The 72,089-nt window shown below is 36.6% G+C and overlaps 1 pseudogene; it reads left to right on the top strand.

Moving 5' to 3' along the window:
- Positions 1 to 21,398: 21,398 nt before the first annotated feature.
- On the top strand, positions 21,399 to 40,580 carry LOC129898956 (protein RDM16-like; annotated as a pseudogene).
- The last annotated feature ends 31,509 nt before the right edge of the window (positions 40,581 to 72,089 follow it).

Here is a 72,089-nt window from a genome sequence, read left to right as displayed (position 1 = left end):
GATAACACTCTCCAAAGCTCTTACTGAGGTCCCCTCTCTATTGATAGTCTGTGTATATTATGTTTTGTTTGGGCTTGTTTGTTGTATTATTGCAGGTGTCTGGAGCAATATATTAGCATTCTTCAACAACAAATACATAGACAAGAGCACAACAACATCTTCCAAACCCCCTGCAACCTCTAAGCCTCAGCAGGGCAGTAGGTGCAGGGTAGGGAGTAACTTGTGGACTTGTCCAAAGTCTCCCAAACTTTGCAGGATGGTAGCATATATATTTTTGATAAGGCCCAAGAAATTTCAGCCAAAACGGATAATTTTAGACGTTAGGCGAGCGAGCTTGAAACAATCAGCTGTCTTAAGCTTAAAAAGGAAGAAATTTGCTAAATGGAAGCTCCAACTTGGGAATCAAGCCTTCAAACTTTGCAAGGCTAAAGTAAAGAATATATATGCAAACCTCATGAAATTTCAGCTCAAACGGATAAGTGGAGACGTTAGTCGAGCGACATGGAAAATGCTAACAGGCTCCAAAATCCTATTTGAGATCCATTCCTCTCTACTAACCTGTATATGTCTATGCTTGTCTTTGGTTACTTGCTGTGTATTTGCAGGTTGTTGGAGACTTACACCAACATGCTTTAACATCAAAATCATAGAGGACAACATCTGCAGCAGCTCAACACCTGCAGCAGCCCAACACCTGCAACACCTGCAGCAGCTCAACACTTGTTTGCTTTGTTGCTTGTCTTTGGTTGACTTTCTTTGCTTAGAACCTATTTGGCACTGCTATGAGGGCTGCAGTAACCTTGGGCTTATATGGAGTAGCACACTCAGCTGGCCAACCACACTCTCTATTATCAACACACCCCAGCACCAACCTGCAGCAGACAAGGAACAAATCCAATCCACCTATGCCTTCTCTAATAACTCTAATAACACAACACTTGCAGCAGCTCCTTTCTTGCTGGTTCTTGTTTGTGGTGTAGATGCAGATGTCAGGATGAACTCATCAACATGTGTTTCCAACACCTACATAGAGCACAGCACAGATACAACCACCAAAACAAATACCTTCACTAAGAGGCCTACACAAGGACTATGCAGAGCAGCAACTTCCTTCTGGATTTTGTGGTTGTTTGGTTGCTTGTATTTGGCTGTTTGTCTTGTTGGTTGTGTTTGTCTATGCAGGTACCCCAGCTTCACCCCCCTCCAGGAGAATGCATTGATCTCCATGACCAGTCATTCTCAGCTTCACCAATGCAGCTGGCAGACTGCTAAAAGGACTGCAGTATCTTGGGGCTGCTTTGAGACCAACAAGCAGCCTAGGGAACCTGCAGCCACCTGCAGATTGGCAGCCTTGGATGCATTCCATCAACAGCTGCAACAGCTCCACCAACTTGCAGCAGCCAAGGAACAAATACAAGCTAATGCTACAGCAGCTTGCACACCTCTTTGGTTGAATGTATTGTTGGTCTTGTTTGGCTGTGCAGGTACAGGTCTGCAGCAACCATACATTTGGACCACCATGCAGCTACTTCCTTCCTTTCAACCTCCATAGCTGGTAATCATGATGCTGATACAAAGGCACACTTCACCTGGATTTACTTGGTACGACAAGACTAAAAGGAGCAAAGATGAAAGGAATTTCCCATCCCATGCGAGATAGAAGTTTCGTATGCTTGTTCTTCTTCAATGTAGCTATGTCTGGTACGTAGCATAGTTGAATAGGACTAGTGTAGGTTACTTTTCTTTTTTCTCATGGAAGGGGAGAGTCTCCCTCATTTATGCTTTCATAGTTGAATTGTACCGGGAGGAGTCCTCTCACAGGTTTAATGCTTTCTAGTTATAGTTAGTTTCTTTTTTGTATCGGGGATGAGTTAGCCGACCTTAATAGGTTAGCCGACTTATGAACCACCATAGGATCGGAGGTAAGGTTTATGTCCCCCTCCTTGTATTTTTATTTTGATTATTTATGTTAAGGCTTGGGGGTGTTGCTTAACCCCTGACTGTGCACGAGAGGTGGGAGCCTCGTGTAGGGTCTGTTCCCGTAAAAAAAAAAAAAAAAAAAAAAAAAAAAAAAAAAAAAAAAAAATTCTTCTGTTGATGAGTAAATAAGAAATGAGACCAAGTGGTTCTCTCGGAAGCCAGAAATGGTTTCTGAGTGCCGGTCACGCCCAGGGTACCCTCTCGGGGCGTGACAACTAGTGTCGATAAAAGAGATTCTAGTCAAAAAAAATTGATGAACCCAATTTTGATGCTTCATTTGATGCACGAGAAGTTAGAATTCGAAAGCTATCATAGAGTGGAATTATGGAGAAACTAGAAAGTTTGTGAATCGTGATGAGGAGGTTTGTTGGAGTACAGTTGAGTTTTCAACTTCGAGCTCACCTACATATCCTTAAACTTAGGAATCAGACTGCTTGTAGTTCGACTCAGTCAGTTTAAAAAAGAAAATTTCTTATGCTAAGATAACCTTCGGATGCGAGGAGTGACAAATAAATCGAGTGTGAAAAAAGGGGTTGCAACTTTTTAGTCATGAATGTGGCGCGCTTCACACCCATAATTAAGAACTTACATACACATAATTTCCAAAGCTCTCGGCGTATTGTCAATCAAATTGAGAAGATTTGCTTTCGGTGAGAGTTGAAGTTTTTGGATACAAAGAATAAAACTGATAAAGCTCAAGAAAGAAAAACCACATGCCTTCTAATAGGGGTGTAGTTTGATTGTGGTGGAATTCGCTCCTCAGCTCGTGTCTTAAGAGTTTGATACTCTTTTTCAGACTATGTTCCAGTTCGCTGCTTAGAAAAATATTCCACGTTGTGCTGCATCCTTTTTGATGTCATCCGCACCTGTGGTTTATTTGAGAATTCATCCTCTTGGATGCTCTCGACAAGTACTGAGACAAAATTCATTAGTATAAAATATAATTCAAATAAAGAGGTAGTGTCATTACATGTCGGCACATATTCATCTCTTGGAATATTTGACTTCAATTTTCTTTAGTTTATACTGTAGATGATGGATAGATATGATGCAATATAATGATGATGATGTTCTATCAATAGGATGATAATGCTCTATTAATGATGATGATATTCCATTGATAGGAATGATGATGCTTTATCGCAATGATGAAGACCCATTGATGTTCCATCGATAGGATATAAATATGAGTGTTCATCGGTAGGATGAATGGAGATCAATCGGTAGGATAATGATATTCCATTGGTAGGATAATGATATTCCATCGGTAGGATGTATGTTACTCTATTGATAGGATTAATGTTCCATCGGTAGGATATAAATATGTGTGTCCATCGATAGGATGAATGGAGATCCATTGGTAGGATATAGATTGATGTTCCATCGGTAGGATACAAATATGTGTGTCCATCGATAGGACAAATGGAGATCCATTGGTAGGATATAGATTGATGTGTCCATCGGTAGGACGAATGAAGATCCATTGGTAGGATGATGATATTCAATCGGTAGGATAATGATATTCCATCGGTAGGATATATGTTACTCCATTGATACGATATAGATTGATGTTCCATCGATAGGACATAAATATGTGTGTCCATCAATAGGACGAATGTAGATCCATTGGTAGGATATAGATTGATGTTTCATCGGTAGGATACAAATATGTGTGTCCATCGATAGGACGAATGGAGATCCATTGGTAGGATATAGATTAATGTTCCATCGGTAGGATATAAATATGTGTTTCCATCAATAGGACGAATGGAGATCCATTGGTAGAACGATGATATTCCATCAGTAGGATAATAATATTCCATCGGTAGGATGTGCGTTACTATATTGGCATGTCAACCTTCTCCAATTTTGAAGTAGAGAAAACAATACGTATTTCCTAAGTTGATATGATTTGTAGTATATTCCTCGGCTGCAAATTGCTTTCAATTTAATGTAATATGCGATGAGTTGATATGATGCGATATGATGATAAATTAACATGATATGAAGATGGCCTTTTGGCAATGGCATGGTAATGGCCCTCTCGGAAATGAAATGATAAATGATGGCCCTCTCGGTAATGAATATAATAAATGATGGCCTTCTTGGCGATGATATTACCACCTCCAGTAATATAGTATGAGTACTAAAATATGAATGGCCTTCTTGACAATGATATTACCACCTTCGAATAATAAAATATGAATGACCCTCTTAGCAATGATATTACTATCTCTGGTAATTTAATACAAATAAAAAATATGAATGGCCCTCTTGGCAAATGATATTACCACCTCCGGTAATATAGTACGAGTAATAAAATATGAATGACCCTCTTGTCAATAATATTACCACCTCCGGTAATATAATACGAATAATAAAATATGAATGGCCCTCTTGGTAATGATATTACCACCTCCGATAATATAATACGAATAATAAAATATAAATGACCCTCTCGGCAAATGATATTACCACCTCTGGTAATATATATGAATAAAATAATATCATCATATACGGCATTGTATCATCGTATACGACATTATATCATCCTATGCGGCTTATGCATGCCCATTAGACGTCTTTGAGGATGGAGAATATAATTTGACGTCATTATGAACGCTTGCATTGAAAGTAGGTCCTTTGCGTTTTCGAAGTGCCTGGTCACTTTAACATTAGTGTGTGAATATCATGCTCATTTTTGAATACTATATATTCATGGTGGCTCATGGCTTGCTGGAGATTTGAATGAGGCATTGTTGTTCATTTTTTGAACGTCTCCTTTCGTCTGATGAATCCTGGTGAAAAAATTATCACTTTGAAAACTCTTTGTTCTTTTAACTCCTTTGTATTCGCTGAAAGGAGGGATATGGCAATATTTTATAAATCTGCATCCACAAAAAAATTGTTAGTTTTGAACGAATTAATTTGTGTTGAATTCTTCACTTGTTTCCTCCTTGTCTTGCTATCTTCGATCGCTAGCTCTGATTCCCCACTTCTCGGTAGATATAAGACTAAAATATATTCATGAAAAATGTTTAATGTATCAAAAAATTTTAAGAAAGATGATTTTTTGAAAAGTAATTTAGAAAGGGTCACTGCCAGATGTCACGTCACACATAGCTTAAATGAACGTCCTTGATCTGAAGCTTTGAGCAGGCTTGATATCTTGTTCACAAAATTTTTAAGGATTCTTGGGAAATTTTGACATAGCTAAAATGTTTTGTAAAACCTTCTGATGATATTAGATAAAAATTTTGAGGTCATCCTCAAAAATTTTTGTCCCAGTTAGATGTCTTAGTAAATATCATACTACCAATAAGAGATTTGCAGAATTTTTGAGATCTTATCAAAAATTCTGTCCCAGTTACTTTTCTGATGCACCTCAGCCTTGTCTTCTTTTGTGAAAAGACCTTCTCTGAAATTTTTGAGTCCCTCTCAAAAAATTTGTCCCAGTTTATATCATAAATAGAGAACTTACGGGAGATATGACCGAACCGTTGTGGCGTCTACGTATTCCATTGAGCCAGGAATCAGGTCAAACGTAGTTCCCTTCTTGGGAGATAAATGAGAAATGAGAGATTTTGATACAAAAATGACCGAGGCCAACATAGGCCGCCTACGTATCTCATTCTTGAGAATTCAGGTCAGACGTAGTTCAAACTAAAAGAGATTTTGAAAATAAACAAGCATGGAAGCGATTACAAGAAAATGATGCAATTACAGGAAAAATACAAAAGGAAATTAAAACTAATTTTTCTAAAGTAAAGTATTTAAAACGAATTTTCGCAATAAATGAGTCTTTTATAAAGAAATAAACTTCAGCCATGGTCATGGATCAATTTGCCTTTTTCAAAATAATACGAAAAGAATTAAAGCGTAACAAGGTAAAAGTGACATAAAGGGTAGGTATCTAGACTACCACCGGTTTTTCTAAAAATAACATAAAATTCGTCTTTATCAATCAAGACGAGTGAGGAACCAAGAGTGGATTGCAGGTCCAATTAGGCACTTGCTCTTTAAGCTTGGCATCTCGTATGCCTGACGTCTCGATTATCACAACATCACTGACTCCTTCTCCTAGACCAACATTATTGGTGGACTTTCGCATCGAAAATGATTGATGCATATAAGGAAAAGGTTTTTCAAGATTGGCAGGTTTGACTGGGACTATCGGCTTATCTGTATTCCAATCTTTCCCAACTTCAATCATGTTAATAATCACCCCTCCATGATTAGACAGGGGGTTATTATTGACATTAGGACCGGCAGTTTGGAGAGTGACAACCTTTTGATCTATCAAGTCTTGAATTTTATGCTTCAAGTTGATGCAGTCCTCGGTGATATGCCCAGCACCTCCTGAATGATAAGCACAATAAAGATCTGGTCTGTAAAGTTTGGAATTGACATTGATGTTCTCTAGGTCGATTGTTTGTATCATGCCAGCCACTTTTAATCTCTCAAAAAGCTGTGTTCGGGTCTCAATCAAAAGAGTAAAGACACGAGAGGATTTATTCTCAAGGTTTGGGCAAGAAAAGTTATAATTATTTTGTGGAGGTAGAGGTACTTGATGGTAGTTCAGAGTATTTCAGCGAAAAGGTGCGGGAGTTTGAAAATTTGGGCGTTGTGTAGTTTGATAGTGTGGAGATAGGTAATTAGGAGGCGGAGTTTGGTAACTCGGTTGGACGTAAGAAATTGGGTAGGGATTTTTTGGAGATGGGGGGTAGATTTTGGAGGGTGAGGTTTTTCTAGACCTAAAATAGGGTGATCTTCGTATCCTTCTATCGGGCGCATCAGAAATAAAGGACGCATCTTCTTTTTTCTTTTTGAACAAAACAGAGGAACTAGTTTGGATAGCCACACGGGTAATCCTTCCGGTCTTAAGACCATCTTCGATGGTCTCACCAATTTTGACTACCTCAGTAAATTTTGCTCCTACAAGCAACAACATCTTGTCATAGTACTCAGGCTCTTGATTGTGTACAAAGACTTCAATAATCTCTTTTTCAGTCATGAAAGGTCTCACTCTGGCAGCCTCTTTCCTCCAACGGTAGGCGTACTCTCGATAGCTTTCAGTAGACTTTTGTTTGATTGTCTCTAAAGAATAACGATCGGGAACGATCTCCACATTGTAAGCAAATCTTTCGATGAAATCTTTAGCCAAAGCATTCCAATTTGGCCACTGTTTTATCTCTTGAGAAGTAAACCATTCCAAGGCCTCTCCGCTTAAGCTTCAGCTAAAGAGTCGCATTAATAATGCCTCGTTCTTCCCAACTCCTACGAGTTGATCACAATATGCTCTCAAATGAGCCAAAAGATTTCCGGTTCCACTGAAAGTATCAAATTTAGGTACTTTAAACCCTTCCGGAAGGTCTAGATCTGGATGGATACACAGATCTTCATAATTCAAACCAACATCATCTGGGGTATAGTGAAACTCCTTCATAGCTTTTACAATTTCCTCTTTCATGCTTTGCTTAGTTATTTCCTCTTTAGTTCTCCACTTCCTTTCTTAATCCTCATAGTGATCAAGTTTGGAGCCGTTGGTATAGGGATCATTTGGGATTGGGATTTGGAAAGCTGTCTTTTGAGGCAATGGAGGAATAATAGGAGGGTTTGGTGTATTTTGAGGGGTTTGGTAATTTTGGGGGAATGTTTGACGGTTAGTATGCTGATTTTGATGATGGGGAAAGGTCTGTGGATTGTTAACATTTTGGTTTTGTGAGGGAGGACAGGCTTGAGGGTTGGTGTTTTATGGGGGAGGAAAGCTTTGGGGATTGGTATTTTGAGGGTGAGGTGGTGCTTGGTAGGAAGCGGAAGCATGATAGGGGTTGGAAGCAGTGAGGTCAACAATGAAGGCATTTTATGCGGGGTTTAAAGATGGGTTTTGAACGTGTTCCGTACTTGAACTTGGAGAAGGGAAGTGAATAGGAGGTCTTCCATCGCCTGGAACAGGCGTGTTGGCGGCTATAGCTAGGTTTGATAATTCTCGATTCTTTTGTATCTCAACTCTCATCTCGGCGATTTGTTGCACTAACTGTGCAATCAGCTCATTTTGTTCAGTGATGACAAGGTCTATCACAACAATATCAGTCAACCCAGTGTCCTCACTATGTCCAGTCATTTTTTCTTTTCCTATTATCAAATTTCGATCGGAAAATGAGTCTTTAGGCACTTTAGATCTTGTGAAGTATGGATGCTCGGCCAGATTATTAACATAGATCAAATCTAAATACCTGCACAGAAAATTACTCAAAAGGCAAATATGTCAGTCTACATTCATAAGAGATAATGCAAAATATCATACCAAAAAAAGATAAACACATAAGAGTTGCTTTGTTTGAAGACAAGATAACCCACGAGTATTGAAAAATGACAAAATAGACAGGAATTTGCCTATTGATTTTAGGATTTAGTGTATCAAGAAATATGACTTGCGTTGAATCAAGATCTTCTTGCTTTTGTCGCGGTTGTATCTATACATCTACTGATGCGATATTGGTATTTCTTTGTAAATAATGAAAGAAAAAAATAAGCTTTTAAAAGATAGTGGTCAAACCTTGAAAAACTACCTACATATCCCACGAAGGAGATGTCAGGCCCTATATAGTTTGACTAGCTCCGACAAATCAACCATTTTTGAGAGGAGAGAGTAAGGTTTAGGACATGAAAGTGAAATTTGAATTTTGTGGTGAAACCAAAGACTCTAAGAGCATTTCATCGCACTTTGCGGTGAGTTGATATTTGTGCTTTGGGGAATTTTAGAAAAGAGTGGGTTAGAGTGCCTTCAAGTAAACAACACATTTATTCAAGCACATAATAGATAAACAATTATTGTGTGTCCTAAACAGATATATGACCCTTTTATGCCAAGGGTAGGCCTATCGATTTGAAGGATGTATAGCACCATTTGAAACATTTCATTGCCCCAAAACTTATATTTATACAAATATTATGAATAAACTGAATGGGGGTACATAATGGGGAAAAAGGAATACAAATAATCAGTCACACGCAGGGGTACAATCCTAACTAAGCCTTCGTGAAAAAAAATTCGTTCTTGACTTCTTGACATCAACCTCTTTTGGATAGAATAACAATTTTGTGAAGATCTTTTTTAAGCTAATAAAATAAATTTCCAACCCCACGGGACAATGTTTGTCAAATAGCGCATACAACCTTCAAATTTAAACACATAGGTATGATCGTCCATTTAGGCCGAGGGCGCCGTTTTGGACTCAAGGTGGTCTTTCTAATGGGCCCAATACGCCTTGGGTATTGGGTCATCTTAGGCAAATACACTAAATCAGGATTTCAGTTTCGCTCTACGCTAGGTTGACTAGGAGTGGCTTTTGCAAGATTGGTAACCCAAGCGGACAACTTTAGGCTGGAACTTACGACAATCATTGGACGCATAGCGTATCAATAAATCGTCGATCATTCCAAAAAGAATTAAGTATAAAAAAGCCTGATTGCGGTTCCGCAAAATCGTTCTTTAATATACTATATATTCAATAGAAAGATGCCATGAAATGCAAATGACAGTTTAATAAATAAATTAAACACGTAATTGTGCAATTAAGGAAAATAAGAATTACTAAGTATTACAAATTCAAATAGTTAGTCAAATAAATAATCAAATCTAACGGTTAGAACCTAATTAAGTCCCCAGCGAAGTCGTCATTTCTGTTATGTCGAAAAATGGACGTGGTTTAAAATTAATTTCAGCTTTTTAGAAAAAATCAATTTTAGTAAAAGAGGAGTCGCCACTTAATTTTTTAAAGAAATTAATAAAACTTAATTTAAAAGACCCTAATAGATTTAAGTCTTAAAAATTTAGAGAAAAGGGTACGAGGTTCATATTACTATTTTAAGAAGATTTTAGCACTTAAAATAGCCGCTAACATGCGGTTGTCCGATGATTTGAAAATTATTTGACTAACTTTGAAAAAATGTGTTTTAACAATAATCTAAGTATTAAACAATTTTGGAAAAATATAAATTTTAAAGCATTCAAGATAATTTATAATAAATATAGACCTAGTATATAAATCATTTAAATAAAAAACAATCGATCATAAAAATGGCTTCTCTTCGAGGAATTTAATTAGGTTAAACTAAACAACTAATGTTAGAACCAGTACATGACAAATAAATATTGTTGCCTAATTAAATGAAGTGAAGACAATAGGAATTAGTGATACCTGAAAGGAAACATTTTAGTTTTTAACATCAAACTACCCAAAATATACACCAAGCAAAATATATAAGCAAGACAAAATATTTATGTATTCATATTCTTCGGATCAGCGCCGGCTTATTAATCGAAAGGCAAAATATAGTATTTTATCGTTTTCTACTCGGGTCGATTTCCATCATTTCCGAAGGGCCTATCTACCCCTACCTCTCCTAAATTTGTTTGTTAGTTTAATCCTAAAGCAAACTAAAAGAAATATTAAAAACTAGCGTCTTAAAAAGGTATCTAGCGTCCCAACTTGATATCCAAGAAGCATTGGATTCACTAGTTGGATGGGTATAGACTAAAAGGGAATGTAGGTTTCTTAATTGACACAACGTCAAACAAAATAAATAAGACGTTATTTAGCATGTAAAATCTCAAGTAAGCCTCGACATAAATTAATTAGCATGCTGGAAAACACAAATAAATTGTGAAGGTCAAAATAAATATTAAGTATGTGAATGCTAAGTCAAAATGACATAAAAGCAAAGTTTAGTTAATCAAACATATTAGAGCAATCTTACTCTACTTGTTATAAAAGAAAGACATTGTTGACAACTTTAATTTATTAACTAAAGACCTTAATGAAATTATATGAACAAAATTTATGCTTTATGATATGCTGAAAATTTATAAAAATACTATAAGAATGGTTTAGAAATGATATGCTGAAAATTTATAACCATAATTCCAATATGAAATGATATGATAAATAATTATCAAAATCCTATAAACATGATTTCTACTCATAAGTTTAACACGCTGAAAATTATTAAATAAATACTATATAAATGATTTCTATGTAACATAATATGCAGAAAATTAATTAAAGTTGTAAGCGTGATTTCAAACTAGATCAACATGATAAATATTTATTGAAATCCTATGGACATGATTTCTATATGTTCGAAATATACTAAATTCTCTAGGCATTAATTATCTCTACATAATATATTCAAAGTATAATTTTAATCCTGTAGGCATAATGTCTATGCGAAGTAACATTCTGGAAATATTTGTCAAGTTTTAAAATAATATAACTCAATTGTTAAGTTGGAAATTATTAATAAGGGTCTATCATAGTGATATCCAATTAGTTTAACAAGCCTAATTAATAATAACTATTGACATGATTTATTAGTAAAACATATCCTAATATGAAACTGATTGTTAAATAATGACTTCTAACAACATAGAAATTTGTGATTAGACAAAACATGCAAAAGTTCATAAATTATTTCTTTCATACAAACAAGTGCTAATAAAATATTAAAGCTAGATGGCGTATTTTAACGATGTAAACAATAAAGCAATGTTTATAATAACAACAGACAAAATTTTTTTATTGGGCCAAAGCATGTAAAGATGTCCTTGAACTATCCTATAAATCAAATATATGCATGACACTAATGACATAATATTAACATCCATTAATTTCTATGGTCAATTTATTTAACACGCACACATATTACGGTAAAGTAAAATAAACGTCAAGTAGCACATAAGCCCCCTCCCCTTTAGACAGTCCCCAAGTTATTTTATTATTTTGGCGAGTCTACATACATGGATTATTACATGGCCAAAATAGTTAAGAAAAATAAATAAATGGAAATAATAAAACAAGAACTAAAACTATCTGAATCTTGTTCCAACGAAATCTTCTTGTCTTGAACTTTAAAGTCCAAATCCTGCTAAATCATGAAAAGAAAAATACAAGCCACATACAAATAATATAGAGATATGACATGATTATATATTTTATTTCAAACAAACGCAGTCAAACAAAAATGAGAACACATTTAAACTAATAGATCCGAGTATATAAAAAAAGATTAAGACTAACCTGAACGCTTCAGTTAGGATGGATAGACAAATAATTATAACTTGTGATGTTGGGAACAAACAAATTAATGTTAAAGCATGTAAGACAACTCTTCTTATTTTTTTGTTTTTTTTTTGTTAGAGATGTAAGAAATGTAAAAAAAAATATTCTTTCTTAGCTCTCTTCCCCCTTTCTTATTTCTCCCTTCTTTTGTCCCCCCCCCCCCCTTAGTTCTCTTAATGAGTACTTAAATATAAAGGAGAATGGTGGATGATTCTAGTAATGCGGAATGGACATATTAATAAAATAATACGGAATGGACAAAATGATTAAACAATACGGAGTGGATAAATTAATAGAATAATGCGGAATGAGCATGCTATTAATTAATTATCATATGTATATATGGGGAAATGGAGAGGGGACAAGCATGCTATATATATATATATATATATATATATATATATATATAATATATATATATATATATATATATATATATATATATTATGAAAAAGTGGAGGGGGCAAGCATGTTATATATTATATTTATATGTATTCTGAAAAAAAGAAGGAGACAAGCATGGAGTTTTTATATTAAATAATAGTATGGGTACCAACTTTATTTCAAATTTCATAAAGTGGTAAGATTAATTATGATAAATGTCAAAATAATTATCATATGTTAGCAAATTAGAAAAATGTTAATTAGTATAATTATTTTCCAATAGACAAACATTTCAATCAAATCATGTCATAATCAATAAAACACTAAACCTTCTTCTTAAATTCAGAAAATCAAAATATCAAGTTATTAATTAGCTAATCAAATTGATACCCAAATTAAAAGATATGCATTTAGAAAATGGCAAATAATAACAATCTTATCGTAAAAATCCTCAACTATACTTGTCCATAATTAAATACAAGAATGTAAATATGGACAGAAAAACAACAACATAAACATGTATAATAATCTTAATCGACTAAAAAACAAATAAACGTCTAAAAATGATCTACATTTTGTGCATAATTAAAATGTAAGACTATGAACATATACATGAATAAGAACAAGAACAAAACAATGTAATATGCTTTGTAATCTTAATCGATTGTTAATGAAAAAAAATCTTTGAATACCAAGTTTAACAAATCATTTGAAGTAGACAATCAGCCCAACATTTGTTTCGAAAACAAAAATTTGTAAACGGAGTCAAATGTGAGAAGATCTAAATCTTCCGAGAAAGAATCTTATCAAGAATATAGAATAAAATATAATCAACCCAACATATGAACAATAAATCATAAATGGAGTATGAACAATACATAGAAATAAGCGTTAAAATGAAAACGTACCAAGACGGATCTGTGAAGATCCGTCTTCAACCTCTCGTATTGTTCGTGTTGCTGCTGGTTCGCTGTTGTGCTTGCCGTTGGAGCTGTTGGTCGTGCGGTACTACTGCTGCGCGTCATCGCCGGTGGTGCTGGACATGTTGTTGCGCGTGGCGCTGCTGCAGTTCGCCATGGTCGCTGCCAGAGAAGGAGTTGTTACAGCTGCTCGTGTGGCTGAAGGCGGAGCTGATGCGTTGCTACCGTCGCTACAGCTGGTGGCTGTTGTTGCAGCTCGTCGGTTGCGATGGTTCTCGAGCTCACTGGAGTCGTTGGACAGCAGTTCGTTGCTGCTGGTCATTGGAAGTGAGGAGGTGCGACGATGGCGACGTGAAGGAGAGAAGAAGAGAGCAACGAAGGGAGAGAGTGTGAGAGCGGCGGTGTTGTGAGGCGGAGAGAAATCGAGAGAGAGAGAGGGAAGTGGCGTCCATGGCTCTTCTTCTCTCTTCTTGGAGAAGATGACCCCCCCAAAAAAATCTTCCTTTAGGTTTTGGGGTCTTTCGGATAAAAATAAGAAAGAAATGGTCATTTGATCTAGACTGTTGATCGATTTTGATAAGTGGTTAGGATTGAATCTAGGTATTTGATGGGGATGAAATGGGTGGATGTGATTAAAAGATGGATTTGAAATTGGTTAGATATTGAATTTATTTAGGCTAAAATTAGAATGAATTGAATAAAAGACTATGCTAAAAAAATAGAGAAAAATTAAATAGATTGCTATCTAATTAATAACCATAATATATCATAAATTTTATTTAAGTATTAGTATTTTTATACGTAAAGTAACTCCTTATGTATATGCTACGTAAATATATGTATGTATATATATATAACGTACGTATGTACATACTAAAATAGATGCGTAATTAATATAATTAACTAAAATATATAATAAACTTCATTAAATAATAACTTTAATGCACGTGTATAAAATGTCTTAAAATAGATATGCAATATGAATAAGTAAATTATAAAATAAACTTAGTTAAGAAATATTTTTTATATAGATAAGATACACACGTACATAATATATGCTAAATAGACGCGTAAAAATATTTGAACATATGAGGCCAGTTAATAAAAATAGTAAAGATAATAGTTATAATATTAATAAATAGCAAAAATATTATAAATTACTAACGTAAAAATATATATTTTATTGGATAAAATTAAATATAAATTATTTATTTAATAAAGAAATAATTTTAAAATGCCTATTTATTAAAATAGCAATCCAAAAATGGTTATGGGTTGGTCAAAATTGGATGTCAACAAACCCCATCTTTTAACTTAGATTGATTCATGTAAGAAACAGTCTACAACCTCTTTCCCATTACTCTCCAACACACACACAAAAGAAAGGAAATTCAGGAATTTTACAAGATTTAATGGAGTTTTAAAAGTTCACTTGCGTTAATCAAATACGATCAATCAACCACTTAAGCCTTCCCCTTTCGAACAGTATCTGAAACACCACAATCTAATCAAATAAATAATCACAATAAGATTTCAAAACAAACAATACCCGTATCACTATATGTCTAGCCCAAACCCAAAAACTTACCAAAATATATAATTACGTCATAAATATCAAGTGTAGGGTTAGGTCTCAATTCCTCCAAACATCATAAATTCAATAAAATTCATATAACACAATGCACCTAATATTTAATTACCTATGTCAATATTTTCAAAACTTGAATCGTAATATGTTAATTATATACAAGAAAATTAGAAAAATATCAAAGATTAAAAAACAGTACGCCAATTCCATGAGTGAACAAAACTGCAGAACCTAGGATCCATCTTATACTCCTATATACTATTGTTCAATGATTACTCATCATTATGTAATGATTTCTCACTAGAAAAACTTTCCCCCATAATCAATTTAATATCAAAGAAATTACCGCACTTTGATTCCTTCTCATAACAATATAAAATCATGAGTAGTCACTATTTGATAATACTACATACAATTAAATCTTTTCAAAATCAGTGTTAACAAGGAACTATACCTGAAGAAACTCACGGCTGCTTCACTTTTAGTTGTCGTATAGGTATGTCTTCTCGCCTAATCTCTTTTTTTTCCCTTTTCCAAACTATGTACTAAAAATGACAAATCCTACTAACTTATTTTAATAAATATGGGACAAGTGATATAGAGTATTAAATAAATTATCAATTTAGCTCAACAATTAAATTAATTCTTTAAAATTTTTCGTCAACTAAATAACTGTAGTTATCAAATAGTCCAAAATTTTCAATTTAAATTCATGAAAAGAGTCTTTTATGAAAATAGAGAGAGAACTTGTTCTCAAAATGACCTAACAGGTCATTACACTACACTTGCTTGCAAGGTTCAGATATCCATGACATTAGTGAGATGTAAAACGGGTAGATGTAATTCACTCAAGCTCATTGAGATGATGTATGGAGTGACGACGAAGAGAAACCCACAACGAAGCTCGTCAATGAAGATGAAGTCAGCGCTGGAGAAGACAACATTAGATTTTAAGCTTTTTGCACTTTCCTTTCTTTTTGTTTGTGTTTGTTTGTTTTGGACTTGCGTCACTTTTGGGCCCGAGCCAATTAATGTTCTTTTTCTTGATTAATAAATGGGATTTGCCTGATATTTTAATTAAAAACATATGTTATTGTATTATTATAAAGAGGAATGATTCTCAATTTATAGAAGTCCAATTTTTTAATTTTTATTTTTTTTCATTTTCCATAGATATTAGAAGTTTAGTACTAGAACCTTTTTCCTTGTTATTTAACCTTAAAAATTTATCTTAGAAAACAATTAATTTCAGAGACTGATTCTACCTTAAAGAATTTTCTACCGTTACCAACAAGTCTAGGATGAAATTAGTTTTAGGAGACTTTTATCTTAAATAACCTACTTGTTATTTTTTTTGGTCATTGGAAATTTTATTTTTACTCAAATAATAAAATAATAGTTTTAAAAAATAGTAAGTAACAATTTTGCTTATTGTATAGTTTTTTAATGAACGATAAAAAATTTATTTAATATTTCTAAAGAGTTTCACGCTTTTAATATAGAGATACAAATAGATAATATGAGATATTTGGGTCTCACCTTTAATTTTTTTTAAAAGAAGAATATTTTTAATTGAGGATGTATAGAGAATATTTAACTATATGGACTTTATTTACCCCCTAATTTTATTTGAAGTGAATTTAAATGCACCAAACAACTGACATGAAAGATAAAAATAAAAAAAATGCGTAAAAAATAAAAAATAACTGAGCCCTTTTTTTCCAGCCAATAAGGGAAGACCCCTCTTTCTTCCTCACACCTCACCACCCCCTTCTCCTTCTTCAAACACCCACCCTCTTTCTCCTTCTTCAAAATCCCTCACCCCCACACCCTTTCTCCTTCTTTGAACCTCCCACCCCCATCCTCTTTTTCCATCTTTGAACTCGCGGTCCGCAGCCGCCACATTCCTCACCCCTTTCTTCTTCTTCGAACTTTATCACCTTCTTTGTTCTTCGCCATCGCAGAGAGCTATTGGAAAATCCAAAATCTAACAGGGAACAATTAATAAGAACATTAATTTTGGAAGCTAACGCCTACACTTTTCGTTAAGATTATTAATTTTGGTAGTGTTAATTTATTGATTGGGATGAACTTGAATTTTTTTAAAAAATAAAAAATCTACAATATCTTCATCTCAAATTAAATTTTCAGTTATTATTTTTATTTATTTTGATAATGTGTCTTAAAATTTGAATTTGTTTTGCGATAATGATTTTGAGAATCTTGGATCAATCTTTCAATGAAGTTTGATTCTTTTTTTGAGATTTTTTTAAATATTAGATTAATTCTTATTTTTTTAGTATTTATTTTTCTTTATAAAATTGTGAATAAATAAAAAATAACAAAAAATAATTAAAAAATTCAAAAATTTAGATATTTTTTTACGTGAATCTGACGTGTCGATGACATGGAGCGTGTGAAATGCACTTGTTATTATGAGATTTGTATTATAATCTTAGGGTGATATTAAATTCATTTGAAATGAGATTAGGGGGTAAATAAATGCCCTTGTAGTTTAGTACTAAAATAAGTTTTGTTGTCAAATTTAGATAATTTTGATATATTTACTTTTTTTTATCTGACCTCTTTTTATGCTTCTATTGAGTCGATGCTCTCTCGAAAACAGCCGTCCTACCTTGGTAGAAGTAAGGTCTGCGTACACTTTACCCTCCCAGGCTCCACGTTGTGGAATTTCACTGGGTTGTTGTTATTGTTACTCTTTTTTATACTTACGGTATTGTTTAGCCGATTTTAAAATATAATAGGAGAAAATTTTGGCTGAGAGACCCATTCAAGTCCTCAATCAACAAAATGACCTCCTATTATTTACTCAATTTAAAATATATCAAAATAAATGAAAAAAAGCACTTAATGAATAATTGTACTATAATTAAAATATTAGATAGGCTAGGGACCTATTTATAAATAAATTAAATATATAAACCTAATAGAAATGACATTGACTGCACATTCAAAAAAATTACTTGGCTCAGCCAAATTTTCTCATTGCAACGGCACATTCTCTCTTTCTCCTCCTTTCTTGCTAAAGACAGATTGCTTATTCAATTTACTCATCTTTTAAACTCTCTTTTTGAGTATTCTTCTTGAATTTCTAAATTGTAAGTTTTTTACTCTCCCTTAACTCTAGCATCAATCTTATTTTATAAAGAAAAACATTGTAGTAATAGATATGCATTTAAAGTTTATATGAAGTTATAGTTAAAGTACTTGCTTTTTCTTTGTGGGTGTTGTTTCTTGATCATAACTTTTACTTGTTCTTTGACGAATTTATGGTGCGAGTCGATCCTAAAAATGTTAGCCGCGAGCTAGAGGAGAATCAGGTGCACCTTCATTTTTTAGCTTTTCAACTTAAATTTCTCATCTTAGTGAGAAAGGAATCATTATTGCTATAATTAAAGTGACAGATAATAAATCGATCCGACTAAGTAAAAATCTGTCACGATTTACATGACCAATTATTAATTGGTCTACTCAATCAACCATCAATCTGCTTTATAAAATCATCCAAAAGGCTAAAATATTTTGTTTACCAAATCAGGCGATTGATAGTACATTAATCTGAACAATGTAAAAATCAGGCTGATTTTCTAAATATATAATAGACCGACTAATAGTTGGTCTGATCGATTTACAATCAGTCCTTTAAAATATTGACACCAATCTTTAGTTTTTCTTATTTGTCTAATTGATATTACATTTGTTATAATATCTTCAGGAACATGATATATCTAGCGAGAGGGATGAGTCTTCTAAAATCGTTAGTGATGGTGATAATGCTTCTAAAATAGTTAGTGATGGAAATGAGTCTTCTGAGACATCTAGTAATGGAGATGAATCTGCTGAGGAGAATGATATATTATTGATACCAGAACGTGAAACCTCAGTAGACCTCTCCCAATATAGTTTGCGTAAGGAATTGGAGGACGAGGATCACTTTGATGGACTTGTGAGCATTTTATCAAGGTGGGATGTTGTTAAAATTATACAATATTACTTGGAGAAGGAAAAAGAGAATGTAACATCAAATTTTCTCTCGTATAAATGCTGATAAATTGAGCATCTGTCCGACAGATACATGATCTATTTGTTACAACAGATGCTTTGGTCCGCCAATGTGGTATCGATCGCTCTTTATCGTCTTATTCTTTATTAGTTTTATGTTGATATTTCGTATTGACGAATAAGGAGTAAAACTAATGAAAAATTCAAAAAATACTTAGCATGACCGTTTGAGTTGAAACAATAAGAGGATTTATAGGAAGACTGACTATTTGTTTTTGTGAAGGCACCATATGGTGCATATAGAGTTCCGATATTTATTTTCTTACTTGTACGTCCAAGTTGCGCTTTAGTTTGTAATATTGTTCCTTTTTTTTCACACAAAAAAAGAATGTAACATCAATTTTTCTCTCGTATAAATGCTGATAAATTGAGCATCTGTCTGACAGATAATGATCTGCTTGTTACAACAGATGCTTTGGTCCGCCGATGTGGTATCGATCGCTCTTTATCGTCTTACTCCTTATTAGTTTTATATTGATATTTCGTATTGACTTGAGAGTGATGAATAAGGAGTAAAACTAATGAAAAATTCAAAAAATACTTAGCATAATCGTTCTAGTTGAAACAATAAGAGAATTTACAAGAAGACTGACTATTTGTTTTTGTGAAGGCACCATCTAGTGCATATAGAGTTTCGATATTTATTTTCTTACTTGTACAGCCAAGTTGCGCTTTAGTTTGTAATATTGTTCCTTTCTTTTTCACATAAAAAAAGAATGTAACATCAATTTTTCTCTCGTATAAATGCTGATAAATTGAGCATCTGTCTGACAGATACATGATCTGTCTGTTATAGCAGATGCTTTGATTCGCCAGATGTGGTATCGATCGCTCTTTATTGTCTTATTCCTTATTAGTTTTATCTTGATATTTCGTATTGACTTGAGAGTTGATGAATAAGGAGTAAAACTAATGAAAAATTCAAAAAATACTTAGCATGATCGTTCGAGTATGTTCACTAAAAAATTGTTGATTTGTCCGACAGATACATGATCTGTGTGAGTTAAAACAATAAGGAATAAGAAAATTTAACACTTGTAGTCTTAAATTACAATAAGTGAATTTAACACTTGTAGTCTTAAATTACAATAATTGTTTTTAACACTAACTGCATATTTAGAGTTCAAGTACGTTTATCGGGACAAGTAGTCTTCTTGTGGCCGACTTGTTGCTAAAAGAACATTTGTTTCGCTTTTCAAAACCTTCACCAACTGTTGATATCGGATATTTGTCCCTCGAAAAAGCACCTGCATTAGTCATATACTTGACACAAACACGATCATGTCCGCAACTCAATTCACCTCTTCTAATGATAGTTTCCATGAATTTGTCAAAGGTAACATCACTGCTCACAAGCATTGTTCGAACTGTATCATTTTGAGAATTCCATCTCCACGATTTCTTGTCATCTACCCACTTTCCAAAATAATCAACAAGTAAGACAACTCTTGTCATGATTTTGTACCTACATACAATAAATAATGTAACGTTATTAGAAACTAGTAAAATGAAATATTATTGCAAACATGAAAATAAAAAACAAAAAAATCTATAATGAATCTGTCGGACTAATTACTATGATCGGTCAGCTATTGAATAACATAGAGGACTGATATATAATCGGTCAGATCGATGGTTAATCGGTCTATTACAGACCAGATTCCATCGACATAGTAACTCTACAAATATATAAAATCCATTTGTGTACCTTCAAACTGAGGTCTTTATACTATCTTTTAATAGAAGCCCAGACTAATGCTACTCCAAAATAATCTTTAATCGGATTTAAATTAAGCTTGACTATTTATTTAAAATTTTAACACCATCTTTCTCCAAATATAGCTTGTTGAAACCAACTTCACTAAAAATAGAAGAGTTTTAGGACCTCAATAACACACAATCATATGCACAGAGGGTAGATTGAGAGTGGAAGAAGAACAATAGAAGAAAGAAGAAAAAAAGATGTTGAAAGAAATTTTGGAGGGTTTTTCTTATTTTTATTTTTTATTGTTGATTTTGGACCAATTTGTAGTTCATAAAGGATGAGTACTAATCTGACATAATAATTAAATTCTGAATCACAACTAAATTAATTTTTTTTACCTAATCTAAAAATGGATATTTCACTAAAAAAAAAAAACTTGAAACCCTTTTAATTAAATAGAAGACTTAAATGGATTAAAAGGAAGAGTCCCATAAGAGCACTTACTTTTTTTTATTAAAAGAAAAGAAAAGGAATGTTATGTGAAGTGGTTCTTAAAACCCGACCCGCTGGATCATCTGTCGAGAAAGATAAACTGTACGTTTGTGCCCTAATCATATCCAAGATCTCTTACTGTCTGTCTCTCTTCTGCGAGCGAACTAGAAAGTAAAAATAGGAACAAAATAAGAGGCTTTCATAGAGCTTCTGAGAAAGACAAATCAAGTAGGGATTACAGAGACAAACACCGTAGCTCCAAGGATAAGCACTATGAACATGATCATCGCCATCATCACCATCGTTCGAAGCATCGATCCGAAGACGGCCACCACCGATCTGAGAGAGAGGGAAGCCGAGAAAGAGCTCATTATCATGATAGATAGAAGGAATCCGTGGAGAAAAAGCATTCGCATAAGAGGAAAGACCGAGCAGAAAGTGTGGATAGAAGCAATGCGGATGACAAGAGAGCTAGAGTTTCTGACAACAAGAAGGAGAAGAGGAGGACTGAGGATGAGAATGGTAGGGATAAACAGAGAGTTGATGATGGAGATTGGAGGGATAAGGATGAGGAGAGAGGAGAGAGGAGAGAGGAGAGAGGAGGAGGTTTGAGGATAAAGCAAAGGAGGAGGATGTGGAAGTTGATGAAGAAAGGAGGAGAGGTGGATTTGAAATTACAACTTCCAAGAAAGAGCCAAAGGAGGAGCCAACTGATAATGTCCAGGATGAGGCTGTTGGTTCCATTGCTAAGGTGTGTTACCTAATGCATATTGTTCATCATTTTTGAGTTATTTTGCTTATTTCTTGCTCCCATATATATTTATACCAACTGTGGTGTTCACCTCAGCTACTCCACATGGTATTTGCTCCAGTAATTGTGTTCCCTAATATGTCCACTAGGGCTCAAACAGATGAGAAAAAAATATTGCCTAACCTTTTCACCGTAGACATTCAAACCATGGTTGACAGTCCAACTTAATTGATCTCTTGGATGCTGGCTTGTTTTATGTATTTTATGCAAGTCTTGCTTATTAGATGACTATATTTCTTTTCATGATGTTGTATGGGTTGTTTGTATAGTTTAAATATTACTTATGTTACGCCTTCGCACAATGATGTTCTCGGTGTTGAGAGCTACTATCTTTTATTCTCGACATTTGATGGATAGCTTTGGGGCATGATTGAAATTAGACAACTTTTTAAACTTCAAGTGCAGACCTCAAGAGCAAGACTACCCTCATATATTGACTTTCTATACTATCTATTTTTCAATCCCCATGATGCCTTATTCTGACCTGTTTTCTGAAAATATTGTTATCATGTGTTCTTGCATGATATGTTTCTTATACACTATTTATGGTGCATCGAGTTGTGGCAATTTTAACCAAATTTGTCTAACTCGACTGCCCGTAATCAACCCGCCCATTTAAATTATGGGTTAATATGGGTGAACCCATTTCCAACCCGTGATAGAATGGGTCGAGAATGGGTCAGATGCGGTTTAAGAAAAAAAAGAATTTCGCTTTAAATTGTTGGGTTAAGGATCTCTGGCGGTGAAGATGTTCAGCTTTTGCTAGAGTTTGCAGTCCAGAGATGTAGATAAAACAAAATACTATTAATTTGTGAATGATAAAAGAAATCATATCAAGTAAAATGATAAAGAATGAGACTCACGTTATCAGGTCATTGAATGGGAAACAAGCAATATTAAACTAATTTGATTATTTAAAAGAAAATTAGAAGAAATCCCCCATAGATTCTCTTTAGTAATTTGAAATTGACAATGAATCCATTTCGCGTGGGTCTTAAATACATGCAGAAAAATACAAAAAAAACTTATAGAAAGAAAGATAACATAAACTTGATCCAATATTTTATTTTATCTATTTATTTTTCATGTCCCCGAGGGTTTATCAGAAAGTACCTCTTAACCTTCGCAAGGTAGGAGTAAGGCTGTGTACACACTATCCTCTCCAGACCCCACTTGCAGGAATACATTGGGTATATTTGTTGTTTGTATTCATTTTTCATGTTCTAATTTTCTTGGAAGATTTTATAATCATTTATGGTGAAAATTTCTAAATCAACTTATTTTCCCATAACACCTATATAATATGGGTTAACCTTGCCAACGAAAGCAAGAGATTTGCCTTCTGGGTAGAGCTTGTCTCACCGGGCTTGCGTAGTGTGGGTTACCTCTTGTGTGTGGTTTATGAGCTATTGCATAGGAGTGTGGTTTTACCCGGTGCGCACCCAAAGGGTAGCGGCTGCGTGTTACCCTTGTCATAAAAAAATATGGGTTAACCCATTTTCAATCGTCCTATTAAGTAGTCAACTCGTTTTTCACCCGCATGAAATATGAGTGGGTTGCGTTATGTTCAAACCCATTTTCAATCCGAGCTATTGTATTGGAGCAAAGGTTTTATCCTGTGTGCACCCAAAGGGTAGCGGCTGCGATTTTTTCTTGTCATAAAAAATATGGGTTAACCCATTTTCAATCGGCCTATTAAGCGGTAAACTTGTTTTTCACCTGCATGAAATATGAGCGGGTTGCGTTTTGATCTTTTTTCTCAAACCCATTATCAATTTGACCAAATTCAACACAACCCACCCATTTGCTGCCACTAGGTGTGACTTTATTGGAGTAATAGTGTTCTAGACACGTTTAATATTCTGATAAAAGAATAGTTATCTATATTGAAAATAGAAATAAAAAAGGAGAGTTGAAGTGTGAAAACAAAGTCTCAGGTAGACAATTTTATGGCGTCCGCTTCCCAAAGATAACAAAGGTGTGTAAAGTTTTCGATTAGTTTGACGCAGATTGGTCCTTGAGTGCAAAGGAGCTCTTTCTAACCCACTCTTTATTCCCCATTTCCCCTATTGCTTAATCAATGTATTTCAAGTAATTGCTAGTAAAATATGACATGTATGCCCCTTGTTTTTTCGATGTTTGTTCCTGTTCCAGAGGATAAAAAGAGGACTACCTAGAGCATTTAACTCCCTATGTATATTTATGGGTTCTTGGGGGTCAAATTATATTTGGTCTTGTAAGTAGTCTTACCTTGAATTTTCATAATAAGTTGTTTCCATGACTTGAACACGTAGAGATAATGTTCTAAGAAGCGAGCTTTATGAACATAAGCAAGCATATTGCGCTTCGAGGCTGTGAAGCGCCGCGACATCAATGAAGCGATCATTTCATGGTCGTGTTTGCTTCATTTTTGCTTCAAAAAAGAGGGACTTGATTGGAAGAAAAAATAAAGTTGGAACTTGTTTTTTAAGAAAAAGGTTGAAGAGCATTCTTTGGCATTTTATAGATATAAGTTGTTTTCATGACTTGAGCACGCAAAGATAATGTTCTAAGAAGCGAGCTTTATGAACATAAGCAAACATATTGCGCTTCGAGACTGTGAAGCATCGTGACATCAATGAAGCGATCGTTTCATGGTCTGAAGTGAGCGATGTGAAAGTGTTTGCTTCATTTTTGCTTCAAAAAAGAGGGACTTGATTGGAAGAAAAAATATAGTTGGAACTTGCTTTTTAAGAAAAAGGTTGAAGAGCATTCTTTGGCATTTTATAGATATAGGCTCCAATTCAATGATTCCATCATTTGTTCATAATCTCTATTGATTTAACGTTCAACCTAGGGTTCAAATTTTTATCCTCAGTTGTCTTCATCTGGGAGACCTACCTGTGGTTTGAAATTCGCCAGATTTGTTTCCTTCTTTCTTCTTCTTTGTCGGTAGTAATACTTAACCACTTCCACTCAAGTATTCCATCTTCTTTGTCAAATCAATCGATTTTTGTGCTCATATTTGACCTGTTGGCAATTCAAACACCGTAAAATACGGCTAACAATGTCCTTAATCCAACGCCACTAATAGTGTTGTTTCAAGTTAATATAGATCTTTGTAACCCAGGATGAATTGAATATGAGAAACTGTGAGTGTCTTCAAGTATCACTTGCCTCATATCAATAACATTAGGCATACAGATCGAGCCTTGAAGCCATATAACCCCATCCCATTAATAATTGCCTTAGAAGCACCCCTTGCTATATCATGTCTCTAAGTTCAAGCCAATGACAACCCTCGTATTGATGAGCTTTTACCCACTCAATCATAGATGACTGGCAATGACACCAGCAAGAATCTTGCTAGATCAGAAATATCAAATATGACAAATCTGCTAGCAAAGTCTTGAATATCTTTCGCTAAAGGACGATCTTCAACAGATAAAAGTGCCAAGCTACCCATACGAGCTGACTTTCAGCTCAGGACATCCACCACTACATTAGCTTTGCCCAAATGATGGAGGATAGTAATGTCATAATCCTTAAGAAACTTAAGCCACCTGCACTGCCTCAATTGAAGTCCTGCTATGTATTGTAGGATGCAAAGATTCGTGTATACCTCACATTGTACACTGCACAAGTAATATCTCCAAATCTTTATGCAAATACCACCGCCTCTAAATCCAAATCACGAGTGAGATAGTTCTTTTGGTGCACCTTTAGCTATCTCAACGCACATGCAATCACTTTCCCAAGCCTAATGAATAGAGAACTATAGTACAAAGTAAATTCCTCAGATTTTGTTGGCAAAATCAAAATTGACATTGTGGTCAATATGACCTTTAGATTTTGAAAAATCTTCTCATACCATTCGACCATCTGGACAATACACCCTTTTGTGTCAAATAGGTCAAAGGAGCTGCTAGGGAGGAAATCCTTCTATGAACCACTTGTAGTAAATTGCCAGGTTAAGAAACATAGAATCTCATTAGGCATAGTAGGTCTAGGTCATCTATAAACCACCTCATTCTTCTCAGGATCAACTTTAATGTCCTCTCTAGGCATCACGTAACCCAAGAAGGATACTTAAATCAGCTAAAACTCTATTCTTAAAACTTGGCATAAAGCTCCCAAATACTTGAGAATTTGAAGCACAATCTGCAGGTGTGCGTGTTCTCCCCTACTACGAGAGTACATGAGAATCTCATCAATGTACACAATGACGAGGGTATCCAATGTCATCAAATCCATAAAGACTACAATGTGTTTTGTCAAAACCAATGTCATGACGAGTGTTGAAAGTTGTCTTAGGAATATCTGAAGCCCTAGTCTTCAACTTGTGATATCCTGATCTTTAATCGATATTTGAGAACTATGTAATTGATCAAATAGATCAACAATGCTAGGCAAAGGATATTTATTCCTTATGGTATTAGTGATCTTGTTCAACTTTCTATAATCAATATTTTATCAAAAAAAAAACTTTCTATAATCAATACACATGCTCATTGTGCCATTCTTCACAAGACCACCATAGGGCGAGTCACTTGTATAATAAACTCTTTGCTTAACAAATTTTGCAATTATTCTTTAAACTCCTTCAATTTAGCACACAACCTCCTATAAGGCATAATAGAATTGTTTGTGTGCCCGGTACTAAATCAATACCAAAGTTGATATCACGATCAGGTGAAATGCTCGACAAATTTGTATGGAATACATCAAAGAATTTCCTAACGCAATGTATTGTGTCAATAGTAGTGGACTAAACTGATGTCCTGAATATAATGGACTAGACAACCTTTACCCACCATAAGATGTGCCTTCATGAACAAATTTACCTTGTTCGAGGGTGATTTACATACTTCACTCCAAACCACACTACACCTAGAATAGCCAAAGCCACAATCTTGACACGTGTCCAAAGTCACATTGCTAGAATACAACCGATCCATATAGATTATCACCTCAAAATCAACTGTATCCAATAATAAAAGATCAATCATCGTATCACAACGATGAATAGAAACCAAACAAGACTGATAAGCTCTATCTACTATAATAGCATGGCCAATAGGTGTGGGCACATAAACAAGAATATCAAGTAACTCACACGACATACTTAAACCAAATGCAAAATACAATGACACATGAATAAGTTGAACTTAAATCAAATAGCATAAGAGCGTTTCAATGACAAACTGAAATAATACCTGTGAGGATTGCGTTTGATGCCACATAGTTCAGGTCAGCTAGGAAATGCTTATGACGGGCTTGACCGCCTTAGTTTGAACTCTACCTCTACCGCATCCCCTAACTGCTTGAGAATCGCCTCTAGTAGGTTGTGGAGCACCCCGAGCTGGCTGTGGTGTCGCAAAACTAGTTGGAGGCTGAGTTGTAATAGGAACAACTGCTTGTGGAACACCTATTTGGAGTCTGGGACAAAACCTCTGAATATACCCCAACTACCCACACTCATAAAAGAAGTAAGCTTAGGAGTACCGCTTGATGTGACTGATGAGGCTGCCTTGATAACCCATAGAAGCATTATGCAACCTATCTCGGTGGTGCGCTGTGAGACATCTACAAAGCTGAATGCACTAGCCCAGGGGCCTCTATCAACATAACCTCTCAACCAATGAAACCACTAAAGCTGTAGGGCCTCTTGTCCTCGAGTTCCTCTCTCTCCTACTTATGAACATTTTCAAACCGTCTGGCAAGTGGCGATATCAACAACCTGTATGAAGGGAGTGCCAAACTCTACCTCTCATTCTAGGTTCACTCTATAGCTTTACTCGAGGTCGTTGGTGAACCTCTTCACCTTCTCCTCTACTGGTAGCAAAATGGTAGCATAATAAGACAATTTTGTGAACCTCATCTCATACTCATTCATAGTTATGGAACCCTGACAAAACTGCTTGAACCACCTGTGTAGATCATCCCCTTCCAACAGAAATAAATCTCTAAGAATATTTACTCGAACTGAGCCCAATTGAGGAGGTAACTCAAGCTGATCTCATCCTCTTGTATGATCTTCACCATAATGCTGCATTCCTAATGAATTGGCAAGTACTGAACTCAAACCCATGGCTCTCAAGTAGGCCCCAAATAGACAATATCTTTACACTGCGATCTAAGAAATCTTGAATATAGCTCATTGTCCCTTCACCTTGAAGGAAAGATGATGCAATTTTGGAAACTGTACATTCTATCATGATCATCCACAATTGTAGGAGCCCCTATCACGGATGGAGGTACTGTAATAGGCTGCTGTTCAATGCCAGGTGCCAAGTGGTGGTGCCATATAAGACGATACAAGAGTCGGAAACATAGGTGCATCTTGCTAAATCAGAGTATGTGTGGCTGGAGTCTGTGCTCTTATACAACCCTGAATTTGTGAACCATTGGAGCTATAGGTGACGTCCCAATAGAACTTTCCAACAACCTCAAGATACGGTCAAAACGTCCTGAAGTATGGGCGTAGCAATAAAGCTCTCAGGTGCTTGATGCACGTCTGGAGCAATAGGTGGATCAATTGAATCTTGATAACATAGAAGTTAGCACTCTGATACTAGTGGATAAGAATCATGTAAGGATCTAAAAACTTGTAAAAGAAAAATCAAGAAACTTTATGCTTCTTGGCCATAGTTGTAGTCTATGCACTCTTAGTGAAGAATAAAGATGGTGTGTATTACGAAAAGGTCCTGAAATGCTCTGTCCGCTAGTGTCCTTCAGCTAGAAACACCTCCTATTCTTTCCCACCCTCCTAAGCAATTACTTCTGTGATAGCTGTCTAAACCTTTCTATGGGAGAAAAAGTCTTTTTCATTTCAGGAGACAAGGCGTGCGAACTTAAAAATCTCGTGGATAAGCAATTACGATGGTACTCTTTGATAGAGAGAGGCAGAAGATTTACAAGCAAAATCAACAGTGATTATCAAAATCTCAAATGGGTATGTGATGCTCTCATACAAGCATTGAAAAGTTCAGGGGATCTCTATAGAAGGTGGGGGAGAACAAAGAAACATCTCTATAGGGTTTATCAGAATTACAATATACATGGCAGATTCGTAAGAGTAGAAGTGTGGCAGGTATGTCCAAAGCATCTGTGATCACCCAGAGATAAGTCACAACAATGGATGGACAAATGTAGATGAGAAGATTATCCATTTTCTAGGGAAGATAAACACACACGAGCCAATGCACCCTCCACCCCTTTGCTGAAATCTTACTATATGACAACAAACATTGAGGGGTCATTTGGTTGTTGGTTAGAGTTATGCAAGTATTAGTAATACATGTATTAGTTATGCATGTATTAGTTATGAATGTATTAGTTATGCATGTATTAGTAATGCAAAGTTTAATTATGGAGGTATTAGTAATGCAAGGTTTAGTTATAGCTTATAAAAATAAAATACTATTAATATATTTCAAATATCCTATTTTATATAATGTAAATATTCTATCAATATGTTGCATATATTGTTTATACCTTTTTAGTATACCAAATATATAAATTATGTATAAATTCACGTCCTAAACAAATTATAATACCTGCTAATTAAATATGTGGAATATATTTAATAATATATAGTGCTAATATATGATTAGCATATGCGCCGTCAAAATATATACAATCCAATTTGTAATATTAATAAAATATTTACATTTGAATTTCAAATGGAAAGAAATAGAAATATGTTCGTATATGAAAAGAAATAAGAAACAAAATAGTTAGGAAAATATAATTGTTATGTAAAATTCTCAATAAAAAAGATTTTAAAATAAATCAATTGGGGTAAATGTGTAATTTATTATTTTAATACATGTATAACTACCCACATAACTTATTCCACCTTCTACCCCGTATAACTTATACATAGATTCCCTCATAAGTTATGTAGGTATTAATTTTGTAGGATTACAAAAAAACCAACCAAACATAGTAAAACTAATACAACTTTTTATACATGAATAAGATGTATCTTATACAGTAACGAAACGACCCCTGAAAGCTAGCCGGACATCCCTCAGACAGCGCGAACAAAAATGGAGGTTGATTCACACCCACTCTCCAGGTGTTTAGTTGGTACTTTCAACAATTCTTTCCACCTTAGCCCCAACTCAAATACAATTCAAAAATGGTTTATTTTCGGATGGAGAGTCATCGCTGGTCTTAATGTAACTCCAATAGATCACCATTGTTTTCTTTTTGAGTTCCATTCCAGACAAGAGGTTGAGAGAAGAATCAAAGCATGGGTTTGGTTTTGGAGCTGCAGATATCTCTCTCTACTTGGTGGTCAATGGACACCAACGCCACTCCAATTGAAAGCAGGCTGGAAATACATGGGTCAAGGTATTCATAGTTCCTCTGAATAAGTGGACTTTAGATATTTTCAAGAAATAGGGGATAAAGATGGATGTTTTATTGTAGTTGACAAGGACACAAAAAATGAAACCCATCTCTATTAGGCTCGGATCTATATTAGGAACTCTGGGAAGGAGGATTCTGGCAAGTTTGAATTTCGAATTCAAAGGTTGGATTTTTGAATTCTCGATTGTGCTGGAGAACCGGACATAACCTTTACCCACTGGACAACTCTTTGAGTCAGCAATGGCAAAGAAAGCGACAGCACCAGAAGCTTTGTATCCCACAAGATACGAGGATATCGTATCCACAAGTAGGGCACGTGCGGAGCAGGTGACACACTTGCTAGAGGTTCAAACAAAGCAAAGACTTCTTTTAACGGGCAGGGTCTTTTAAGTGAAAATAAATTATATTTCTCGGACTCTTCAGAAATTCGATAGGTGCGTGTCGGATCCTCCAAAAGTAGTGCATTTGAGCAACTTAGAAAATAAAAACAAAAGGGCAAATTCAAAGGGAAGAAGATTTTGGGCCTTAATAATGGTATTACTCCAAAGGCCCAAGCAAGGGCAAACAACACTTAAACCCAACAAGGCAAAGTCCAGGAAAGCTACCAATTCTAAATTTGACCCTTGTATCCTCAAGCTTCCTCGATGCGCGAAACGGTTTTCTTCGACCCCCTCTGTGTGGAAATTCAATCCCTCAATTGCAATGCTTTGGTTTGAACAGAAAAAACCCAATCGAAGCATGATGTTGATGATGAAGCCAAGCTTAGTAAGCTCTCCAATTCTTCATGCAACACGAAATTTTCCCAATTCACAGGATTTCCAATCCTCAATGAATCAAACTCAGGTGCTTCTTCTCTTTCTCTCAACATTTATCTTCCACCACCATGGTATGACAGTGAAGATTTATGCATGCAACCAGTGGATACCCCATCAATGGTGGAAACCTCCAAGTCGACAAAGATTACTATGATGAAAGCTTGTAAGGCTTTGGGGATGAATGTTCTTGGGTTCAAACATGAAATTTCTGGACATAATTATGTGAATGAAAGAGAGGAGGAGAAACCAATCTCAAGAACATGAAAAAAGGACGGGATTCAAAAAAAGGGAAGAATAAAGCAATCACTGAACTTAGAAGATTGAACTGGGGACTCTAAGATAGCAGTGGGAAGAAGGAAAGGGACAGGTCTGAAAAAGCTCACTCAAGATGAGAGTAAAGCTTATTGGCTTGAAGTGCAGGGTCTCCACAACAAAGATAAGAGAAGCACTTTGGAATCTCTTTTTCAAAAATGGGGGAATAGGTGAATTGACTGGGAAGAACTCAAAGCACTTGGCACCCAAGGGGGGATTCTAATTATGTGGGACAAAAGACCCTGGAAAAGTGATGATTTTGAAGCTGGGATTTTCTCTTTCCTGTAGATTTGAAAGTTTAACAGATGATTTCAAATGGGTTCTCTCTGGGGTATATGACCCTCATACTAACCATGAAAGAACTGTGTTGTGGCATGAACTTGCAGGCATAAGGGGATTGTGGTCTGATATGGGGTCTGATATTTGGGTAATTGGGGGTGTTCTCAATGTCTGCAGGTTTGGAAGTGAGAGACTAAACTGCAATAGGAGATCCTGTGCAATGATGGAAATCTCCAACACCATTCTGGAGTTAGATCTTATTGACCCTCCACTTCAAGGGACACAATACACCTGGTCAAGAGGGGAGGAATTTCTCCAAGCCTCAAGAATTGACAGGTTTTTGTTTTCACCAGAATGGAGTGAGATGTTCAATTCCATAAAACAATATGCTCTACCTGGAGTGTTCTCATAGAACAAGCCTATTGTTCTGGAAAGTGGGGACTAGGAGGCCACACCTTCTTATTTCAAATTTGAAAGTATGTGGTTAAAACGGATGGTTTTGTAGAGTTGGTAAAAGATTGATGGGATTCTTATACAGTAATGGACACTCCAGATTTTATCCTATCTAAGAAGCTAAGAAGTCTTAAGAATGATATCACAAGATGGAACTAGGAAGTTTATGGAAAAACAGATACGAGAAGATCCAAGGCTCTAGTAGAGTTGGAGAGGCTAGAGCAGATTGCTGAACACAAAGCTCATACCCCAGATGAAAATGTTTTGACACTAGACTTGAGATTGGAGTTAAAGAAAATTGCAATTGCAGAAGAAATATCCTGGAGACGAAATTCCAGATGCTTGAAGTCGAAAGGAGACAAGAACACAATTCTTCCAGAGGATGGCCAACACCCACAGAGAAACGACTGCATTGACAAATTAGAGACGTACTTGAGGAAAAAGGGAGGATCAGGGATGGTATGTTGGCTTTCTATGTGGATCTCTACAAAGAGACAGAGCTTTAGAGACCCTCATCAGATTTGGAAGGGCTGGCGACACTCAATACAGTGGAAAAAGTGGAGCTAGAAGTACCTTTCACTGAACTAGAGATCTACGCAGCTATGTTGGTCGGACTCTTCAAAAATGTCAAGGGGTGCGTGTCGGATTCACCAGAAGTAGTGTATTTTTGAAGAATCCGACACGGGTGCGGCATCGAAAGTGAAGAGTCCGCGCACTTATCTTTGCAACACTTAAATCATGTGCCCCTGACAAAGCACCAGGGCCACATGGATTCACCATGGCTTTTTTCCAGAAATGTTGGGACTTTCTAAAGGCAGATTTGTTGGAAGTTCTTAACTACTTTCATCAAAATTGTCCGTTGCTAAGATCTTGCAATTCCACATTTGCATTCATCCCAAGGAAAAAGGGGGCAATAGAACTCAGGGATTTCAGGCCCATAAGCTTGATAGGGAGTGTTTACAAGCTTGTGGCATAAATTCTATCTGAAAAAGATTGACAAAGCTGGTTGAGAAACTAATTTCAGGCCAACAGAGTACTTTCATGAAACACAGACAGATGCTTCCTTGATTGCAAATGAGGTGCTAGACTGTAAAATCAAATGTGAGGACAGTGGAATTTTTTGCTAATTGGATATTGAAAAGGCTTTTGATCAATTAAATTGTGCTTACTTAGTCAATCTCCTAAAGAAGATGGGATTTGGAGATAGGTAGATAAGGTGAATTTACTTTTGCATATAACAGCGAAATACTGTCCTGATAAACAGAAGCTCAGTGAGATTCTTCTCCCCACAAAAGGGTCTTAGACAAAGAGATCCCTTCTCCTTATTCCTTTTTATACTAGCCATGGAGGGTTTCACTCAGTTGTTGGATAAGGCAAAGGAACTACAATGAATTCATGGGGTTCCAAATAGGTAGGAACCAACAACTGCAATTAGCGTTTCCCATCTTTTGTATGCACAGATGACACCTTGATATTTTGTGGAGCAGACAACAAGTGTCCAATCTCAATCTTACTCTTTTGGTCTTTGAAACCATCTCTGGATTACACATCAACATGAACAAAAGCACCATCTCCCCTATGAATGATGTTTCCAATCTAGAAGAGCTGGCAGAAATCCTAAGCTGCAAAACTCCACCTACCTGGGATTACCCCTAGGTGCCAAATTCAAATCTGTTGATATTTGGAATGGAAGACTAGCAACATGGCAGATGCAATCTCTCTCTATGGCAGTCAGGCTCACTCAAATTAATAGTGTCCTAGACAGTACCCTTATGTACTTCGTGTGACTCTTCCCTATGCCAAGTTTCAGTTTCAAAGCAGATAGACTGATTGAGAAGAAGATTCCTATGGAAGGAAATAGTCAGACCCACAAATTCCCGTTGTTGAAATGGCAGAGAGTAATTCAACCTAAGTCACAAGGGGGACTAGGTAGCAGAAGTCTAAAACTCCACAATCAAAGCATGCTAATGTAGTGGCTATGGAGGTATAGCCAAAGTGAGACAGGACACTGGAAGGATATCATTATTGCTAAGTATGACGTCCAAAGCCACAGTACTTAAAAGAAAGCAATGAAGCTTATGGTGTAGGGAGCTGGAAACATATCAGCAGCTTGCAAAATGAATTTTTTCAGCAAGTTTCTTTCAAGCCAGGGAATGACTACATGTTAGATTTTGGGAATACAAATGGCTTGGGGACACAATTTTGGAAGAATCCTTTCCAGGTTTATTCCAGATTGGTAGCACCAGAGAAGCCAACATTGCTCAATACCAGAAAACAACAGCTGGTCCCCAAGCTTCAGAAGAAACCTTCAGGACTGGGAATTTAATGATTGCCTCGCATTTCTAGAAGCACTAAGTGGTTATAACATTGATGATCTCCAGCCAGACAAAATCCAATGGGGGAATTCTAAGGGAGGCATGTACACTGTCAAAGAAGGTTAAAATCACTGGATTACACAGAATACCATTCTGGGAGATTGGCCTTGGAAGCATGTTTGGAGGACTAGGCATCCCTTAAGTCTCTTATTTCACCTGGACAGCTCCAAATGAGGCATGCTTAACACAAGACAATCTCAGAAGAAAGGGCATCATCCTTATAAACAGATGCTTCATTTGTCAGCAGAACAATGAAACTGTCAACCACCTTTTGTTGCATTTCCCAGTGGTAGCTGATATATGACAACTTTTCTACTCTATGCTGGTCTTCAACGGGTCATGCCCTTATCTATTAAAGATGCATATTTAAGCTGATGTTTTTGGAGAGTAGACAACCATCAAGAAGATCTGGAAAATGAAGTAATATAAAGAAAAGTCAAGAAACATACGGAAGCTAAAATAAATGTAAAGAAATGAAATAAACTGAAACTTAAGATATAACGAATTCAAGAAAGTGATTCTTGAGTTCAAGAACGGATCAAGTTCAAGAACTTCAAGATAAGTCTATTCTTCAATTGACTCCTAGCAACAACAATTAACCAACAAGGAACTAATCACCTTTGGTAGAGAATTAATGTAAGAGATGGATTATGGATTACTCTAGCATGATCATGAGCAGGTCCTAGACTGAGCCATAGTGCGAGCCTTGGTCGGTACACTAGCCTGTCTTCTTGGCTTGCTCCTACCTTCGGTAGTAGTCCAACATTTGGTTTTTGCCCCCAGTGTTGCGCTGACGCTGTAGAATGTGTCCTTACCATCTGTGAGGGAATACAACTTGTGTTATCAAAGGTGAAAAGCGCAAAAAACCTCTAAGGTCCATTGGGGCTTTAAGCGCAGAGCGCAAATAAAGTGTGGGCTTTTATGAAAAAAGGTGCAAAGGGAGAAAAAGATACAAATTTATATGTTTAGTCCAAGACCAATAATTATAAACATGAATGACAAATATATGACCAAAGAAATTAAAAAAAAGGTATGATAAAGTGAAATATCAATTGTTTAGTGTCACTTCTTCAAAAGAGGCTCATTGGCTCAAGGAAAAGTTTGCCTTAGAACCTTGATGACCACACTGAAGTGCACATAAAGCGAGATGAAGCGCTAAATACGTTTTGAGCCTCTCTTCAGGGCTTAAGCGCGCCTTTGACAAGACCGAATACAACATAGAAGTTCAAATTTTAAGATGAAACAAGCATCATGTGATAAAGAGAGAAGAGAATTTGTTTCTCGAAGATGCATACCAATGTCTCTGTGCCGATCTACAAGACTTCTCATGACTTGCAAGATCTAGTAACGTAGAGCGTTGATAACACTTTGTCATGAGCCAATTTGCCTAAGCCATGATGACACCTAACCCAACCCGTTAAGTGAACCCAAAAGCCTACGGTTTCCTATTAATTACCCAAAAGACATGAATAAGTTTGAAAACAAGTAAATATCAGAATGACATAAGTTTGAATAAAAAATAGTGTGAAAGTGTTTACCCCTAAGAGCTGGTGTCACAAGTCATGAGGGTCTACTGGACTAACAATACATCAATCTCAAAATACAAGTATTGTCGGAATGAAAATAGTAAAGATATCAAGATAGATGGGAACTCCAAGGTGCTGCAAAATATGCCTACCAGCTCATCAGACAGTCGCTAGTCAGCTCCTCTTCACTCCTGGGCTCTGCTGGAGCACGGATCAGTATCTTTAAAGAGTGTAGCAAGTGCAATATGAGTACACAAACATGTACTTTGTAAGGATCATCAGTCGCCCCCAACAAGGTAGTGGTGAGTGTTGGACTGAAAATACTCACTTTAAACAACTTGTACAGTGGGTATATATTGACAAATAATCAGCATAGAATAACATCAAAGATACGTACAACTACAACACAATCAAATATGCACAAATACGACATATATGAGATGCATAAATCATGAGTTAGAATCAGATATGCATTGATTGTTTAAGGACATAAGAAGGGAAAAAAAGTTGCTACAAATCTTCCCTAATTGATTTTGACAATCTTGTAGAAGAGTAGTATGATGATCCATTTATGTTTTGATTTGCTTGTCCTATGAATGAATTTTTTGCCATCTACTTTTTAGTTTTTAAATTGTGATTATATATATTGTGTCTGTGCAAGGTTTATTTTGGTCAGGCCCAGTCTCTTTTTGTGGTTTGCGCTCTGAAAAACATCAGTGTTCTAAAGGTCCACTTCTGATTAAGAGATTCGGTCGATAAAATTCTTCCGTCACATTGTCACATGAAATTATTGCAATGCTCTGCTCGGGACCGAGTCTTAACCTTGGAAGATTTGGATAGCTTATTTGACTTGCCCATGTCTTTGTTGTTTTTTGTGTGTTTTCCTTTTGATTGAGAAGTGCTGTGCATTTTTTTTGTTTATCTTGAGATGAATACACGGTCCTTTCTCTGCGAGTGACACTTTAGTGCTCTCTGGGATTTTTGGGCTGAATTTTCCCTGACCTTAATTTTCAGGGTGTGACAATGGGATCATACAATGTGACATCAAAGACTTTGCCTGTTAACTACTTGGCTCATGGTGATTCTCCAGCTACCAAGGTATCTTTGCTTTCTACCACAAATGAAAATAAGGGAGTTAATATTAACTGATCTCATCAGATTCCTGGGAAATCTAGTACAGATGGGACAGCTTCTGGTGCTGGCAAGAGTGGGAGCTTATCTCCTGATGCTTTAGCAAAAGCAAAGAGAGCTTTACAAATGCGAAAGGAGTTGGCTGAAAAGCTTGAGAAGATACCTGCAGTAAGTTGCTACATATGAATATCTATCCCATTTCTGTTTTGCATATTGTTTTTCTTTTTGGTTGTTGGATCTCTTTTGCTCCCCATCGTGGTTCCTTTGCCCGAGGATGGTTTCGGGGGGTGGGAGAGCAAAAGGATATAAACGGAAGATTACAGTTTCCACTTTGCTATAAACATATCATAGTCTTTGTAACTGTGCTCATTTTTATCATGTAGCTAAACAAGAATAAGGGCCCCAACTTTACTAGAGAGGGACTTCCACAGGTGGGAGCCAAGGAGAGCCTTCAACCTTCAGCTAATGCAGGGATTTTTCCCACTCCAGTTGCATCTTCTGATGCAGGGGTATTTCTAACTCCTGGTTCAGCACTAAGCACATCAAATCCACCACCCAGTGGTTTGCCTCATCTTGTGGGGCTCACAGCACAAAAGTATGAAGCAGTAAAGCGTGCACAAGAGCTTGCTGCTAAGATGGGATTCCGACAGGACAGAATTTGCTCCCCTCATTAACATGTTTCCAGGGCAAATGCCACCAGAGGTTACCCTTCAGCCAAAGCCTGCAAAAGCCCCCTGTTCTTCGATTGGATGCCCTAGGCAGGGAAATCAATGAGCAGGGAAATATTGTCAATATGCCTAAGCCATCTAGCACCCTTAAGGTATGGCTCATTTTTGTTCTGGCTTCCCTTGCTCATATTTTATTTGAATTTCTGTGTTTAACCTGGAGCATATGTGCAGGTGAACAGCAATAAAAAGAAACAAGAAGCATTTCAAATTCTCAAACCTGAACTTGAGGTTGATCCTGAGAAAAATCCCCATTTTGATCCAAGCATGGGCATTGACAAGAACAAAATTTTGAGGCCCAAGAGGATGACATTTCAGTTTGTGGAGGAAGGCAAATGGTCCAGAGATGCAGAAATAATCAAGTTAAAGGTACTGAATTTTTCTTGTCATGGTTGCTGCTGCTGTTGGGGTGCGACCCTTCCTCGAGTCCTGCGTGAGCACGGCATGCTTCCTGCACCGGGCTCTGTCCTTTTTTATGGTTGCTGCTGCTGTTTTTTGTTTAACTTAAGTACTCCCTTCTCTGTTCTTGTCGCTTCCTAACTTGTTTTGATCATGTTGCAACATTTGTCTTTAGAGCCAATTTGGTGAAGCAAGAGCCAAAGAGCTAAAGGCAAAGCAAGCACAGTTGACCAAGGCTAAAGCAGAGCCTGACATAAATCCGAATCTCATTGAGGTATCGGAAAGGGTTATCGCCAAGGAAAAACAGAAGGAACCTATTCCTGAAGTTGAGTGGTGGTAAGTTGATCTAACTGTTTTTCAATGTGAATATCGTTTTGCTTTCTAGTACACTTTTGTATGTCTCCTGAGTTCTCATTGTTGGGGCCACAGTGTGGCTTGGGAGCTTGAACTGATGGTCTTGATATTAACTGTAAAATGAGAGCAACTTGGTATGTGGTAGATCCTGATGTGCTTCAGTGATCTGTCTCTCTATGATTCACCAAGACAAGGAGTACAGAAAGAACATGCATTATGCAACCTCTCCACATCAAATTACTCCACCTCCCTCCCTCTGGCAATATCTTTCTGCAGAACTCTCTTCACGAGTACCTGTAATGTGGATTGTAATATACTTGTGATGTTGCAAGCTTCTTTGGTTTGCTCTATCTTTTACGTATGCTTAACCTGCTATAAACTTCTGGAGCTGAAAATTAATGAAATATTGACTAGAGGTTAAGTTTTTTTTTTTTTTTTTTTTTGCTCTTGTTACAGTCTGTTTTTCCTTGAAATTACTGTTTCTTTTGTGCTTGCCCTTATTTTCTTGTCTTGACCTTCCAGGGATGCTCCTCTGTTACGATCTGGTTCTTATGGTGATATAGTTGATGGTAATTTAACTAACGAACAGTTGAAGATTGAAAAGATCACCATATATGTTGAACACCCTCGCCCTATTGAGCCTCCTGCTGAACCAGCTCCACCTCCTCCCAACCGTTGAAACTAACCAAAAAGGAGCAAAAGAAACTTCGAACCCAGCGAAGATTGGCCAGAGAGAAAGAAAGACAAGAAATGATACGACAAGGCCTGGTAGAACCACCAAAGCCGAAAGTTAAAATGAGCAATCTAATGAAAGTTCTTGGCTCAGAAGCCACACAGGATCCTACAAAGCTTGAAATGGAGATTAGAAGTGCTGCTGCTGAGCGTGAGCAGGCTCATGTGGACAGGAATATTGCTCGTAAGCTTAATCCTGATGAGCGTCGAGAGAAGAAAGAGAGGAAACTTTTTGATGACTCAAATATCGCTCCAGAGACTATTGTTTCAGTATATAAAATTAATGACCTCTCCCACCCACAAACCCGCTTCAAGGTGGATGTTAACGCTCAGGAGAATCGTTTGACTGGATGTGCAGTGATCTCAGGAGGTATTAGTGTTGTTGTTGAAGGTGGGAAAAAATCAATCAAGCGATATGGGGAACTTATGCTTAGGAGAATTGATTGGGCAGCTTCTGGTAAGAAAGAAGATGATGAAGGTGAAGGTGAAGGTGAAGATGAAGATAAGCCTCTCAACAAGTGTGTGTTGGTCTGGCAAGGGAGTGTTGCTAAATCAAGCTTCCATAGGTTTTTTGTTTTTGACTGCAGGACTGAAGCTGCTGCTCGTAAAATTTTTGCTGATGCTGGGGTTTCTCATTACTGGGATCTTGCTGTAAACTTTAAAGATGACGAATTTTAATTAATTTGAACGTCCTGCTGTCTCTGCTAAACCTGATTTTCTAGTCTCATGCTGTTCTATTGCAATTGGGGTGCTCTTATTGTGGAATGATGTTAGAGGAGAAGAAAAGCGAATACTTCAAGGACACTTGTACTTTCATGTTCTTAAAAGAGCACTTACTACTCTTAACCTGTGCTGTCCAAGGCAGGGATGGTTGTGGAACCGTGATCGGCGTCTTCCACTATTTTGAGTAGATTCTACTTGTTATTATGTACTCCAACTACTCGTAGTTCAAGATACACCTTTCTTTTTTGAACAATGTGTAACAACCACTTTTTTTCCGAGCTGAGCTAATGTAGTGCACAACTCCATCAGCATCTGGTGACTACCAGGCGGTCGATAAAGGGTGTTAGTGTGCTTGAAGCTGTATGTTTTCTATATATGTCTGTCCTTTTCTTTGTTCCGATGCAATGAGTTGCTTCCTTTTGTTCGATATTACTTATTAGATGTAATAACTGTTGGTACATTTGTTTGTATCAATTGGCAAACAGTAGCTTTAAATTCCTAAAATGCCATTATATAAATTGCTAGAGTCGAAGTACTTTCCTGTCTATTACCTATCTCAAGTTCTTTTACATTCTCCTTGAGAAAGACATTTTATAGTTTTATTTTAAGAGTACTTCTGAAAATTATCCTACATCTCTTCCTTGAATGTTTCACTTTATGAATATCATACGAATGGAAACGTATATTTGAGAAAATAATGAAGATGAAGTGTGTTGGAGGGTGAAGAGGACACAAATCATTGTGGAACGCTTGTGTAATTTGTTCCTCCTTTTTTTCTTAGGGAAGCCAATTTTCATTTATTTTTAAGGAATTTTTTTTTTAATTCTTATTGACCAAGTGTTAGAAAATTGTAAAAACGTTTTCTACCTACCAAACTACCAAAGGCATCCTTGAAGGGAAGTTTTTGAAATTTACCTAGTATTTGTGATTCATGTGGCATATGATAGTATAGCTGAAGTAGGGGTGTTTGCGGGTGTCAAAACAAAAATTAAATCACCTTAATCGGTTTTTAAATTCTCCAAATCAAACCAAATCAAATATAATATACGTTTATTGGTTTGGTTGTTATCGGTTTGGGTTTGATTTTGTTCAGTTATTTGATTGTTAACCACATAAAAAAATAAAAAAAATTCAATCTAAACGGGAAAAAATTGACAACAATCCATTCAAAACGAAAAATAGTTGGAACGACCGACATTATAGAACTTTCGATCACTAAATTTACTGTGAATAAAGCTTCAAAATTCACCATTTTGACCTAGAAAGAAGAGACTGACATTTTCTAGTCCCACTAAAAATTGCCATAGACCCTCATATACACGAGCCATAAGATAAATGTTCTCGTCTTGGACATTTTTTATTTTATAAATAGATTAAAAATAAATTTTGATGAAAATATATGTAAGATCTTTAAAATTGTTTATAAAAAGAATATATTATGTATGTATAATAATAAAATATATATATATAATTTGTCGGTTCGATTCGATTATTTCTTCTTTTTTCGAACAAAATCAAAACCAAATCAAATACTATCGATTTTTAAAAATCTAAAACTAAACTAAATCCAAATAAACTCGGTTTGGTTCGATTTTTCGGTTTGAATTGATTTTTATCCAAACCGTGAACATCCCTAGCTGCTAGGTTTTGATATGAGATGGTTCTAAATAAGAATTTGATATTCTTTATTTGAGATGAAAGTATCAAAAACCTCTTTACTTTCACAAAAATAAACGTAAAGCTACATACACATCACCTTTTTTAGACTCTAAAATTACACTACATGAAGTATGTTGTTCATCATCATCAGATTCATAACATTGTTGAAGGTTTATTATAAAATAAGCAACAAATTAGCTTTAATTAACGAGGGATCCACATACTATGTGTTGTATTATTATTGAAGCAAGAGCACACTACAAAATGTCTAAAGATAGTGAAGTCTTAAGTGTTGGAACGAGTGGTACCATCAAATCCAGTCTCCAACGCCTCTTTATTAGTTTAAAAAGATTTTGATTATTCTTTTTTTCTGGAAACTAAAATACCACTAGGCAAGGTACGTAGTAATTTTTATTAACAACTATAACAAAACTGTAGATTAAACATGAGAAAATAATAATAGCAAGAATCCTAAAGTTTCACTTTAGAGCTCATAAATTGCCCTAAACAACACTGAGTATGTTGTTGTTATAGACTCATATTACAGAGTACTGGTCTAATGAAAACTACATACTGAAAATTGTAGAAGAATCGAACACTTCCACTCTATATGCCGTAGTACATGTTAGCTTCAGAATATTTTGCATATGGTTACTCATGAAAGCATAAATATGCCATAACTATTATCGTGAACCAGGTCTAGTCATCTCCATTTGTAACTATTCGACTCTAAATTTTGAGTTCTAACACCCCATTTTAGGATTCGAGACTTTGTACATGTCAGGTTTAGCAGTGACAGATGTAGGATTTTCGTTCAGGAGTTTTGAAAAAAAATAAGTATGTTAATAGTGTTTGCAAATGAACAAATCGAATTAGATATGAACAACGGATCAAAAATGAGCAAGTTTATATCCACTTTCTTAACCATTAATATTCAAATGACCCCTTAATCACTTTCTCAAATGAACTACACGGCAATTCAGTAATTTTTATCTAAATTTAATTTTTTAGTTAAAAAGTTTATTAAATATATTATAATAGTTAATTTGAAATCAATTTCTTGATTGAATTATTACTAAATACTAGTGAAATTATCCGCGCTTCGCGCGGGGTAACATAACAAAAAGATATTATTAATCAAAATATCTACATTGTATTAGTATGGAATTCTTGTTTATTAAAAGTTTCTTTCAATCCTAATTTAGTTGTCTTATTTTGATTCCCATGTCTTTTCAAAATTCACATTGAAAGAAGAAAGAATATGTCACCAAGGAACTCTATAAGAGAAAAATATTGTAGAAGAACATTAAAGATACGACAGAGTGCATTAAAAAAAGAATTGACACAACATCTCGACATAAAACGATAAAACTAATCATATCAAGAAAAAAAGCTTCAAAGTCCCAAAATAAACTTACAGGAACAAAAATGTCAGTCAACATGAAGATTATTCAACAGGGAGGTAACTTATTTATATCAAATTCTTCATCAATTAATTAAAAAAACCAGCATCCACTAATACACATGCAAAAACAAATGTAGCTTCATGTCTTCATTACACATAAATACAAAAGGAAAATTCTAAAAAACATGCTAATAACTGTGAGAAGCACTAAAAGGTTGTAGCCAAGGCAATCAAATTGCCTATTGTCTTGTACTATAAGTTAAACTTTTGAACATGAAATATCAAATATGCTATAGACACCAAAATACATTCAATGTGTGTCCTTCCATAAAAAGAAGTACCGAAGGTAAGAGGAGGAAGAGTTGGAGTCTCTGCTATTACCATACATTCATCAACCTGTCCATAGTTATCAATTTACAATCCTCTCAATTGGTTGGACCCAAGTGAATGTTAAAAGCATCTGAAATAATAGTATGATAAGCACTCATATTTTAAGAAGAAGAGAATTAGTCTATTCATTGACATTCTACTTTGAGTGTTCTTCTGTATTTTACTTCTTCCATGGTATGACAAGAGTATTTTGTAGGGCTGGGCATAAAATACCGAAAATTAAATTATTGAACCGAACCGGCTCTTTCGGTATTCAGTATTCGATAATTCGGTTCAGTATTCGGTGCTAAAATATAACATTTCGGTATTTCTTTTTCGATATTCGATATTTATAATTATACAGTTCGGTATTCGGTATTTACCGAATATCGAAATTAAATGACCAAAATTAAAGGGCTATAGGCCCATTGTAAAGAAAATTTAAGTCAAGACCAATAACCAATTGCCCAAATTCGAAAATTCCTAAGGCCCTAACCTAGTAAGGAAATAACCCTAACTCCCTAAGAGGCTAAGTAAGAAGACTTGTAAAGTTGTAATGTTCATTGTTCAGCAGTCATCTTTTTAGTTTTTATTCTCTTGTATTTCTGTTTCAGTTGATCTTTTACTCTCTTGTGTGGGATTTTTGGCTCCTCCAGAGTCATTTTTTTACTCATAAGACCTCCGTACTTCACCTGTTCAGTGTTCACCATCTTCATCTCGTTGAGTAATTTCTGATTTCCCTTTCTATTCATCCAAATCAGAGACGTTGAGTGAAGCCGCGAGGTGGCTGAAAGCAGTCGCACCGCCAATATGCCTCGAGGTGAGTCATGAATTTATTGATCCTGGTTTTACAAATTGGACATTGATTAGCAATTTGTAGTGAATTACTGCGAAAATGGTCCGATCTGACTTTTTTTTTCTTTTTTTGCGATATGGCAGTGTATTTTTGTTAACTGCTGTTCTGAGTTCTCTGTCTACTTACTTGGGTCCTTTCTTGATTTTTTCTCCTAATCTCTTCTATGTTTAGATGGAAGATGAAACAAGTCGAACAACCAATGTTGCACCGCTGGCTCTTACTGAGTCTCTTGATTCAATACCGAAAGTTGAACAACATTCATTGACTGTGAAAAGGAAAGCTATAAAATCAAGATCTGCTGCTTGGCCGCATTATGATAAGCTCATAGAAGATGGAATTAATAAAGCAAAGTGCAAGCATTGTGGTAAAGTTCTCTTAGCTGATTCAACTAAAAATGAAACGAGTGGACTGAATAAATATTTGAAAACTTGTCCTAAAAATCCAAATAAGGTTAACACTTCCAATTCTAAGTATAAATAATCAAATTTAAATTTTCCATTAGAAGGTGAAATGCGTGATGGGACAATTTGGACTTTTGATCAAGAGGTATCTCAGAGGGCTTTAGTTGAGATGTTAATCCTTGATGAGCTTCCTTTTCATTTTGTTGAAAAGGAAGGTTTTAAGAAGTTTATGAAAAAAACCCAACCTTTATTTTGAGTTCCCTCCCGTAGAACAGTGACTAGGGATTGTTATGTAGTTTTTGGTGAAGAGAGACAAAAGTTTATGAAGTATTTGAAAGAAACATCATCGAGAATTTGTCTAACCACAGACACATGAACTTCTATACAGAGAATAAATTATATGTGTTTGACAGTACACTTTATTGATAGTGATTGGCTCTTGCATAAATGAATTTTAAACTTTCAGGTTGTTAGTAGTCATAAGGGTGACGAAATATCCCGTTGTATTAGTAAGTATTTGCTTGATTGGAAATTAGAGAAAATAATCACTATAACTGTAGATAATACTTCTTCTAACGATGTCATGGTGAAAGAGTTACACTAATAAATGGTTAATTGGGGATCTAACATGAAATGTGGCAACCATCTTCACGTGAGATGTATGACTCACATTTTAAATTTTATTGTGCAAGATGGCATGAAAGAAGTTGGTCCATCTATCAAACGTGTTAGGTAAATGGTAAAATATTTTAGACAATCTACCGCAAGGATTAGAAAATTTGCGGAATGTTGTGAACTAAAAAATATAGACAGTAAGAAGTTATTATGTTTAGATGTTTCAACCCGGTGGAATTTGACCTACTTGATGTTGGATGCAGCACAATATTTTGAGAGTGCATTTGATAGGTTTGATCTTGAAGATGGTGGATTGTCAACTTATCTTGATAATCATGTTTGTGAAGATGGAAGTGTTGCAGGTGTACTTGAAAGTGATGATTGGCAAAAGGTGAGAAATATGGTAATATTTCTTAAAAAGTTTTATGATCTAACTGAGAAGGTTTCAGGTTCACTCTACGTCACTTCTAATGGTTACTTTGAAGATATAGTTGAGTTTCATAATCATTTAAGAGAGTGTATGAAAGACAATGATCCTTCTTTGACAAAAATGGGAGAAAAAATGAAAGAAAAGTTTGTCAAGTATTGGGGTGCTCCTGAAAAAATGAATAAAGTGCTTTTATTGCCTCTTTCTTAGATCCTCGTAACAAACTTGAGTATGTTGGCGACGCACTTGAGGATATGTTTGGATATGAAAAGGGGAGTGAAATAAAAGATGAAATGGTGACTTACATGAAATCTATTTTTGAAGAGTATGTAGCAAAATTCTCTTATGCATCTCGATGCTCATCTTCTCTCTCTGATTTATCGGGTCAGACATCGGATTTATCTATCTCTAACACTATCACAAAATCAACAAAAGTGATAAATAAGATCCAAATGAAGCGGAATAAATAAGATGGTACAAATTTGGGTGGTAAGTCGGAGTTGAAAAAGTATCTTAGTGAAGAACTAGAGCCAAATGATGATGACGACAATTTTGATATCTTGTCGTGGTGGAAAGCTCATTCTCCTAGATATAAAATTCTTTCCAAGATGGCTCGTGATGTGTTGGCAATTTCAATTTCTAGTTTGGCATCAAAATGTGCCTTTAGCACCGGGGGCCGTATTCTTGATTTATTTAGGAGTTCTTTGACTCCGAAATTGGTGCAAGCTGTTATTTGTCTTCAAGATTGGCGTCGAAATGAGCCTTATCCCATAAATGTTGAAAAAGATTTTAATGATCTTATGAAACTTAAACTTGGTATGTTTTTCAGTTTTTGTATTTTATTTTTATATTTTTTTACTTAGTTTAATTGTTGAAACATTTTAAATTCTTTTTAGATATGGATGATATTGATAGCTCAAAAGATTCCCTCATTCTTGATTTGTAATTGCAAGATGCCTCAAGTATAATGCCAAATGCTGCTTCTTTGACTCGGAATGAAGAAAGATGATAGTGTGTGAGCACTACTTATTTAAGGCTACCTGTTAATACACATACTATTTTGTTATGTTTTTCTATGATTTTTGAAGGGTTGCAGTAAGCACAATTGATCCTTCATGTTGAGTTAATCATGCAAGTGCTTGTGAAATATTTTCTGAAATTGTGCATACTGACCAGGAGACAAAGATATAGTGATGCTCTAATCAGTTCCAAGATCAGGTTGTGGTGTGTGACTCTTCCCTTTGTCATCTCCTAAAGGATGTCCATCATTATTAGGTCCAGTACCATAGAAGTGGCTAGGAAACTGACTTCCACCATGTCCAGTTCCATGTATTGATGAGTCACCTCTCATTCCTGTTTATCCATAGCAAGATTGGTGTTCACCATTGTTCGAATATGGGGACCAATATCCATTGTGAGAGAAAGCCTGATGTAGTACTGGTGTTGCATAGTGCATACAATACATGATTGGCTAGAGGCTTCCTTTTTCCCTTAACAGTTTCTAGCTTTCTGCAATGCCTGGATTTTCATCATTGGGGTTATATGTGTCGTTGAAGTTGGGAGATTATGAATAAGCCATAATGTACATATTTTTTACAATTAGTTTGAGACTCAGTTGTATTCGATCCATTATTTAGTTTGTTATTAAAAATCTTCACATCTCTTATTATTGCTATTGTGAATATGATCTACTAACATATTTCGTATGGACTTTGACTTTAATATGGTATTATCGAATACTATACCGAACCGAAGTTTGATTTACCGATTACTGAATTACCTAACTGAAGTTTGAAATTTTGGTATTTGGTATATACTTTAAATTACCGATTACCGAATTATCGAACTCGAACTTTAAAAATACCGAACCAAATACCAAACGCTCAGCCCTAGTATTTTGTTCTTAAATGTTCAGTGTTATATAGTGGGTAAGAGTCGCACTGTTTTGAATAAAAAGGATTACTTGATTTTTCTGTGACTGCTACTATCCATTGTACCCACTGCCTCACAAATCAAACCTCTTAGTTGCTTCCACCATTAGTACATTTCAACAGTAGATATATTTGATTTTCTAACTTGTAGGGTGTCCATCACTAGCTTACAACAATACTAATAGTAAATAATTATAGTAATAGTTAGAAGAGAGATAAATTAGGTATCTTTAATTTACTGGATATTTTAGACCAAGAGTAAGGGAAAAATTTAAAAACATTAGGAAAAAATAATGGCCTAAGAGAGGTGCATTTACTCTTGTGGTGTTAAATGTAATGTGAAAAGTTAGAATTGAAGAACTGTCAAAAAAGGAAGTAGTATTTTTTTTAAATGAACTAAAAAGTAAAGATAAAGAAATTGAAATGGAGGGAGTTCAAATTTAAGACACCATTACTTATGATATGAAAAGTTATATGTGATGCAGAGAGTACACAATTTTTGGCGCTTCTATAATTACGATTTAAGCCAATAAAGGAGAGACTAAATACTTACCACAATCACATAAGCCGAATCTATTGCAGAAGGGTCACATTAGAGAGATAAGATGTAGGAGTCTCTAAGATATGCAGATCACCCCGAAAACTCCTACGGGGAAGACCAATAACCCTTGGGTTTTGAGTAGGACTGAGTATTGAAATATTATTGAGAAAGGGATGAACACTCATATTGAAATATTTCATTCCCATTGCTATTTATTGCGGGTGAGTATCATGTGTAGGTTAAATTTTGAGAACTTTGAACCTTGTACTACATGTTGAGCTGAATATTATTTTCATATCATATGTGTTTTGATGAATTCATCATATCATGAAACATGGGAAGTTGAGAAATATGGAAATTATTTTTGAGAAAGAAAATGAAACACCATTAAACCTTTGTATCTTGAGTCCCTGACTGAGCAGATTTATGGCAGGTTAGTGGATACATTGTGATCCCTTGACCATGATGAGGTGGAAAGGATGATGAGATATTATGATTGAGGTATATGGTCTGCGAGACCCCCATGGGTCCTGCTTGGTAGCACAACTCAGCAAGTGTATATGACAGGCTATGATACAGTCTTGATTCCACTATACCACCACATCATTGCATCATCATATTGCATTGCATTGCATTGATATCTGTACTATTTGATTATCTGGTTAAATGTGATAATGAGTTGATATTATGGGTTTACTTTACTTGCGCCATTATATATAAATTGGCGGCACTGATGCCGAAGTGGGACTTTTCTATATACAGGTGGAAGATAATCTTAGTTTATTTAATAAGTTTGATTAATTCCTTATACTCAGTCGGCTAAAACCTACTGAGTACATGTGAATTGTACTCACCCCTCCTTCTGTGTCCCTCTTTGATGCAGTTACTAGTTAGGATACCTCACGTGGCCGCTGATATTCTAGTGGATTGTGTATTCTCAGATTAGTGGTGAGGTCCCAAAATTCGGATCATTACTAGTCTATCTTTATTTCTCCATCTTTTGTATCATTCAGAGGCTTATGTTGTATCTTCAGACTCGAACCTTGTATTAGATGCTCTTTATACTTATGACACCAGGTTTTGGGATAATTTCCTCATTGTCTTTCTTTTCATTTAAATCGTGGCATGAATTTCTTTTTGGGAGTCTCGTATGAGTTTTACTTTTAGGCTTACACATCAGATTGAGTTTTGGGATGTGTGTCATCATGATCTCAATTTTGGATTATGATAAATTAGTATTAGAGCAGCTAGGTTACCAGTCTCATAAGTTAAAAAGTATGGTGTCTAATAGAGTCTTGTGGATCGGTACGTAGACGTCAATACTTATTTTTGAGAGGCTACAAGATACTTAATAGGAGAAACTCCTTCCTTTGATTTCTTTCATGCAATTTTTTCATATTAAGTGTTGTATACCTCTAATCTATTCCTTCTGTGTTAAAAGTAACTTTCGAGTTCAAAATGGCAGCTCTTTCTTAAGGATGATCTACTGATTCCCAATTCGAGCCTAATTATGAGTATGAAGATATGGAGTTAAAAACAAAAAAAAGTGGGGAAAATGGTTAGTTAGACTTCGAGTGTTGGATTTTAAATTTTTGATATCTAATTAGCCCCACTTTGCATCCTTCGAGATCTGTGGCTCCACCTATGTCTTCTAGTATTTCTATGTTTACTTAGAAGCAAAAGAATTTTGGGGAGATTCGTCAGGCTATTGTCTCCCAAGTTTGATGTTATCAATGTTTAGAAGTCTTATATCTTTTTGACCAAGTGTCAAAACAGGTTTTTCAAAATCGGGTATCTTGAAGGCACATGGAATGTCTTATTTCTCTTTACAGTTGCGGGAATGGCTAAGGAGTGATGAAGGTTGGTTTTTGCTCATAGACCTGTCGGTACTCTTGTGATGAGTTGGGAGTAGTTTGCTGAGGTTGTTTTGTTATAATAAGTTTGAACACGAGGCAAATGTGTGATTCTTCTTCTATTCGTCTAGGGTCACAAGCTGTCCATGATACACCAATTTTAGGTTTTTGAGGTGCTTCATAGAGTACTCGAGGTGGTGGTTGTGGTGGTTCGTAGGCTAGAGGTGTCCGTCAATTATGCTATGCTATATTGGGTAGATTTGAGGAAGAGGCATATGATGCATTTATTATAGGTATTGTTTTGGTTTGCCATCATTTTATGTTAGTATTATTTAAACCAGGGTCTACTTACTATTATGTGTCGACTTATTTCAATGTGGGTATTGATTGTATGAGTGAGTCCCTTGCTGTTCCTATTACTATTTCTACCTTAGTAGGTGAACCTTTAATGGTGGATAGAGTATACAGGGAGTGTACATCGATATTTTCAAGTAGAGAGACCCAAGCTGACTTGATCTTATTAGACATGCTTAACTTTGATGTGATATTGGGTATGGACTGGTTATCTCCCTATCATGCTATATTAGATTGCTATGCTAAGACTATGACCTGTCTACCTCAGTTTGCCTTACTTGGTGTGGAAAAGTAACTCGAGTTCGTATCCTAAGGGAGTAATATCATATATTTGTGCATGTCGTATGCTGGATAAAGGTTACTTGTCTTATTTGGCTCATGTACGTGATCTTAATAAGGAGTCATGTTCTTTAGAGACAACGAGAGTGGTGAGAGAGTTTATGGATATATGTCCTACAGCCTTGTCCGGTGTTTTTCATGATTGTGATATCAATTTTGTGATTGATTTTGAGCCGGTCTCCAAGTCCATATCTATTTCTCCTTATTAGATAGCTCCAGCGGAATTGAAGAAGATGAAAAAACAATTGGAAGATTTGTTGAAAAAGAGATTTATTAGACCTAGTGTATCACCGTGAGGTGCACCAGTTTTATTTGTGAAGAAGAAGGATGGTACTATGAGGATGTGTATTGAATATCGATAGTTGAGCAAAGTCACCATTAAGAACAAATATCCTCTATCTCGCATTGATGATTTATTTGATCAGCTTCAGGGTGCATCGGTGTTCTCTAAGATTGATTTGAGGTCGAGTTACCATCAATTGAGAGTTCGGGAATCTAATATCCCAAAGACTGCATTTAGGACTCATTATGAGCATTATGAGTTTGTGGTTATGTCTTTTGCGTTGACTAATGCCCCAGCTACTTTTATGGAGTTAATTAATCGAGTATTTTGACCTTATTTGGACTTATTTGTGATTGTGTTTATCGATGATATCTTGGTTTACTCCGAGAATAAGGTCAACCATGTTAGTCACTTGAGGTCAATACTTAAGAGATTGAGAGAGAAGAGGTTGAATGTAAAGTTCTCCAAATATGAGTTTTGGCTCGAGTCCATGGCATTCTTGCATCAAGTGGTGACCAAGGATGGTATTATGATTGATCTGGACAAAGTTCCAGTAGTTCGTGATTATATTAGGTTTACTTTAGTTACCGAGATTCGTAGATTTATTGGGTTGGCAGGTTATTACCGTCGGTTTATTTAGGGTTTCTCTTCTATTGCAGCCCCATTGGCTAGGCTAACTCAAAAGACCATGGCATTTCAGTTGACTGATGAGTGTGAGGCAAGCTTTCAAAATCTCAAGGAGTTATTGACCTACCTATTCTAGCCTTACCCGAGGAGGACATGGCCTTTATTGTGTTTTTTGATGCTTCGAGAGTCGGCTTGGGTGGTGTATTAATGCAAAAAGGTAGAGTTATAGCTTATGCTTCTCGACAGCTAAAGGTACATAAGAAGAACTACCTTACTCATGACTAGGAGTTGGCGGCAGTGGTGTTTGTTCTGAAGTTGTGGAGGCACTATCTCTGTGGCGTGCATTGTGAGGTCTTTACTGACCTTCGTAGCCTTATATATATCTTTTCTCAGCCAAATCTTAACATGATACAGTGTAGGTGGTTATAATTATTGAAAGACTATGACATCATAATTCTTTATCATCCGAGCAAAGCTAATGTGGTAGCAGATGCCTTGAGTCGGAAAGAACCTAGCATGGGAAGTATGACCTTTCTTAAGATTGAAGAGAGGCCTTTGGCTTTGGAGGTTCAATTATTGTCTAGACAGTTGGTCCGACTTGATATTTCTACACATCATGGAATTTTGTCTTTTGTGGAGGCTAGGTCTACTTTGATGGACCAGATCACCAGTTTGAAGATGACAAGTTAAGGTCCATTCGAGAAAAAAATTTGATTGGTGAAGCAAAATCAGTCTCTCTTGATCCGGAAGGAGTTTTGAGGATTAATGGTCGTATTTGTGTGCCCAAGATTGGTGAATGGGTACGTATGATATTGGATGAGGCTCATTATTCCAAGTATTCAATTCGCTTGGGAGTGACAATGATGTTTCATGACTCGAAACAACTCTATTGGTGGTGTGGCATGAAAAATGATATTGTTTATTTTGTGGCTGTGTCTAAATTTCATTAGAAATTGGGTGGTCCTATGCGAAGGATGCCCATTACCGAGTAGAAATATGAGCGTATCACTATGGACTTTGTGTCTGGATTACCCATGGCATTGGGTAAGTATGACTCCATTTGGGTAATTATGGATCGATTGACCTAATCAACCCATTTTCTTCCAGTGAAGACTAGCTATAATGCATAGTAGTTAGCTAGGATCTATCTTCGTGACATTGTTAGGTTGTATGGGGTGCCTATTTCTATTGTGTCAGATCGGGGTTCAGTGTTCACCTTTCACTTTTAAGAGGTATTACAACATGGTTTAGGTACGCAACTAAAGATGAGTTCAACATTTTATCCCTAAACCAATGGCCAGTTTGAGCAGACTATTCAGGTGTTGGAGGATATGCTTAGGGCATGTGTGATTGATTTTGATGCCCGATGGGACCAACACTTGTCCTTAACGGAGTTTTCCTATAATAATAGTTATCATTCCAATATTTAGATAGCACTATTTGAGGCATTGTATGGTCGTAGGTGCTGATCACCCATTAGGTGGTTTGATTCCGTTGTGGTCAATGCATTGGATACTGATTTACTCAGAGATGCTATGGAGCGGGTGCGCTTGATTTAGGGTCGACTGTTGGCAGAATAGAGTAATCAAAAGAATTATGCTGGCAGGAGGGTTCATCCCTTATAGTTCATGGTGGGTGATTGTGTGTGGCTTAAAATATCACCCATGAAGGGTGTGATGAGATTCGGTAAGAAAGGCAAGCTTAGACTGATGTTGTTTGTCCCGTTTGAGATTCTGAAAAGAGAAGGTGGGGTGGCTTATGAGTTGGCCTTACCAAGGATATCACTTCGGTCAAGGTGTAGTAGAGGCATCACCCTATTGAGGAGGCAACTTGGGAGTTAGAGTTTAATATGCAGGCCCGGTACCTAAAATATTTGAGACCCCAGGTACTTTGTTTTATCTTATGTTCGAGGACGAATATTCTTTTTAGTGGTGGATGTTGTAATGACCTTCAGGGTCATTTTTAAAAATTTGTGTAAAATTACCATTTTACCCCTATCGTTAGTGCCCTAGAGTATTATTTGATCGATTTGTGTAGTTGAAAGTGTCAAAATCTTAATGGTTTATAAATTGTGCAAATTCTTGAGTTTTATAGAGTTAAGAGGTGAAAAAGTAATTTTCGGTACCAACTGGAGCTACGGGTCTCAAAACGGAATTCTATCAATTTCAATAGCTCCGGAATGTGGAAATTGGTCTAGGAGAGTTTGCAGAATTAGTTTTGGAGTTGTAACGAAGATTTGAGGTCTTGAGTTGGGAATTTAAGGAATTTTAGGCCAAGATTTGACTTTGGTCAACTTTTAGAGTTTTGATACTCAAAATGGAATTTCGACGACTTCTTTGGATTTGGGAGATGATTTTTGGTCTAGAAGAAGTATTGGCTAAATTTTTAGAGGTCCCGAGCTCATTTTGGTATTTTGAAGGCCTAAGTTAGTTTAGTTGCGACTTTTTGAGTTTAAGGAGACCTCGAATTTGAATTCTGATCGTTTCATCAGCTCCGGAGTGGACAAATTAGGTTAGTAGAATTATCGGCATGACTATCGAGGAAATCAATATGAGTTTGGGGCCATTTGGCGCTTTTGACTTTGAAAGTTAGCCTATGGTTGACTTTGGTCAACATTCTTGGAAAACACACTTGGATGAAAATTCTGAAAGCTCAATTAGTTCTGGAATGTCGAGTTTGGTTTAGAACGACCCTTCGTTTGCTTTCCAACATTTTGTGATCTAATCCCGAGGCCTGTTATGGAATTTGGCTTAAAATGACACTTGGATATGAGACCTATTTTTCATTAAAATGACCTCGTATGGTATTTTAAATGTGACATTGAGTCCGGAACATCAAATTTAGGTGGGTAGCATAGTTGGATTATTTTTGTCGGGTTCCGAACGAATCTCTAGCACCCCGTGGGAGATTTTAGATTTTTCCAAAATCAAAAGTTACAACAAAAATCTGGTGCAAAGGTAAGCCCACTTATGGGTTTTTCTCTCAACTTTAAAATCTATAACTTGAGTTCTAGAGCTCCATTTTGGGATTCGAAGCCCAGCGTGTTCGAAAAGTTCGTGGCTACGCATTGGAGTGCTTGGGGATTGCTGGGTGCTCTCCGTTTGAGGTAAGATTCACATTATAGCAGCTGCCTTTCCTATTTTCGGATTAGATTTTTGGTGAATTTCGAGATTTGATATCTTGAGCATTTTGGGTCCGTTTTTAGCCATTCTTGAGGCTAAATTGCTGAATTTTTCGTAAGTATTATTGTGGTATGATTAGTTTTATCTGCAGAGGCTTTATTTCTGGTAAATCACTATTCAAAGTTGCTATCTCTTGATCATTTTTGGATTCAGATTTTTGTAAACTTTGTAAGGTGATTTCTTGGCCATCATAGATCCAAATTCAGTGACTCAAAGCTCTAAATTATGTAGTTTTTCCGTAAAAATCCAGTGATGAGCTCAGAAACTTGATTAGGAGTTTTGTGTGAAGTAAATTTCTAATCTAGCCATTGGCTTTATCATTTTTGAGTTGGAATTTTAATGGATTTTGGAGAATTGTTTCTTGGTCATCTTAGATCCATTTTTAATGATTCTTTGGTCTACATTGTGAGGTTTTCTGCAAGGAGCATCGTGGTGAGATTATCCTTTACTAATTTCTGTAATTATTATCTTCCAAAACATGTTTAAATCAAGATTTCAAAGGTGGGTTATGGAGTTTTCTTTCAAGTTAGAAAATTGTATGTTTATGATTTGGAACTCGATTCTTGCTCGATTTTATTGGAATTTTCAGCCACAAACTCTACTCGACGTGTAGAACATAATTTTCAAATAAAATTCTAGATTTTACCATTTTTGAAAATAATTAATTTTTGGACCATTTTACCCCTAATTTTGAAATCTATCAATATGAGTGTCATTGAACTCCTTGTGATGTGTATGTTTCATTATTGATAGTGGGTTGACATTATGAGCGTCAAATTTAAGAGTTGCTTGTCCTGTGGAGGTGTTCGAGTGCGGTTTTGGCAATTAAGATAGGTCTAGCTATTATTCTTTGAGACTGAGATGGGGTAATTAGTCATTCATATATTATAGACATTGGGAATATTATATATATTGTGATGCCCGTGTGGAGGCTTATCTATTAATTTTTGCCGTGTGGAGGCTTATTTGTATTACATAGTCCGTGTGGGGGAGTTATTTGTTATCGTATTTTTCTTGAGAGCATATGATTCATGAGTTGCCTGTGAGAGAGGCTTGATGATATTATTTGACTTGTGATGCCCGCCTGAGGGATTGAGTTAGGGGTTTTGAGCAGGCCTGAGTATTAAAATATTATTGAGAAAGGGATGAACACTTATATTGAAATATTTCCTTCCCATTGCTATTTATTGTGGGTGAGTATCATGTGTAGGTTAAGTTTTGAGAACTTTGAACCTTGTACTACATGTTGAGCTGAATATTGTTTTCATGCCATATGTGTTTTGATGAATTCATCATATCATGAAACATGGGAAGTAGAGAAATCTGGAAATTCTTTTTAAGAAAGAAAATGAAACACCATTAAACCTTTGTATCTTGAGTTCCTGACCGAGCAAATTTATGGCAGGGTAGTGGATACATTGTGATCCCTTGACCATGACGAGGTGACACAGATGATGAGATATTGTGATTGAGGTATATGGTCTGCGAGACCCCCATGGGTCCTGCTTGGTAGCACAGCTCAGCATGTGTATACACAAGCTGTGCGACAGTCTTGATTCCACTGTACCACCACATCATTGCTTCATTATATTGCATTGCATTGCATTGATATATGTACTATTTGACTTATCTAATTAATTTTGATAATGAGTTGATATGATGGGTTTACTTTACTTGCGCCATTATTTATAAACTGGTGGCACTGATGCCGAAGTGGGACTTTTCTGTATATAGGTGGAAGCGTTTCATAGTTTATTTCATAGGTTTAATTAATTCCTTATAATCACTTGGCTAAAACCTACTATGTCACGACCCAACCCCATAGGTCACAACGGGTGTCCAAGCTAGACACTAGTGTATACCCCTGTTGCATGGTTACGTATTGGCACAACCTGGTCCCCGAAGGTTCATTTCTTATCACACTTATTATTTAGGCAATATAATGCATAAGTCGACGAGGCTACCATAGTATATGGGGTCATCCCATGATATACATGCATGCGAGCTGACAAGACCGCCACGACAACGGAAATGTCCTAAACATATATCATACAGATACGATCGAGCACACGTATAAATATAACCAACTTCCATGTCTACAGACCTCTAAGAGTATTAATTACAACATATGGAGGAACAGGGCCCCCGCTGTATCCCTGAATATACAAATATATACATAGAAGGTATAGTACCCAAAAGCTTGGTTCCGATTTAATTGAGCTTCTCCCAAACTTGCTGAGTGGAGCCCTAAGCTGGTGGATCCCCAAAATGTGTGTCTGTACCTGCACTGTGTGAAATAAGGGCGTGTATATCTTTTGCACATACCGTACCCGGCCCGCTGTGGGACTCGAGGTTACAAATGTATCACTATGTTTTCATATACATGCCTATATACTATATCCGACCCTTCAGTGATGGACACGGTGAAGCTGTAACTTCATCGTGTATCATGCCCAATCCTTCATGGGACGCGGTGAATAATCATTTTATCATATATCATGCCCGGCCTTTCATGGAATGCGGTGAATAAGCATTTCATCATTTATCATGCCCGACCCTTCATGGGACGCGGTGAATAAGCATTTCATCATTTATCATGCCCGACCCTTCATGGGATGTGGTGAATAAGCATTTCATCATTTATCATGCCCGGCCCTTCATGAGACGCGATGAATAATGTATTAGCAGCATACGCGAACAGATTAGTGAATAACCATATGCGAATAAATTCATCATTTAAGGCTCAACGAAATGGTCAAATGAACCGTCACTTAGAAACCAGGGTAGGAATCATCTCCAATACCCTCTAGATGCCATTAGGGACTATGTCAACTGGAGCCTCAACTTCATAGTCATACGTTACTATAGTATGAACCATCTTATAGAAGTTTGATTATTGGCTATCTCATAGCCTTTTAAACAGAGAAGCTTTTTCGTACCAATCACTATTCAATCGTATAGAAGACTTGAGGAATAGGAGCTTAACTCCTTTAAGAGTCTTAACAGCTACAAGTGAACCAGAAACATGTATCAAGAAAGTGCCCAACAACTTATGAAACTGAGGATATTTGTTATTGTAGGGTCCTTAGGAATAAAAGCTTATATCTCCACTTACTATTCAACACATAAAAGACTCGAGAGTAGTGGCTCAACTGCCTTTAGAGTTTTAGCATTCAGACGTGGATAAGAGTCATGAGTCACGCTCGAAGCTTATGAATAGAGTTACCCCAAGCTTCATATACACATCATTCATAACCTATATCTAAGACATGCCAAAAATAAAAGGGATGGGCTTTACATACATTTGAAACATGCCAAACCAAGGGAGAGACAGACCTTACATACTTACTACTTTCCTTCATACAGAAGACTTGAGAGGCAATATCTTAGTTATTGTAGGAGTTCTAACATCAAGAAATAGGTCAGAGGCATGAATCATTCTCGAAGCTTTATGAATGGAATTATCCTCAGAGCACATATTACATTCCACTTATAGCTAAGACATGCCAAAGGAAAGAAAGGGATAAGCTTTACATACCTTGTATCGATTGCCTTTAACCCGACTTGTCTCATCGTCCTCCGAACCTATTTAATATGAAGGTAATACTAATATAAATAATATTTAACTTTCCAGCTTCTAAATCCACAACCAATCACCCATAGGAATCAATCCCTTATTCTCCTTTCTCGACTAGTCTCGACTAGCCTATTAGTTAGTTAAGAAGTTAACGGAATTTGGGCAGCATCTCCTCTATAACTCTCCCTATACGAACTTCCAATTAACCTCCAAATCTTAGCATCCATATTAACCACAACAAACAGAAGCCAATACACACTTACACCACTTCAATATTACACCAAAAAGTCCCAAACAATTCACCCAAAATCACGATACCAAAATAAGGTTTTTAATCGTTAATCCAGAAAATCACTAACCACTTGGAATGGAAGGTTAGGTGGCTGAAACCAAAAGTACCCACACCTATTTTAACCCACATTCCATCCCTGCAACACGCAATTAAACCACTCCCAACCTGCAGCACCATAACAATAACACACTACTCGACTTCCACTTAATTATAACGACTCCAATTTAGATTGTTTCTAACGTCAAACATCTCTATGAAATTTTTATACTTCAAGCGATATAAAAGTCATGTAATACACTCCATAACTGCACCATAAACTCCAAATTGAAAGGAAAGACCTTACCTTATCCGAAATTTGCCAAAACTTGCCAAAACCCACCTCGGAAGTTCCTTAATTGCGGCTGAAATGTCGTGGCTGTTTGCTATCCATTTGGTGCTGCTCCAAATCATAAATTTACATTATTAAAACCTTCATATCATGGAAAAACCCTTACAAAAACGTGTGAGAATAGAACCTTGCTAAAACTTGCTAAAACTTATCTCGGAAGTTCTCTTAACATGCTGAAAATTAACGGACTGTTTGTATCTCTTCCTTGCTTCCCCAAAGTGAGATTTTACGTTATTAAACACTGATATATAACCATAGGATATCTTAAATAATTAATTCACGGAGCAAAATCCGAAACCTTACCTTTAATTGAGCCAAATCCGTGGCTCTCTTTCTCTTGTTCTTCACATTTTTCTCTCCCTCTCTCTCACATTTTCTGGTTGTAAAATGAAGTCCAAATTAAAGATTAGTCATCTTTACACATGTATATAACCTTTTTGGAGAGTGAAACGTGTCATCCCCTAAGGGTGACATGTGTTAAGCCCTTAGGTAGCCATGTCATCTCATGCAACCAATCATATGCTGCCACATGCGGGTGGGGGTCTACTCCAAGTGATGCATCACCTACTTGACCCTAAGTAGGTGCATCACCTGCTTGTCCAAGTAGGTGCATCACCTACTTGCTTCGCGTAGGCCGTCGTTTCCTTATTTCTCTTTTATGAGTTTATAATCTCGTCTCACTTCAAGAGCCTATGTATTCCTTGCTACTTAAGTTCGATGTGTACTCAAATGGCTAAATTTTATAAGCCATCCAATTTTGTAGCTTATGCAAGTAAGTCGAGTCCTACGACTCATTACTTGGCCTCCAACTCCTTTTGACTTCTCATAACCCTATTTCCAACTTTTCCTACTATAGGGTATCACATTCTCCCTTCATCAGAGTTGTTTGATAGCGTTATAGATTATACGACTCACATGACGACTTCTAAGAAACTTAAGAGTCTTTCCAGAAACTTAAGAAGCTTAAGAAATGTTCCAAGGTACCAAAGCACGGGGTGTAACATACTGAGTACATGTGAATTGTACTCACCCCTCTTTTTGTGTTCCTCTTTGATACAGATACTAGTTAGGGTAACATGACCATTGATTTTTTTGCAGATTGTGTATTCTCAGATTAGTGGTGAGGTCCCAAAATTCGGATCATCACTAGTCTATCTTTATTTCTCAGTCTTTTGTATCATTCAAAGACTTATGTTGTATCTTCAGACTCAAACCTTGTATTAGATGCTCTTTATACTTATCAGGTTTTGGGATGATTTCTCCATTGTCTTTCTTTTCATTTAAATTGTGGCATGAATTTTCCCATGGAGTCTCGTATGAGTTTTACTTTTAGGCTTACCCATCAGGTTTGATTTTGGGATGTGTGCTATCATGACCTCAGTTTTTGGGATCGTGATATGTCTACCCTTTCCTTTAGCTTTCTCTTTGTCATTCACACTCTCAGTTTGTTGTTGAGTGGTGGGACGGTCCTCCTTGGGTTCGTAAATAGTAATACCCTTAGCTCTCTTTTGAGAGGGATGATCAATTTCATCAGTGAGTCAATGCACATAGACATTTGCATGATCTATATCTGCAAAGTCAGCACACAAGAAGATATAATTTGGGGTGAAGGATTAGTGATAAAAAGATTTAACAACTGAGTATAGTAGCAGGAAGAAAACAGTAGCTGAAGCTCACCAAAGAGTAAAGGCGAGTCGCTTAACAAGTTGGCGAGCTTAGTCAAGCTCGCCAAATGTATCAGAGAAAATTTCAAGTCTGAGTGGAGCAATTGGGCGAGCTACTTGATGGGTTGGTGATTCTCCAAACACCATCAGGGAGCTACAGGAAGCTCGCCAAAATCAATAGAGAAAACTGTATGTAGACATGGGAAATTAAGTGTGAATAGTGATAAGTGTGCGAGTCATTAAAGATAATTGGTGAACTAAAGGAAGCTTGCCAAATGTAACTGAGGTTACTAAAGAGTTTGAAAAAAAGACGAGATAGAACAGCCTTATGCGACTTGCAAACCACTAGGTGATCACGAATTAGCTTGCTAACACATACAAAATCGAATCCCACATCCAATTTTTAACAATTTTAGCCAAAAAAGAAATAACAACCATTTGAAACACAATCAATCAATAGTTAAGGCTACCCATATCACAAATCATCAATTAGGTACTCAGACTTCCCTACAATTTGAACCAAATACCACAAAATGATAATTTCGCCCGTAAGAATGACGTCACACATCTATCATAGGGAGATTTTGTTCGTTTTGTGCACTTATGATTACTCAAACTTCACCCATACAATTATGCAAAAATACCCAATCACTCCCAATCAAAATGCCCACAGTAAACGTACCTAATATGCATAATATCCTAGGTTCTAATGATAAGTCAAGAATAAAATAGGACACCATGAGGAATTTCAATAATATCAACAAGGAGTTTCAAATTTGCATTCATAATTGCATCAGACAACAAATTTGATTTCATGAATAAAATTAAGCAAGTAAAATATCAGTCAATGATAAGTTTGAACAGGATAGACCAATCTTATGATGAAACCACAGAGATGAGATGAAAAGCAACAAAGATTAGAAACTTGAATCCACAATTTAGTGCAACAAATTAATGAAGAAATGCAAGAGACTAAATAAACATTAAGTAGAAGTGTGAAAATAGTAAGGAAGAAGAAATGAGCGGAATTTGAAAAGTTTAGAATTTAAATGGCCAAGAAGCCCTTTCATTATTTACTGGCAGCCATTTGTGCAATGTGGAACAAACTTCGCGGATCAGTCGGTGAGTAGCATTTTGAAAAGCGTCCTCTCCAAGTATGGTAACCTAGATTAATAAGGTTTGAACTCGGCGATCTTGTTAGAGCTCGCTAAGACATGCACGTGAGTCGCCAACATGATCAAATATCATCAAAAACTTTAGGGGTTTCTGATTATATTGAGCATTCAAAATGTGAGATGAGGCAAGCTCTCCTAATAGGATTAGAGACTTGCCTATGTGAATTCTACTAGCCAAAATATCTGTAGTTTTTAAGCATTCTGAGTGCCCAGAATGCAAGCTGAGATGAGCTCGCTGAGTGAGATGATTGACCACCAAATGTGACATAGCTCGCCTAAATAACCTATAGCTTTTGAGTGTTTTGAGTTCCAAAATAGGTGAGCGAAGATAGACTCGCCTCGCCTGCTAGGCTTATTTCCTTTTGAGCTAATAGCTCACCAATTTTGCCTTTTTATGAAACTCAAATTTGACCTACACATTCAACACAAGTTATTTAAAAACAACTAAAAACTTGGGTTGCCTCCCAAGAAGCGTCTTAGTTTACAACATGTCACGACATGGATATGCGTTTAAGCATCATCCAAATACACCACATCGATCATCTCAATACCTGAATAATCTCCAAAAAGAACTTTAACCTTTGCCTATTAAATTTAAACCATGATTCATCACTGTTTTATACTTCAATAGCCCCATTTTCAAACACACAAGCCACCTTGAACGGGCCAGACCACTCTAATTTTAGCTTTTCGAAAAAAAGTCTTAAACGAGAATTATAGAGTAACACAAGATCACCGACTCTAAATTCTCATTAAATAATTTTGATGTCATGCACATTCTTCATTTGCTCCTTATAAAGGGCTGTGTTCTCATAAGCTCAAAGTTGAAACTTTTCCAAAGCATGAAGTTGGTCAGCTCGATCCTTTGATGCAACCTGCCAATTCAAGTTCACAGCTTTCAAGGCCCACATCGTTTTATGCTCAAGTTCAACCAATAGATGACAAGATTTACCAAACACCAATTTATATGGAGACATACCAATTGGTGTCTTGTATTTAGTTCTATACACCCACAATGCGTCATTTAACTTTCGAGACCAATCGGTTCTACTTGCATTAACGGTCTTGGCCAAGATTCTTTTGATTTCCAAGTTGGACACCTCAACTATCCCACTTGTTTGCGGATGATAGGGTATGGAAACTTTGTTCTTTACTCCATATTTACTCATTAGAGATTGAAACATGCGATTATAAAAGTGCAAACCATCATCACTATTAATCACATTTGGAGTGCCAAACCTTGTGAAGATTAACCATTTTAGGAATTGGACTACACTTTGCCCTTCTTTGTTAGGTAAGGCCACTGAATCTACCCATTTTGAAAAGTAATCCACCACAACCAATATATTTGTTACCATAAGAACTCACAAAAGGACCCATAAAATTAATTCCCCAAACATCAAATAACTCTACCTCTAGAATATGAGTGAGAGGTAATTCTTGTCACCCTTCTTGATTTTGGCATTGGCACACTTATTAATAAGAGAGTTGGCATCTTGATACAACGTTGGCTAATAATACACTTTGGAGTACCTTAGCAGCTGTGTGCACTTCACTATGGTGCCCACCAACCGGTGATGCAAGGTAAGCATAAAAAATAGCATCTACCTTAACTTCCGGAATATACCTCCTAATCATATGTCACGACCCAACCCCGTAGGCTGCGACTGGGGTCCTACCTGGACCCCCGTATACCTACCTATCTGTTATAGTCATATTGAACTATGAACAAGGGGATACTACTCGGAAAAAAAAAACCCAATGAGTTAAAACTTTTTCATGTTCCTGTAGCCTCTTCCATTCATATCATATCATGAAAGGGCACGCGCCGATGAGGCTTCCATAATATAAAAACATTTACAACATGACATATAGGCACAGTCAAAACAAACTTATAAACAACCCACATATACATATGTCTACAGACCTCTAAGAATAGTAACAACAACATATGGCGGGACAAGGCTCCCGCCGTACCCATGAATGTACAAATATATACATTAAGTGACCAACATCAAAATTTAGGCTCCAGAACAGTGAAGCACTTCCGACACAGTTGAGAGGAACTCCTATGCTGATGGATCTCCAGAATAAACATCTGTACCTGCGGGCATGAAACGCAGCCCCCCCGAGAAAAGGGGGTCAGTACGATATATGTACTGAGTATGTAAAGCATAACACATCGTAACTGAGATCATAACTGAAATAGGGATGCAGGGGACAAGTATAATAACTAAATGAATTACTGTACCTGCACCTTAGGACACATAAATCATACACATCATCATATGCTGTGCCCGGCCCTCTAGTGAACTCGGTGTTATAATCACTTCTTCATAATCACATATCATCATATCATAATGCATTTCATTTCATCATATCATCGTATACGGTATCATACCATCGTATACGGTATCATCTTATCATGTATATCATCATATCACATCCGGTTCACTGCGGGGCTCAGGGTCACAATGTATTGCTTTAATCTCATATGCATGCCTACATAAAGTATCCGGCCCTTTAGTGAGGGACTCGGTGAATGGAGTGGTGTACGTCTATAGCGTACCATCATAATATACATATATACCCGGCCCTCTAAGGAGGGACTCAGTGTTCCTTCCTTATTTCACCACATATACTATCATATTACAGCCGGCCCGGGACTCGGTGAATAATCGTATCGTCATAACATATAACATATATCACACCTCACGTACGGCATCGTCTCCTCGTGCGTGGAACTATACACATCCGGCCCGGGACGCGGTGAAAGAAGCAGTAATACTGTGCACGATAACATATCCCGGCCCATCGTGGGACTCGAGGAAGGATGGGTTACAGTATGTACGAGTAGAGTAGTGAGAAACCATATGCAACTAAGTCATTATCTAAGACTCGATGAAACAGTCAAGTGAACCGTCACTTGAAGACTGGGGAGTAATTATCCGAGGTATCCCTTTAGATGTCATTAGGGCTTACATCAGTTGGGGCCTCAAGAATCACAGACATGCATCCAGACAATGCCATATAGCTTATGCAATCAAAAACATGGTTTATGCAATCAAAGACACGGTTATGCAATCAGAGACACAGTTATGTAATCAGTGACATTGATCATTCCAGAGATTTCAAGGAAAGGAGCTTGTTTCTCCACTTACTATTCACTGTATAGCAGTCTTGAGAATAATTGTTTGACTACTTTCAGACTCTTAATATTCAGGAGTAACTACAAGTCACGAGTTACAATCAGAGCTCATAAATGGCATTACCTCTAAACCTATATCATATACCATTTAACTTAAAATTAAGCCATTCCAAAGGAAAGGAGAAATAGGCTTTACATGTACTAGTTTTCATAACATAAAAGACTTAAGGGCAACAACTCAGCTATTGCAGGAGTTCTAACATCAAGAAGTAAATAAGAGTTTCGACTTATATTCAGGGATTTATGAATGGATTGAATCCCACATATCATATACATATCATTTATAACTTACATCTAAGACATGCCAAAAGAAAATAAAGATAGTTCTACATACTAATTCCCAAAAACATGCCAAAAGAAAGCTTCACATACCTTGTATGGACTTCTCTTAATCACGTCCACATCGTTGTCCTCGAAACCTATTTAACATGGAAGTAAGGTAAGTATTAACAACCTTGGACTTTTCAGCAACTTAGACTACCCACGAGTATTCATAACATTCATCCCTTCGCTCGCCTTCTCGGCTAGTTCCTTAACTAGTTAGGATGTTAACGAAAATCGGGCAGCACCTCCCCTATAATGTGCCCTATCCGAATTCCCAACCATGTCCTTAGAACCTGCAGCCAACCAACAATGCAACCAGAAGCCCATACATATACATTTTGCGACCAAAATTATACAATATAAACCCCCAACAATTCACTCGAAACTAAGATACCAAAACTAGAGTTTTTAATCTTTCTTTCGCGAATTCTTTAATTGCAAAGCCTGTGGCTGAAACCAGCAGCTACCACACCTCATTTAGATAACTTTTAGACCCTGCAACACGCCACAACACAACCAGCAGCAGCCCCTACGCGTACAACACTTTATTTCGACAACAACTTAACTTTAGCGATTCTAAATTCATTTATTTCGAACGCCGAACTTTTCAAACCTTTTACCCAGCTTCCAGCAGGTCCTAAGGTGTGTAATACACCATAATTTAACATTATAAACTTCAAATTAGAGGGTAAGAACTTACCTTTCCCGAAATTGGCTAGAACTCGCCAAAATCGCGCCTCGGAAATATTTTCAGCATGCTGTAACGTCGTGGCAGCTTGCTGTCCGTTTTTTGCTGCATAAAATCCTAATTTTGTACTACTAATACTTCCATATCATCGTAGTATACGCTAATTAATTAATTTACGGAACGAAAACGGGACTTACCTATTTTTCTCCCAAAGCCGTCGCAAGTTTCTCTCCTTAAGCTTTAGGGTTCTTTGTTCACGTTGCTGCTGGAAATTTTTAATGAACAAGCTGAAGATTTTGGATACATATCAACTAATATAGGTGGTCCCAAGGGGTGACACGTGTCATCCCCTAAGAGGGACACATGTCCAGCCCCTATTGGGCCACCGTGTCATGCTGCCAATTAGGGGCTGCCACGTGGCAGCGGGGTCCACCTCCCCCAAGCAGCTGCATCACCTACTTGACCCTAAGTAGGTGCATCACCTGCTTGCTTGAGGTGCTGCCACGTGTCGCTCCTCCATTGGCTGCCACGCGTCGTCTTTTTTCCTTCCTCGCGGGTTCGTAATCTTGTCTTACTTTAAGAGCTCATGTAATCCGCACTACGTAAGCTTGGTATATCCTTAAACAACTTAAGTGTATAAGACTCTTAACTTAGTGTCTTACGTAGGTAAATCGAGTCCTACGACTCATTTCTTAGCCTCCAACTCTTTCCGGATTCTTATGACTCTATCTCCGACCTCCCTTCTCGCGAGGTATCACAATCTTCTTTCCTTAGAGTTGTTTGATAGTGTCGTAGCTTATCCGGCTCACATGATAGTATCTAAGGAACTTAAGAAGACGTTCCGAGCTCAAGAGTGCGGGGTGTAACATCCTTCCCCCCTTCAGAACATTCGTCCCCGAATGTTGAATAAAACTTTCCTTAAGACTTTATACGGATCATAGGGAGATGCCTTTCTACTGGAATGACATACATTTTCATCCAAGTAATTAATATACGAGTTCCAAGACTGGGGCTATCCGTAGACATCGGGAATAGGTACGGACACTTTTGTTTCATATCCTTCTCAACCTTCCAGTTTATGTCTTCACAATTCTTATTCCGCCATAGTACCTTGACGGAACTTATGTCCTTAGTTCGCAACCCATTTAATGCTGCTCCCGGATGGATATAGGTTTCCCCTCGTAGGATAACTCCCTGTTACGTGGACCTCCTCTACGGGAAATATTCTGGGAGTGTCGTTCCCATTCTTACGGAGCATTGATCTATGAAAAATGAATGTATTGTTTCAAATCAGACGGTAGGTCTCACTCATAGGCAGCTTTATCTATTCTAAAAATGCTCTGTGAAGGATCAATGTATCCCCTTCCTGCTGACTTTAGGCTGCTAATCGATATCTTGTTCCGGAATAAGCTTTACTTCATCAATAATTTAGTGGGTCACATCTGGGCCTGTCCCTTAATCGAAGGGCAAAATGTCATACTAAGATTCATCTGGGTTCCTCAATCGCTTTCGAAATGATTTCCAGCAGTTAGTTGTAAAATTGAACTTTTCTATCTGAGATAATATATGTGGGGACTCCGTGAAATCTTATTGTTTCCCTACTATGTCATTTTGCAGAACCCTCAGCTGAATATGCCTTTCTAACTTGAGAGGAACAGGTTGATTCTATCAGCCCATCTACCATAGCCTGTATGAACTCCTAGTTTCCTTAGAATGCGAGGTCAGCTCGTACTATAATACATATTAACTGCTTCCCACCTCTAAGTTGGGGTTTCCATTCCCTGAGATAGGCTATCAGACTGCTGATGCTTCTTTTAACTTAAGCTATTGTACAACTCCTCTTAATCCAACTTGTAATACCTTAGGTATGCTATCTTTCTCTTTTACTCAGATCTTTTCTCCAGTTTTCTTACCATACGTCATATTGTAATCCTTACATAAATGTGTGTACGGACATAGAGCAGTCTAGACAATTCCTTAACATTGCTATACTAGTGGCTTACCTCCTTTAGTCGAGGTCAAGGCTCCACTATGGCTCTTGTCCTTCATACCGATTATATCTGAATAGTTCTGCCTCGAACCATCTTACACTTTTCCTGAATAGATTCTAAATATGGCAATCACATTGTTATTACTGACTTTCTTTTATCGAGTAATCATTTGACCTCGCTCTTAGTATGCCAATATTCATAGGTTGCACAACTATTCTTGTGCCATTTTCACGAGGTGCATTGTATTTCAGTCATAATCTTTTCTGCTCTTGGCTTACTCTGTTCTATATGTGTCATTGTACCAACACGCCTTTATAATCTCTTTTTGTCATACTTGTTTTGTTCTCTTTCTCACTTCCCAGGGCACCCATCCCAGTGCTACTCTCATTCGAGCACGCTTAACTTCAGAGTTTTGACGGAATCCGGTGCATCAGTTTGGGTATGATCACGTCCATCTCTTATGGGGTCTCGTTTGACGTTTAAGCGTCCCCATTTACATGCGATAGCATTAGTTAATTTTATGTTACGCTTGTACTTATCTTGTCCACTTCCCCCCTTTAGGGTGTACCTATGTCATTCTCCGTATATCTTCAGCTATTTACACACGAATGATTCTATTCCAACATATTTAATGGGTTGCACCATATCTACATCTTTTGTTAAATCATCCCCACGTTAGGTTGCCTTTCTAAGAAACCCTAGCACAATCATAGGGTGCTGTAATATTTGGAATATCTCGAATAGAATCTCCTCTAACGATTGATACTCGAGTAGTATCCGTAATGTAGCAGTGCACTCAAAGCCACATTCCATTCATCCAAACCAGTAATTAGTGAAGGCTTATAATTGGTGCACATTCCCCACTCGAGTGTACTTATACTTTAATGACTCATGTTTCGAGATTCGTCATTATACTAACTTTATTCCAGTGGATACCACTAATCATTAGAGTGGAGTCACGTATATTAACTTCATTATGCCTTCTGAACTTTCATCTTTGTCATGCGCTTCAGGCTCCTTTTTAATCCTGCTTTAAACAATATTAACTTCGTTGCAATAGGGGCCTTGTCTTATTACTCTTTCATCATACTATACCTTCAATTCGTAACTGTCTATCTCTCTTTTTGTTCGGTACTTATACTTAATTAATCGCATCTATCTTGAGTGCCTCTATTAGAACTTCTGTATTATTCCTTCAACTCATTTCCATTTTTGGTTGGGCGTAAGGAATTCCATATTACCCTTTATTTCCTTGCACTAGCCATCCTTTTCGTCATCATATAACCTTTATTCGAAACTTTCCTTATGGAACTTGATAAATCTTCCTTATTTGTTCCATAGCTTGCTTTTCCGTTCCACACCTATCTTTACATTCCATTTACATGGACCACATCATACCTTCTAGTTAATTCCTTACTAAGTTTTGCTTATTCTAATAATGGTTTTTGTTATGTTCACCTAGTACTTTGTTCGCATTCAGACCCATAGTATAATACCTCTTGACTTTCTTTACGATTCTTACTATGGGTTACTTACCCTTCTTAGCTAGTCTTGTCCTTAATGTCTCACAAGCTATCTTATTAACACTTCCTATCCGTCACAATTCTTTTCCCTTTGTACTCTTGTCTTACTCTTGTCTTAACCATACTGTTACTTCCTTCAACTATCACTTGTCATAGTTTATCCCTATGTATCAATTTAGGCAATGCCTTACTATCTCATTTTATCCCGATCTATCAGTCCTCTCTGAGTCATTTTCTTTGGCTTATAGTTCCTTTCTAACATATTCTACTATTCCAGTATCGTCCTCCTAGTTTCTATTGCCATTAACTCAGTAATTAACTTATTTCTCGAGGTCAGCCATACTTATTTAGTCAAATCTCATCATTGTTACGAGAACAACCTTTCAAGACATACTATAGCCCTGTATCTCATTCTCCTCTTATTTCTAGGAAAATTTGGGCAGAGTTTCCTCTGTATTTCTTACTATCTCAACACCTGCACGCAGAAAATACCAACAATGCCTCACAGGGCACACATATATACATTCATATTGTATAACATCTCAGCCACACAGGGCATACATATATAGTTATATCATCTCATATCACAGCTGCACAGGGCGCTCATAATTAACAGTATGGAAATGAACTTACCTGTTATGTCCACTCGAGCTGCACCTGTTATACTTTCCAATTTACCTTTCCTTTCACTTTTCAATTGTATCTGTCAATCGCATTTCAATACCTTACCTGACATAGGGCTTTCGTGCCTTTGCTTACCTGCGTGCTTCGTAACATCCAATATTGTCAGTTACTTTGTTCTATCGGCGTTGTCTTCCTTCTAAAATTGCAGGTTAGTATGAGGAATTTCATTTCCTATAGCTCGGCTCTATCGCACGATCTTAGATATGAAAAAAAAAGTAACATCCTAAATATCCTGTAGCCTCCTGTTTATAGATGTGGTGCACAACACACCGATAAACAAGACTCTACTAGATACGGTCTGTAGACATCCCAAGGACGAACTGCTCTGATACCACTTCTGTCACGACCCAACCCCGTAGGCCGCGACTGGGGTCCTACCTGGACCCCCGTATACCTACCTATCTGTTATAGTCATATTGAACTATGAACAAGGGGATACTACTCGGAAAAAAAAAAACCCAATGAGTTAAAACTTTTTCATGTTCCTGTAGCCTCTTCCATTCATATCATATCATGAAAGGGCACGCGCCGATGAGGCTTCCATAATATAAAAACATTTACAACATGACATATAGGCACAGTCAAAACAAACTTATAAACAACCCACATATACATATGTCTACAGACCTCTAAGAATAGTAACAACAACATATGGCGGGACAAGGCTCCCGCCGTACCCATGAATGTACAAATATATACATTAAGTGACCAGCATCAAAATTTAGGCTCCAGAACAGTGAAGCACTTCCGACACAGTTGAGAGGAACTCCTATGCTGATGGATCTCCAGAATAAACATCTGTACCTGCGGGCATGAAACGCAGCCCCCCCGAGAAAAGGGGGTCAGTACGATATATGTACTGAGTATGTAAAGCATAACACATCGTAACTGAGATCATAACTGAAATAGGGATGCAGGGGACAAGTATAATAACTAAATGAATTACTGTACCTGCACCTTAGGACACATAAATCATACACATCATCATATGCTGTGCCTGGCCCTCTAGTGAACTCGGTGTTATAATCACTTCTTCATAATCACATATCATCATATCATAATGCATTTCATTTCATCATATCATCGTATACGGTATCATACCATCGTATACGGTATCATCTTATCATGTATATCATCATATCACATCCAGTTCACTGCGGGGCTCAGGGTCACAATGTATTGCTTTAATCTCATATGCATGCCTACATAAAGTATCCGGCCCTTTAGTGAGGGACTCGGTGAATGGAGTGGTGTACGTCTATAGCGTACCATCATAATATACATATATACCCGGCCCTCTAAGGAGGGACTCAGTGTTCCTTCCTTATTTCACCACATATACTATCATATTACAGCCGGCCCGGGACTCGGTGAATAATCGTATCGTCATAACATATAACATATATCACACCTCACGTACGGCATCGTCTCCTCGTGCGTGGAACTATACACATCCGGCTTGGG

This window comes from Solanum dulcamara, chromosome 8 (genome assembly GCF_947179165.1).
Source record: "Solanum dulcamara chromosome 8, daSolDulc1.2, whole genome shotgun sequence".
NCBI lineage: Eukaryota > Viridiplantae > Streptophyta > Magnoliopsida > Solanales > Solanaceae > Solanum > Solanum dulcamara.
Note: the sequence above shows the minus strand (reverse complement) of the source record. Positions and strands in the feature narration are given on the sequence as shown.